Below are 72,089 nucleotides of genomic sequence, written 5' to 3'. Positions count from 1 at the left end.
TGGCCCTAGATTCTTAGGCAACTGAAGTATAAACTCACAGGGGTCCAGACCTCATTACTGGTCTCTGCAGATTTAACCTGAAGAGCTGCTAATTAAGAGTACAACAGAACAGTGCAGCACAGATAAACTGCAGACTAAAATATAGAGTATCGTGTTTCAAATACAGAAGAATTTCGCCAATCTAAAAAGATTTGATACAATTCTAAATGTTTAAACTCTACAATCAGATGAAAACATGTAAACAGAATTCTGTAACATGGCGTTTTGTATCAATAGGCACGTTTCCATTACAGATTTGCGCAAAACTTTCGCGATTTTTTTCTAAATATCGAATAAAAAACGATTGCGAAATGACGGCGTTTCCATTAACCGATGTTATGCGACTAAAACGTAATTTTTTCCTCTTGCGATCAGTCATTCCAAACATCATGGCAACGGACGTTGGTAGGTTTATATATATCACGGCCATGTACCGCACTAGACATTATTATTATTAATAGAAGGAAACGTAGGCGTGTTATCCAAGCATTAATGGAAGGAACTACCCTTATACCTGTGAGCGGCTCATATGAGGAGTTTCTGGGTGTTTCTCCCTCATCTCTGCTCCGAGGTCTTGATTGTGGCATTTCTTTGAGGTTTAGAATCCAGTACTTCTGTCATTCTTTTGTCTTTTATGAATTTAATAAAGAACTCTGTCTCGTAACACACCGCGTCATCTACGTCAGGTGACTGTAAATGCGCAAAAACTGTTTTCATTGCAGTTTTGCGAAATATTCCTTTTTCGAATTGCCTGAAAAACCTCCTCATGCGAGCATAAAAACTTTTTTTGCGCTAAATGGTTGTTTTTACGAAATTGACGTGTTTGGGCGCATTTTCAATTCGCACTTTCAATTTGCGCAATTTGTAGGGTAGCCTAATGGAAACGCACCTAATGTTTACATTGCATTATTATTAGGGCTGGGTATTGACACCAATTTCACAATTCAATTCGATATAAATTATTTTGGATGTATATATCAGGTACAATACGTGGCAAATTTTCTCAAGGGAAAAAATCTCTAATGCTGTAAACAATACATGAGAGTCAATTTGTACTACATTACTATAATATTAAAGGTTAAAATTTACTGATTTGTATATAAACACCTAATACACCCAAGGAAGTTTTATTATAATATTAACTGTAGAATTACATCATTGTATTTCTACTCTAATTCATTTTTTGAAATATAAACCTTTAAATGGTGGCTGTCAACTTGACGGATTTATCCGAACATGCATTAAATATTAAGAACATAAAAAATTATAATGTGTAATATGGTGCATATATTTAGCAAAATGCTTCCCTCTAGAATTAATTTTCCTGTAGCTGACTAACGAGTTAAGCTCACTGAATATGTTTTATGAGGTAAATGTGACGTTACATGACATATAGGGCTGTCAAAATTGCTCAAAAATGACGTTCGAATATTCCCTCTAAAAAACACACGAATATTCGAACTATTCGAACATCTGTTTGCGCATTTTTTCAATGCCGCGCATTACGTCAATTACAGGACAAATTAATACAAAGAGACATACATAACCTGTATAGGTAGTTAATTTAAGTTTAAACATATTTGACAATGTATTACCAACACAAAACCAAGTAAATAAACTAATGGCCAAGACCGCAGACCTCAGTCTCGCTCACTCGCAGGCACTCTCTCTCTCTCTCTCTCTCTCTCTCTCTCTCTCTCTCTCTCTCTCTCTCTCTCTCTGCTCATAACGGTTTAAATGAACAACAATAAGCACATGTTGAGTGCTGATCAAGAGTTTTGTGCAAGCAATTTAAGGTTGCGACTCTTGCCCCAAATATAGCAGGCTTCATTCAGTAATTGAAACAAATGTATTAACATTAATTGAAGTTTTACAGTATAGAACCGACATTGAACGATCCGAGCGAGCTGTGCTGTGGTAAACATGGAACTTTTCTGTTTAACGTTAAATAAAATGAGGCACACAATTCCGAGAAATGTGACAACGAAGAACTTTTACCCTGAGGTTCATAAAAAATAAAGTGCTATTACAAAAAGAAAAAGGCTACTTACATTATTGGTGCTTGTATTAAAAAAAGGAAAAACTGACTGCAATTTATTCCATTGTCTTTTAGTGCACTGTCAACTTTCAGCAGTGACGCTGTGCTAGACAGTGCGACTCGTGTGACCTGTCCCTCAGGCAGCGCGCGCGCCCACTCGCAGAGCAGACAGCCGCGCCTCTGCTTCCGCGGGCGTGTTTTTCCATATTCGAAATTCACATTCGAATATTAATTTTCACGTTCGAATTTCTGTTTTTTAAAACTATTCGAATATATATTCGAATTTAGAATATTCGTTGACAGCCCTAATGACATATTGTTTACAAGCTGTTTTATAGACGTCTTTCCACAGTTGAAACACTGATTGATTACATGAGACATGATTGATTGCAGTAAGTTGTTCTGTATCTTTCAACATTCCTTCTGATGTTCATCATGTTTATGTCTCGCTGTAACTGGTATTAAAGCGGAGATGATTGGTTTGCGTGTGCTTCTGTTGAACTGAGGACAGAATTTGAAATCTGAGACTTTGTTTCATAATAAAAGCACAAAGCTTATCGCGATTTATTGGATTGGAGGCGCGCTACAATTTCCGTTCATTAATCAACTGGATAACAGGACAGACTAATCGATTCTTGGGATTTAAGGATCGATATCAGTTCGTAAAAATGAGAATTCAAGATTTTTTTTACGTAGCCCTAATTATCATCATCTTGTGCACAGGTACCGAATGGAACTGAACAGCTCTTACAATTATTTTCTAAAGATAAACTATTTTTAACTTGAGAGCTTAAAGGGTTAATTCACCCCAAACATGTAAATGATCCCATAATTTACTCACCATCAAGCCATCCTAGGTGTAAATCAGCCAAACACAATCAGAGTTATATTTAAAAATATCGTTTGTAAATGGAGTGAATAGACCCTGAGTTTCTGAATCCCATAAAAGTGCATCCATCCATCATAAAAGTAATCGGTACGGCTCCAGGGGTTAATAAAGGCCTTCTGAAGCGAAGCCATGCGTTTGTGTAAGAAAATTATCCATAATTATAACTTTATAAACCTATAATGTGGAAGCACAGAGGATCGATCAAAACAAAACGCCGGTCATAAATTAGAAGTCTAAAAGGAACATTTAAAAACAAAAATGTGGGAGGAGCTTGAGTTTGTTGTTTGAACCGTGAGAGGCGTCGACTCTCAGCTGAGCTTACCATACTCCTACGTCATGTGTCAGGTCAGAGGTCATGTGTCGGGTCAGAGGTCATGTGTCGGGTCAGAGGGCATGTGTCGGGTCAGAGGTCACTCTTCTGCCGGAACTAGACTCATGTACGGTCTTTACCAGAAGCCGTTGATTATGGTTTATACAGTTATAAATATGGATATTTTTCTTACACAAACGCATGGCTTCGCTTCAGAAGGCCTTTATTAACCCCTGGAGCCGTACGGATTACTGTTATGATGGATGGATGCACTTTTATGGGATTCAGAAACCCAGGGTCTATTCACTCCCATTACAAAGATATTTTTTAATATAACTCTGATTGTGTTTGGCTGATAGAAGAAAGTCATATACACCTAGGACGGCTTGATGGCGAGTAAATGATGGGCTAATTTTCATTTTTGGGGTGAACGATCCCTTTAAGCAGTTGTACAAGTGCAATACTCATGGCAAGAGATTTAAAAAACAGCAAGATGCAACAGTGCTCAATGATTGTGGCTTACATGTGATTACATGCAACAACTGAGAAAGAGAGAGCAATAGAAAGTCATTACTGCAAATAGGAGATTCCACATTTTATACTTTATATTATGTACCTTCATTTACTGACTCTCTATGTTTTGTTAGGTCTGTTCTGTCAATGTCTAATCTGGCCATTAAACCCTGTCTAAGATAAAGACAAATCAATGTGATCTGCAACATAAAACCTCTCGGAAATCATGACTCTATATTCTTCTGAACCTCTCAAACGGGCAAAACTAAATATGTGAAACATGTTGAATCAATCAAGTTCAGACAATTCCTAACAGACGCAGTGAGTCAGCAGGACAAACGCCCGTAGATCTCCACAGAAAACACTGAGTGCCTTGATCGATGTCAAACCATGCATTCATATTTCGGTTATTAATAAACCTGCGGGAAATACAACCACAGTCCGGCGCATAAACACAAACACCACAGAGTCCGGAAGGAATGAGCCCATGTTTACAACACAGATCTGCGTGACCCTTCACTAATGTACCTCTACAGCTTCATAACACTCAAAGAGTTTTAATGCACAAATATGCACTGATTAAAGTAAAAAAATAAGAAAGTATGACGGAAGCTCGTGCACACGCATGCACTCATTGCAGCTTCATGCTCGAGCTAAAGCAAGCAGCTGCGCGTGCCACAAACACACATAAACGCAAAAACACTGCACTGCATTCATTAACACGTCTATATTTGGTTTATATTCCTCATTTCAAACGGCAGATGATCGATGCATGTGTATGCATGCCGATGTGTGTATTTTTGATGATGCACTTGACACTAGTTAGCTTTGCTGCTAGCGATTTGTAAGGCAGAATATTGAGCTGCCGCATTCAGATGCACACGAAACAGAAATGTAAAGAGAATAAAAGCCTCACCGCTGACGCAGGCATGTAAGGCGGCTGTCATATCCACATAAAAAGCGCATTTTAATTCAAGTGTGTCATGTTGCTCAGGCTCCCACAGTTTCACCAAACCTCCGGGGGGCTTCGGCTGTCAGCGCGCGCGTGATGATGTCACATTCCCCACATTCGCATTTCACACTTCTGAGAGAAATAGTTCATGCAATGCTCATATTATTATACATACATCATACATTTCATTTAATATTCAACAATATTATTGATCTCCTGCACTGACACCATTATATGAGAACTGAACTGAGCTGGACGATGACATCACGCTTTTCTCCACTGTAAAGCTGCTTTGAAACAATTTATTAATATAAATAAACGTGACTTGACTATTAGACATATTTAGCGATCATTATGATAGTCATTTCAGTTCCACTAATTTGTGTAATTGCTCCTAACAACATTTTCATCTTGTCAGAAAACATGCAATCTATGGGATTTTACCTGTAGAGTTAAATACGTTTTTATTTAGTTTAGTTTTTATTTAGTTTACACTTAGTTTTTTTTCGCCAGATCAATTAAATAGTTAAAAATACATGACGCTGTTTGGTGTAGTTTGCCATTGCAACCACTAGGCGGAGACGTTTTAGTTTTTTGGGCACATTTACGTTTATTACTTTTGGGCCCATTTACACAACCCCGCTTTCAACTAAAAATGGGAACAGTTTACGCGTTTTGGACGTTCATTTGCGTGAAAATTACTTTTGACAACGATACCGTTATTGTCTCCATGTAAACTACAAAAATGTGAATTTGTGAAAACTGTGACGTCATGCGTACGTGTATTATGTGTTCAGTCTACAGGCGACATCGCCACCTACTGGCCTGGTAGCAGAATACAGGTGGATCCACGTGAAAGGGGACAATTTCGACAACGTTGTCGTCTTTATGCGAAAAACGCAAAAATTTTTTACTTATGTACTTTTTTTAGTACATAATTGTTGTGCAAACGTACCCTCAAATAATATCTGTTACTGGTTTATGAATAGCCCACTGCACAGTACATATGGATGCATTTGTCCTCGCCCACTTTTTCTTTATTTTTCCCATTCATTTTCCCCATAGGGATTTTTTAAAAATGATTTGTTAAAGCATAAGCCATAAAACAAGCCAACCAGCTACAAGGAGAATCACAACATTACAAACTTTGATTTGAAGCAAAAAAAGTTGTGTAGTACTTAATAGCCTTAGTGAGGGAAAGAACTACAATCCCATGAAGCATTGCAAACAGCATAATCGAAATAAAAACGATAGGAAAATAAAACTTTTGTTGAAATCAAATGTTGATTTATATATGTATATATACACAATATATTTTAAGTTTATTTCAAAATATGATATATACAAACAATATTTTGAGAGCTTAGAGAGATCAACTCGATTCGCGGTTCTTCATGGGAGTGGGCGGAGCTAAAAGCTATTTTGGCGCGTGTGGCTTTTTTCGACTCACTGATTGGTGTAATTTTCTTTATAGCATTATGGGCAATGTAGTTTTTCATCAAGAATTCAGCTGTTTAATAATTAAAAACGCTGCTTCAACAGAAGCAAATACAATTGATGAACAACCTCGTAGCTCACAGTAGGGCTGTTCAGAAGTTATTGTTCAAAATCAATTCCCATATGGAGAATATTAATGGAGTTTTTCTACTTCCTGAATCTGACTGTTGAACTCTAGTATTGGTGTCAAAGACCCTTTTCAGTGACATCATGCGTGACAGAATAATTGGAGATATTCATTCAACATTTATTGCAATATTTTGCTAGGGTTTTGGCTGCAAAATAAAGTCTAAAGAGAATATGTTTTAATATCCAACGAACTTTAGTAGTATACAATATAGCCTATAGAATTCACATATTAATACATAAAAATAAAAAAATCATAAAAAAACATGCCAGAGTGTACAAATGTATTAATTATTCCAAAAAAAAAAACCCCAACAACTGTATATTCATTAAAGATATGTCAAGTCTTGCTTGCTTTCTTATTGACAATGTTCTCCAGACTGGTGCAATAATCCTTTAGTCTCCTGAAGAAAATGAAGACAATTAGGCTTGAATCTTGGATCATTTCTTCTTGTTTATATGAAATTTTCTCAAAATAATAAAAGTTGTTACTTTCTAGTTGTTTTTATTATTACTTTCATTGGAATAATACATAGATATATTAAAATTATTTTATTTAATTATAACATTTGTTTTTTCCAAGAAAAAAAAAGAAAAAAGAAAAAATGGTGTATATACAATCACAAAACAGACGGATAATACATTATTTTTCTATTGAACAAAAATCACAGAAATGATCAATATCTAAATAAAATAAAATAAAAGTATGGCACGTGACATGACACTAGAAAGGATGCAGAAATGGAAACTGAAGTCCTATTTTGAAATAATGATAGTACTGCATTTTTCTCGTTTACAAGATCACGAAATAAATAAACAAACACACGGACATGAAAAAAAAAGAATCTAACGGTTTCACCAATCAGCCACTACGCGTCGCAGTCTTCGATGTTGACACCGGATGCTTCACATTCCGTAGAAGAAGAGCGTATTTTTGCGCATGCGCACGAGCGCATCTTCCTTTTCGACATCCCGATCGAGAGAGACGAGATGGGCCATCAGCAGCTCTACTGGAGTCATCCGCGAAAATACGGCCAGGGATCCCGATCCTGGTAAGTTGTGCTTCTCCCGCATGTTTAATGTTCGGGGTTCGGGAAACGCGGGAGCTCGGCTCGCTCAGGCCGGCGGGGGTTTATTATTTCTTCAGGAATGTGGAGCACATGCGAACAAACATGGCGGCCGCGCATCGTCTCCTGTTCACCACAGCTCGTTATAAGATGTGGGAAACACTAACAGGGGGGGTTTAAGCCGTTATTTCTGTCAAATAAGTGTTTTAAAATCAGTTTCAGCATTAAGAACGATTACAACGTATAACTAACGTGTTTCGTGTCATTAAGTGTATGTTCAGGGTGAAATGTGGCTGAAGGCACACCTTTACAATGTGCTCTTCAGTCCTGCTATAGTGCAGAAGCAGGTGTGTGTGTGTGTGTGTGTGTGTTATACACGGATGGAGCAACAGGTTTTTGGTGAAAAAAGTGGTTTAAGAATATTATGAATGTATGAGGCGGCGATCATGGGGAAAGAAACCGATGCAAATACTGAAGCTAAAATCATGTGTTTTCTAATGTCCAGGTTAATACTCGTTCAAAACAATTACTTTAGCAAAGTTTGTACTATTTTCAGTTTTTTTTTGGTAAAATAATTCATTTTTCTGTAGATATATCAATTTTGTCATATATTAATATAAAAAAATACAAGGGGAAAAACATACATAACTTTAATATAGATTTACAGTAGTAACAATGAATTATATTTTATGATAAATTGAAATATGATGGTTTCATTATAATTATGGTGATTATCTCTAAGATAGACACCTAGTATATAATATGTACCATCTGAATCTAACCATGTCAATGTAAAAGTCAGTTAGCTGTTTATTATCATGTTAATTATTGTCTTTTACCTCAATTATCATACTTTTACATATTCTTCTGTTGTTGATAAACTGTTTAATTACCTTAACTATCATTCAGACCTTTGTCTCTATATATTCAGTAATTTGATCGATTCTCATTTGCTTCTTAAATCTACAATATTTTTAAAAGCATCAAATGAGTGCAGAAATCAGACAAATGTCCACATGCATCTTGAAAAGCGGATGTTATGGGAAGTTTCCGTGCATTAGTGATGATGTAAGAGAAGAATATAGTCTAACGCTGGTGTAGCCTACACTTATGAAGTATGAGTCTCTGCCCAAAGTCTCATATTACAGCCTGAAGTCGACTCTTAATAGGCACGGCTGATTGCAGATCATTCATCTAAAAGTAATTATAATTTTATTAATGCATTTTAAACCTCAATCACAGCTTGAGTCAGGAGCTAATTAAGGGTTGATGTGTATGTGTGCATGAATCACTTTTTTTTGTGTCATCTGTCAAATTAGTTATGAAATGCACTTTTTTATATATAATTCTAATACGTTACTGTGTCTTTACATGCATTTCTATTCTGATTTTTCTTTTTTTTTAGCCGAGTTTGTTCCAACCGCCACGGTCTGATCCGCAAGTACGGCCTCAACATGTGCCGTCAGTGCTTCAGGCAGTACGCCAAAGACATCGGCTTCGTCAAGGCAAGCGTTGCTTTATTTCATGCATTTTAGACCAATTTTTTCTTTTTTTGCAATTAATGCATTTTCTTGCAACTCATTCATGCATTTTTATGCCGTTCAGAAGTTGATCAAGCTGACATGAGTTTGCATTTTTACTCATTCTTCAGTGTCTGACTTCTAAACCTGACCTGTTTGTCTTCTCTCTGTGATTCCAGCTGGACTAAACCTGCGGACGGCTGAACTTCCGTGATGACAGGATGGATTTCGCCTCCACATCATGAAGTTACTTTGGAAAGTCAAATAAACATGTTTTTCTTTGTTCAAAAGTTGCAATGCGTCTTGATTGTAAAGGGAATGGAAAGGGTTTTGAATGGAGTAAAATTATGGATTATTGGTAGTTATGTTTAGTTTCTGTCAACATAAACTAGCTTGTGCTCCGGGATATTATTAAAGGTAACGATGCGCCTCTATAATTGAAATAAAGATGAGTTGTTTGCTTGCTGAGACTTGAGCTGTGATCATTTAAAATAAAGTGATGAACCTGGAAATTGAATATATAGCAAATCTCTCTAAATATATCTGCAGTATAACCTGAGATATTGAAGATCTGGGCATCAGTGCACATGAGTCTGACCAGAGGGATGCCGAGGAAAAATACATCAAATAGTTGTCAAGCAAATCCCTGACAGAAGTGAGGTTCTGGTTTACTAATTAGTTGATATCTCTACAAACATAAATGTGTAGACGAGCATCAGCAGATACGCAGTGACTCCAGTAGTTATTAAATAAAAACATAGAGGTTTAGTGTGTGTAATTATACTGTAGTTTTTAATATGACATTTCCATGTGGAATTTGTCTAGGTAATGAAGCTTCCAGTCCACACATACAACACAATAATAATGCAGTTCTAGAACACAAATATGAAAAGCAGTTCAGCTCATTAATGCCACATAAGGAAAAAAATAATGTCAAAATTATTTACCAAAGTATTTTTTTATCACGCACATCCATGCTCAATTTATTTTTAAGTCAGTTACATTAAAACACAGATTGGTGTAATTGAATACCAAAAAGACTGATTGGTAACACTACACTAAGGTTCATTAGTTAACTACACTAGTTACCATGAACTGCACTTATACAACATTTATTCATCTTTGTTGATGTTATTTTCAATATCTGATAATACTTTTATTAAAATCTTGTTAACATTATTTAATGCACTGTGAACTAACATGAACAAACCATGAACAGCTGTATTTTTATTAACTAACATTAAAGGGATACTCCACTTTTTTGTTGTAAAATGAGCCTATTTCCAAAAAAAGTGGAGTATCCCTTTAAGAAAGATTAATAAATACTGTAACAAATGTATTGCTCATGGTTAGTCCATGTTAGTTAATACATTAATGAACCTTACAGTGAAGTGTTACCTTCTGATTACTTCTAAGTGTTGGTCAGACTAGCTCTTAAGTCACAGTTTTAACATAATGGCTGTGTTTATGCAACTGGCCCCAAAGTGAAGTCTTTTATAGTAACTTTACCATTTAGACGGTAACTATTCCCAGTCAAAACCAGTCGACGAGGATGGGATTCGAACCCACGCGTGCAGAGCACAATGGATTAGCAGTCCATCGAAAAGGGACTGCTATGAGGGGGAAAGAAAGGGAAAAGAGAGGGGGAAAAGAAAAAGAAGGAGAGAAGATGAAAAAAATCCATCAAACTTCATGAACATTGACAAAGGATTTAAATAAAGGGTTTGATTGTTTTTTGACTATTTAAAACTATTATTTAAAACAAAAAATATTTTTTCATTTCCATTTCATGCAGAAGTTTGATTTTGATAATGCTATATGTAGTTTTGGTTGCCGTGCTTCATTTAGCAGGATATATGAGGAATTTTGCACTTTGGGTGTGTGGTTTTGTGAATTTTGTTAAGTATTTTGATAAAACCAGCCTAGTTTGCAAAATTGTGTGTTAGCAATTGGAAAAAACTGTAATGACATAGTTATAGAACAGTAACCTTCTGTAGAATAATGAGACAAGTATCTTTTTAACTTAAAAATCTACATAACATACTGCAATTTAACATTCTGAATTTACCAGGAATGAAGGCACACTGGTGGCGGTGAAAACTCTCCAGTGAGGATGACCCCCTGGCACACCTAAGCACTTTTAGGACATTACCACCCTTCTGGAGTGTCCCCGTCTTTGTGTACAGCTCTACATGTGGAGGGTCCTGGATGCACTCAAGATGTTTTAGTTGCATCTCCCAGACATGGCGCATCGTGTCAGGGTTAACAAGGTGAAACCCTGTAGTGTCAGTTAGCTCCCACACTGATTCCAGCAGCAGCCCTGAAACCATGACCTGGATCTCCTCAGCACTGCGCGTCCGCCGCCTACAGTGCTTTGCCAGTTCACCTGGGCTGATACTGGCCATGAGCTGTGCCTCAGTTGGAGCCTGTCTACCATGGCTGCTCATCCACTCCCCTCTCTTGGCCGCCTCAAGTTCTTTCACATCCTCCTGATCCCACTCAAAAATACAGGAGGAAAGTTTAGAACAAAAGGTACCATAGAGAGGGTGGTGCTCTGTAGTAAGGCCACAGTTAAATCTTCTCATAAAATGGAAGATATCTAGCCTTACAACAGACTTCCATGGACGAAAAAGGTTTAGCACTGCAGGTGCACCTGTTGAGGGGGAAAAAATCAAAAAGCATGCATTTGATTTCACTTACTTTTCAGTCGTTATAATTTATTACAATTTCATTACATTGATGGTAATAATAATACAAATTACCATCACCAATAGGGAAAGGGGAACTTTTTTCACACCACTATTAACTTTTTTTAAATATATTGCAATGCACATTTGATTGTGAAAAATCCCACAAAATCCCACCTGACTGACTGCAGCAATCCCGGTCAACATAGATGACCTCAGGCTCTGGCTCGCCAGCATTCTGGTAGCGTCTGACGACGCCCTGGCACAGCTCCTCCAGTCCAGCTCCTTCAGCTGTTGTCAGAACACTGTTCAGAACCTGGCCAAGCTCATTGCCAATATTAGTCATCCATGCAGCCGTGTCCCCAATGCCACCAGTCAGCTTTTTTTGTGATCTGAAAAACAAACATAAAGACCAACATGCTTATTTATACATACATTTTCTTCTTTTTGTTATGGAGCATTACAATATATGTGGTGAGGGTGAGGGTGGAGGGTGAGGGTGGAGGGGGAGGGTGAGGGTGAGGGTGAGGGTGGCGGGTGGCGCAATGGATAAGACACATGCCTTTGGTGTGAGAGACCCGGGTTCGAATCCACTGTGAGACACCAATGTGTCCCTGAGCAAGACACTTAACCCCTAGTTGCTCCAGAGGCGTGCGACCTCTGACATATATAGCAATTGTAAGTCACTTTGGATAAAAGCGTCAGCTTTTCGGGCTGATCAGGACCCCGCCGCGAAGCTATAACAACCGCCACGCTATACATTATCCCGCTTATTACATGGCTACCTACCAAATAAATCAATAATTTGACACAAAATATTGATTTAAAAAGGAGTTTATTGATTTAAAAACGATTATATTGCCAGAGTGAATAGAACTGCGTCCATAGCAACGCTCTGTTTTTCATGGCAACGGTGTGTTATACTTCGCAGCAACAAAAACACTTTTTTATCATTATAATGAAATTATATCTATTCCAATTACTTAACATGGATGGCTGAAAATAAACCTCAATCTCAAACTGTTGTGTATTGTACCTTCTTAGTAGAATCCATCTTCAGGATTCGGCCATAGGTGGAGGTAATCACCCCCTTCATCTCGTCCAGATGGCTGAGGATGTCGTTGGAGTGGACAGTCTCAAACTACTGGGCGAGTGGAAGTGGCCTGAAGGGTTCAGGTGCAGTAAATGCAGGTGTCGTTGAAGATTGGACAAGGGCAACCTTCTTCAAATGATGCTCACAGTCAGAGAGGTACTGGATGGCCCGTCGTGCCCACTCCTCACTGTGGACTTCCTCTACTGCTGACTGGAGGTAGGAGGAACTGTTGCCGCTGGTCCTTGGCCTGAGGAAGGTCACACATTTCCTGTCCAGAGCTAGCTTAGATGTCAGCACCGCTGGAAACATGTTCCTGTGTGCCACATCCAGTTGTGAAAGAATGTCCTTGCTCCATGGGCACACTGGCAACATGCATGCACTGCAACGTGGATAGTCCCCACCCAGCAGGTAGTAGCGGCTATCCATGTCTATTACCTCCCTGACCTTCGGGTAGATGCCTAATTGGTGCATCTTCCGGCCACACTGTGGGCATTTAAAAGGAATCCCCCACATCCTCATTGGTGCCCACAAGAACATTCTCTGCCGGAAGTACCACCCGGGCTCAGGAGGAGACAGCTTGGGCTGCACTGGTGGATAAAACCAGTTCGCCTGGATCTTCTGCCTCAGCTGGCCTGTGGGCTCATAGAGGCACTTAGCAATCCACACCCAATCTGCTGGCTGAAGGACTCTTTTGAACTGACTGGGAAGAAAGCTCTCCCAATCAGTAACAGCCTGAGGCAGAGATGGTGTGGCCTGCAGTGAGGGAGCTGGACATTGAGTGGGACGCGGGGATGGAGAGCGCTGTGGTGGTGGAGTGGGTCGCACGGATGGAGTGGGCTGCGGGGAAGGAGTGGGTCGCACGGATGGAGTGGGTCGCGGGGATGGAGTGGGTCGCACGGATGGAGTGGGTCGCGGGGATGGAGTGGGTCGCACGGATGGAGTGGGCCGCGGGGATGGAAACACTGGTGCTGGCAAAGTGCTGCTGAGGAAGCGCCTGCCTTGGAGATGGTGAGGGGCACGTAGATGCAGATGGTGCAGGATTCTTTGAAGCCCTATTGAAACGTGAAGCCAATAGGGCCCCATAATGGCTGGACTCAATGTGTTGGAGCAGTCCAACAGCACCCTGGCCCCTGGCCCCACAGCTGTCACACCTCTCTTCAACGTGGTGGTCAGAGAGGTGCTCGGAGAACTTCTCTGCCTCCACAACCACACCACACAGTGAACACTTCACCCCCTGTTCACCCTGTGATGTCCCTGCCTCCTTTGAGCTGCCGCCTTCCTCTACCATAGGCCCTGCCTCAATCAAGGCCTCATCTGTTGTCTGGGAGAAAATTACGATTAGGGATTAGGAACAAAAGAAGGTCATACTATTCATGTTAAATAATTTCAACAATTATTCTGCAGAACTGTGCATTCTGAGAATAGATCAGGGGATGGTCCATAAAATAGTCTATTACATGACTTATCATGCCTTTGATATATTATACCTACCTTATGGAACCCACAAGTGCACACTATGTGCCTGCCAAACAGGTCCACCTTATTCCCCCTTTGCAATGGACAGGCATCAATTCGCTCCAGGGCCTCCTTCCATTTTTTGCTTCCAGGCCTTTTGCCTGTACTGAACTGGAAGGTGCCCTGGGCATACCTATGGCAGATGTCAATCCAATAGGCGGCGGATTTGCCTGTTTTGGTCATATCTGAAAAATATTGTGGAACAAATTAATGTAGTTGTGCATTTCTTGGCAGTGACGTGACATAAATATCTCTGTTCCAATAACATTGAAAAGTTTTAATGTTTAAAATAGTAATATTATATGTACAATAAAATGTGCTTTTGTAGCTATTTGTGTCTGTGTATTGTTTAAACTATTCATAATGTCAAGGGCAGCAGACATAGTCATTCGGTATAACCAGCCTTGGTCATTCAGTTTTTTTTAGGAACTACATTAATACAAATATAAAGCAGATTTGTTTTTGTTTTTCATTTCCCTGTGCAATGTTTAACTTGAATATGTTGGACGGTTTACAGTAGACCAATACAATTATTACGTTATTTTATATTTCTTCTGTGTCACACTATATCTCAACTTCAATGTCAAATCAGGTTTGTTCATGAGTAATGATCTGCAAATTAGTTATTTTAAATATATTCATTGTTAATGTGGGAGGAGACTGGCCAGCAATCAGTGTCAGGTGCAGGTGTTTAGTTCTATCATTAAGACCGCATAAAGGGTTCTTACAGCAACAGTGGTGGTTTTTCTGCAGTTCTGGAGGGTGTTTGTTGTGCTCAATGTGCAGCCACTGTACCCTTTAATATAGGTATGTTTTTAGTTGTGTGGTTTGTTTGCGTGGAGTGACTGCGCCTTGATGGCGCAATTCCATCTTTAGGTTATATTTTCTTCTTTAGGCTTCTTTTTAAGAGGTTTTATTCTCTGTCTGGGAAGCGAGGCAGACAAACTTTTTTTGCTGCGGTACCTTCAATGGGCTGACGGCCGTGTTGGAATGCTGAATAACGGTAAACGCAGTATACACTTTAAAGGAGACATATCATGCTTTTAAATTGTTCCTTTTTACACATAAATCATACATTTGTAGTCTATATAAAACAGAACTGCAATGCTTGGGTCTGAATTCCTCATTATTATAGCTCCACAGGCCCCTTTTCTGATGTGCGTCTGAGAGCAACTCGTTTTGGTGCGGTCTCTTTAAATACAACTGAGACACTTCATACCCCTCCCCCTCTCCAGGTTACAGAGGCGACACTCGGTTCAACTCCACCCTGTTCGGCCATTTTTGTAGTTTGATAGCAGAGATACGATTATCTAGTGGCACAGAAACTTTTTATTCACACGTTATTAACAAAATGTCAACAACGGAAGACTTGTCCAGCCAGCCTTACATGTTCGAGCCAGAGCCGGAGCGAGATGAAAATGAAGACGACGAACCAGCAGAACAACGTCTTCATATGGATGTATGTATCGCAATGGTGTGTTACTGTATTCACACATGAAACTTTGGTCTTCCGACCTTTTACCACCGTGTCGATTTATTTTGATTAATATGTGCGAGGGAGAGAGAGCAAGACAGCGTCTAGTTTGGAGACGGCGTCTTGTTTACACTTTCGCCTGGCTCTGAAGAGAGAGAGTGAGCGCGCGCGCGACCGGGTCTCTCTCTCTCTGCTCGTTCTTTCAGTTAAACATGCTCCTGTCACAAGCGCGGCAATTCATCTACATTAGACGGTGTAATGAAGCGTGTGGGTTACTACATCCAACAACCGAACATTTTAACTTACCCTCTCGTAACTTCTGCATCCTTTAGCTTGGACTACAAAATTGTAGCGAGAAATAACAATGGCGGATTGCTCGAAGTGTTGGGCCGGAAGTCAATGTCCTTATTTGGCAGTTCCGCTGCAAATACTGTGACGTAATAGTTCACAAAACGTCATAGATAACAGAAAAATCGGAACAGGTTGAAAAATATGACCAAAACAGAATATAAAGATATCAACGAAGCACCTGAAGAGAATAATTTCATATTTTCTGTACTTCTAAACACTCCAAATATACAACAAAATGCATTTAAGGGCTAAAAAAGTGCATTTGGCATGATATGTCCCCTTTAAGACCGATCGTTTATGAGTTTGATGCAATTAATATACAAATGTATTTGATGTGGTAATATTTTCTCTGGTTTTATAGTACATTTTATCAATCATGTTTGGGGATTGAGCGCTGAGATTGGGTAACTGTGTTGCAGTTGTACGTTTGGTGGTTTTATATTGTGGGCTGCATTGATGTGTACTAACATGCATGTTCCCTTTATTGTTAAAGGGGCAGACCAGCCACTGTTTCTTGTATATTTTCGATTTATATTGTGGTTTATTGTTATTTGATATTGACTTTGATCTTAAATGTTGTTTGTCATTTGCTTTGTCTCTTTGGTACTGCTCTCCTCTTTTTGTGTGTTCCAGTGCTCAGAGACTTTGTACAGGGCCGGGCCTGCATCTACACTAAACCTCCTTTGGTGTAGGTGATTTGGGTGGTGTGTACTGGAGGTTGGCACTGAAATAGTGACTTAAAGGTTACTACTTATTTGTGGTGTATGCTGTGGGGTTTCTTCGGTCTCTCCCATATGGAAAAGGTTTGCTAAAAACTCCTGTGATTCTTATGTTCCAACAGAATATTGTAAGGGACATATATGCTGCAAAAACCACATATATAAATTGCGTAATATTAATGTATTTTTATTCATATGTCATATATATCCTATACAACTAAAGCCATATAGATTTTCATGATGTAAAAACATAGGAAAATAATGCTAATTTAATATGAATGTCCAGCATGGACGTGTATAAAACACAGTGCAGTTTACCAATCAGTGTAAGGCTTTACTTCACTCATGCTTGTTCTTATCTTGTCCTAAGTCGAGGCCTATGCCTGTAGTCAATCATGGTTATATACTGTATAAACAGCCTTGGATGAAACACATTCAAACTACACACAAGCACACATTTTAATTACAAAATTATTTATTAGAGTGTATTCTACAATATACAGTTGCATATTCCACATATCAATAGTTTCCTGCATCACCAGATTTCATTTTCATTTGTGACAATTTCTCTAAACTTTATCACAGTACTACTATGGTATACAACAGTTCTATTCTTAACCTACAAACATAAAACTTTCCTAAATGTCCAAGTGATTTGTAATATGCGTATCACTGTAAAAAATAATTCAGTGGCTTAGTAAATATCACAGTACCGTAATTAACTTTATTAACTTAATAAAAATCTCTGAATATCATTTACTTGATAGTTTGAGATGAACATACCGAAATAATTGACTAAAACTCCAACAATTAAGTTTGTCTGAAATTTACAGTTGTATTTAAGTTTGAAGTTTTTCACTAAAATAATTTAGTATTTGACTAACCAATTATTTATTTAAAATACACTGAGCTAATATATTTGTGAAATTTCCATCACAATATTTGAGAATGGATAATTAAAATGATCTGTTTCAAGAACCACAAATATTACTTAAATAAAATCAATATTAATATTTAACACGCATAAGAAATTGATTAAGTTTACTCAATTAAAACAATGCACCCCTCCCCCACCCTCTGACGTGACGACGGCTCAACGGTTGAGTGAGAGCGCGCTGTATGAACTCTCTCACTCTCTCTCCAGTCCAGCACAGCATTTCCTCTGTGAAATTCAGGTGTGTGTATGTTTTATTTTATCTGTATAATCATTAATGTGCTTTAAATCAATTTATTTAATGCGAAAGAACATACAGAGACGCAATGTTACTCACCTTAAACGAGTGTCGACTAAGCGCCTGCCTTTTCGCATGATTGTAACGCCTTGCATAAAAAACACGACTATATTCCTAAAGATAATGAATAACTCATTTGGAGGTTAAACTGTCCTCAGAACTGTGCACTGTGTGTTTATTGGCAGGTGATTGAGTCATTCGCGTCGCAGCATCTCTCGGCCGTGAGTGACGCAGGACGGCGGTGTAAAGTTAGAGGTTCCCCCGCACAGGCGAGCCCATCTCCGTCATAGGAACCAGCGCTGATCCGGTGGATACTGGATAACAGACCGGTTGATTACACTTGAATTACTTTAATGTTTACGCCTAACTGTTTAATTTTTACTTCGAAAATGTTTGTTACATGAGTTTAAATGTAGGCAATATTGTATACGTGTTAAAAATAATATAAAATATGCTGTATTGCTGTAGGCTACTCATCGACAATAAAGGCCAATGTCATGTAGTTATACCGGTGGTTGTATGGAATGTTTACAAAGGTTTAGAGGAAATAAAAGTTTATATTACTGGCATATAAACACAGTTAATATTACTCATAAATATTTGTTTACCCTTCAAATCATGTAAGAAAATTAAGTCTTCATAAAGGTCAGTGATATTCTGACAGCTAGTAACATTAATCCTCGAACCGGCTTCTGCACTGTACAATTTAAAGGGATACTCCACTTTAAAATGAATATTCTGTCATCATATACTCACCCTCATGTTTCAAACCTGTATGAATTTCTTTCTTCTGCTGAACAGAAAGGAAGATATTTAGAAGAATATCAGTAACCAGACAGTTTCTGGTCTCATTGACTTCCATATTAGGACAAAATATATACTATGGAAGTCAATGGGACCAGAAACTGTCTGGTTACTGACATTCTTCTAAATATCTTCCTTTCTGTTCAGCAGAAGAAAGAAATTCATAAAGGACTGAAACAACATGAGGGTGATTATATGATGACAGAATTTTCATTTTAAAGTGGAGTATCCCTTTAAAAATTTGCCAACTGCATATAAGTGAATCAGATGTTGGTCATCAAAACATGAAATCTGTATGAAACACATAAACAAATGAAACAAAATGTGTATAAATTCTATATGACTTTAATTTGACTAGCATATGATTCAATATAAGAACTTTAAATGATTTATATATGAGTTTTATATATTTCTACTAATACCATACACATTTGCATACTTTTGTCATGTAAAAATCATATAATTCTTTTAACAGTATTCATATATAACGCTAAAATCCCCTATAAGTTGTATGTGTGCCATTTAATATGAAATGGGCCATAATCGGTCTGATTTTGTATAGGACATGTATTGGCCTTATATGAAACACAGAAGATAATTCTGGCTGATTTAAGTAAGGAAGATATATGGTTGCTATATATGATCCATGCAGGTTTTTTTCATATGGGCTTACAGGTGGTAGGAGGTCCACAAGGGCAGGCCCGACCCTCTTGCAGGCTTGAGGAGAGCTAATTCCATCTTCTGTGAATGTTATTATTGACACGTTTCTAACATTTTATGGTTTTATTGGAACAATAAAATTGTTATCTTTTTACAAACTACATTTGTTGTCCATAATCAGTATTGTGACCTCTAGAGGGCTCCTCCTGCCTTAAATAAGGTGGTGTAGTCAGCTTATATTTCCTACACTACATTTTACCGAATTAGTTTTTTAGTGACACGTTTTGTCCATCTTTTAAAAAAATGTTAATCGATTGTAAAAAAACAATATCATTGTTAATACTTAGTGAAACTTAAATGGTTTCAAATGTAATCCGGCCCAGCTGCAGGATGAAATGACTGAGGGGGCATGTGAAATTGTAAAGGGGGCTTAACTTTATACCATCAATGATCAATACACACTGGTAACTCGCTTAATAAAAAGATAAGCCAGCGTCATTTATTATGCATATATTAACCCTTTCACGCTTAATTTTAATATCTGACTCCCCAGAGTGAGTTTTTTTCCAAGGTGACTGCTATTTTAGAACCTCGTCTTCGGGCACAGCTGTTATTGTGGTGAATAAAAATAAACAAACGATATGATAATAATGACACGACTCATGAATATTAATAGGCTAATGATGCCGAGCGGCGCGCCGTCATCGTGGCATAATTCATATTCATGAGGAACGCCTGCAGGGGCGGATTCAAAGCTGCCATCCTAAAACGTATATTATTATATATTATATATCGCCACCTCAGATTTATCCCAGTTAAAATTCAGTTTTTCCTGTTTCAATGTGTTGACAAAAATATGTAGGCCTACCGTGAAAAAAATAGCAAGAAAACACGGATTTCTATAAGCTTTCTTTCTTGAACCGGTAAAACAACAACAACAACAAAAAACTCTTAATTCACAAACAAACTCACTGTTTTTTCTTTTTCTAAGGCTACTCAAAGGTCCTCTGGGAAATCTAATACCGCCTGTTGCGCTATTATCGACAACGCGTATCATCGTTTATTTTGGCCTGTGTCGTGTACCGTAACTATTTTCTCGTGGCGCGCGAAACACCGTTTGCCTCACTGTCGCCTCACTTTCACCATGAATGTCTAATAATAAATGTCAACGAAAAAATCTAATTAAATCGATAAAGAAGATCCGGGTCACGGAGACTAATAGCAGAGTAAGGTAAGAATCTAATCTTAATTAACTTGATTTACATTTGTGGAAAACAACAAACTTCATGTTGCCTTGATAAGAAGGTTGTTGTTTGAAGGTCGCGATAGAATAGATAGATGTATATAGAATAAATAGATAGACAGATATGTATATAGATAGATAGATAGATATAGATAGGCAGGCAGATAGATAGATAAATAGATAGATAGACATATATATATATATATATATATATATATATATATATATATATATATATATGTATGTATATATATATATATGTATGTATATAGATAGGCAGGCAGATAAATAGATAGATAGAGTTGAAGTTAGACTGATAGATGGATAGATTAACTAAATTTCACAAATAATTAAAGAAACAGCACATTCTAACCCATTAAAATTAACATGATATTTTTAAGTAGAAAAACTGAAATGGTATTTTCTTGTGAAAAACATACTTCAGTAAATCTATTTTATTTACAATTATTTTTACAGTGTACAAATTTATGTTTCAGTTTTTCTTAAATTTAATATAATATTTACTGTATTTAACTAGGCCTATTATTATATAAATATAGAGCTAAGTTTAATATGTCATCTAATGCTTAGGCCTATAAGTACACAATTATACAGTATAAGCATATAACTAGATGAGAAAGTTCGTCGAGACAAACTTTAAGTTGGCTTGGAAAAGTTTGGACGAGAAGTTTAAAGTAGTTTGCAGTATTACATTATTACTTGATTTTGTCTTTCTCTATCCTTTTATAACAATTAAAAATATTTTGTTGCCGTCACATGAAAAATGTTCAAATTATCAAATAATTGTTCTGTGTGGTTGATAGGGGGTTGCCATTGTGTTCTGGGTGGTTGTTATGAGATAGAATGGAAAATGAGTCTCGATGGATTAGAAATAATAGTACATAGAATGGCAGCTAATGAAGTCTAATCGGGCTCTCCAGCTGTCAAAATTTGAATTTAGTTTTGAGTTAGAATAAAAGAAAGAAAGAAAGAAAGAAAAAATGATTAGTTAAAAAGACAGAAAGAAAGACAGAAAAAGAGAGCGAGAAAGAAAGAAAGAAAGAAAAGAGAGAAAGAAAGAAAAAGAGAGCGAGAAAGAAAGAAAGAATGATTAGTTAAAAAGACAGAAAGAAAGAGAGAAAGAAAGAAAGAAAAAGAAAGAAAGAAATCTTAAATGAGTCTCAATGAATTAGAAATAGTACATAGAGCGGCAGCTGATGGAGTCTAATGAGCCTCTCCAACTGTCAACATTTGAATTTATACAGTTGAAGTTTAAATAGTCTTGGCTCAATTTGAACATTCTGCAATGAAAGTCTATGGGATTTTTCCAAGTTTTGATCAGCAATTTTAGGAAAACCGTTAGTCTGATCAGTCTGAAAAGAGCAAGCTACTCGAGTCAGAACAGTTTGAAGGTTTAGTGTGAGTTTTGTGGTTGTAGCTTGAACAGTTTAGGAGGAGTAGCATGGAGAAATTTTGGCTAAGAATAATAATAATAAGCTTAAATACAATATCAGTATGTTGGCTTTTCCAAGCCAACTTAATTACATTTAATATTTCATCCAATTTATTTGAAGTGCTGAGTTCTAGATTAAAGAAGATTCTAGTGTTCATTCATCATGTCGATTGAACTGAAGTGAAACCTCGAGCAGTGTAGAGCTGTAGTAGAGCAGTGTAGAGCAGTGTAGAGCAGTGTAGAGCTGTAGTAGAGCTGTGTAGAGCTGTTGTAGAGCTGTGTAGAGCTGTGTAGAGCTGTTGTAGAGCAGTGTAGAGCTGTGTAGAGCTGTTCTCAGACACTAGATGGCAGAATCGTGAAACATTTGAAGAGTTGAAACGCTTTATTCCATTACAGCTGCAAAAATACAGTCAATCACACTTACAACTTTTAGAAAACCCAACATTCGCCTGCAGCTTCTCATGCGTCTGAGACTAATCTTACTGCTGAGATTTATATTAATTAGGGTAAGTGTACCTATTACACCACAATCTAACTCTAGGTTTCTTTCATAGATATTGACATAGTTTATAAGAAAAATCATTTGTTAAAATGCAAGATTTATCTCTCATTTGAAAATGTATTAATTAGTTGATGTATATTTTAGAATATAAAATAAAGATATTTTAGGAATAAAGTCAGAAGTCTGGCATGGGCTTAATTGGTACTTTGGCACCCTTTAAGTCCGCATGTGTCCCGAATAAGCACACATCATCATTGATTCACAAACTATACACAATTAATTGATTTTAAAGAAGTAAAACATCAATATATTTATTCAGTGACGGGGAAGTATTAAAATGATTCCTTTAGCTAATGTTTGATTAGAGCCCGGGGTGGGATGGGTCAGGGTTAGTGGCCGGTGGACTGGAGCCTTAGGTCGGCTTGACTGGAGTTGTAGATGGAGTCAAGCTGGAAGTTTGACGACCGGGTGTATCTCGGGAGCCAAGCCGAGTTGGGGCTCCAGACTCTGGGGTTTCGGGGGGTCTCCTAGTGGGCCCCCACACCGGGAGTCTGGAGCCTTAAGTCGGCTTGGCTCCCGAGTTATTCCTGGTCAAAGGTGGAAATAAACCGGGTGTATTTCTGGAAGGAAGCTGAGTTGGGGCTCCAGACTCTGGGCTTAGGGGTCTCCTAGTGGGCCCCCCACACGGGGAGTCTGGAGCCTTAAGTCGGCTTGGCTCCCGAGTTATTCCTGGTCAGAGGTGGAAGTTAAACCGGGTGTATCTCTGGAAGGAAGCTGAGTTGGGGCTCCAGACTCTGGGCTTAGGGGTCTCCTAGTGGGCCCCCCACAAGGGGAGTCTGGAGCCTTAAGTTGGCTTGGCTCCGGAGTTATGCCTGGTCAAATGTGGAAGTTTGACCGGGTGTATCTCGGGAGCCAAGCCGAGTTGAGGCTCCAGACTCTGGGGTTTCGGGGGGTCTCCTAGTGGGCCCCCACACCGGGAGTCTGGAGCCTTAAGTCGGCTTGGCTCCCGAGTTATTCCTGGTCAAAGGTGGAAGTTAAACCGGGTGTATCTCTGGAAGGAAGCTGAGTTGGGGCTCCAGACTCTGGGGTGGGCCCCCACACTGGGAGTCTGGAGCCTTAAGTCGGCTTGCAGTGTTTCCCACAGATTAGAAAGCAATTTGTGGTGGGGGGGGGGATTCAAAATAATTCCTTCGTTAATAATTCGTTACACAGGACTTTATTATATTAAACATTAATCAAAAATGATTCACACCTTCACAAAATCCAAACATTCAGTGTAAGAACACATTTGATTCACAGCTTATATAGTGTTTTGACCTCGACATCCCACCTGCATTTTACCGCAAACTTGCGACTAGTTAACTTTCTAAAGAAGACTCTTGCTTGTTAAGGGGCCAAAATGATTGTTTTTCCTGGATCAAACCTGGTCTTCGGTGGCCTTCGGACTCTCATCCGTTCTTGCCCTCTTTTTGCCCTCTTATTTTTTTTTAAAGCGGTGATTTTATTTACATTAGTTAATGTATTAAGCTAACTAACATGAACCATGAGCAATACATTTGCTACTGTATTTATTCATCTTTGTTAATCTTAGTTAATAAAAATACAGCTGTTCATTGTTTGTTCATGTTACTTCACAGTGCATTAGGCTAACTAATGTTAACAAATACAACTTTTGATTTCCATAATGTAGGCTAATAGTAAATGGTGAAATTAACATTAATAAAGATTAATAAATGCTGTAGAAGTGACGTTTATTAATAGTTAATGTTAACTAATGTAGTTAACTAGAGTTTAATAAATGGAACCTTAGTGTAAAGTGTTACCGATTTGTAATACACCGATTCATTGTCGGACAGATCTGTTGTTTTCATAGACAGTATATAAACTGGACACAGCGACCCCATAGACTTCAACTGAGAAAAGTGAAGTCAATTAGAAGCTCTCACTTCCTGATGGCTGAGCGCACTGCGCAGACTCACACTGAGCTTGACGACATAGATGTGACGTGAGCAACCCGTCTATCTTCTAGTAGCTGTGCCCAGAGAAATCTGAATCATTCCCTTCCCAAACTTGCAGAGACGGAGAGTGTGAGTAGGAGGTGTCCATGAGCTAGGAGCAGGAGAAACTTTTGCTAAGTATTCTGATTAATTACTTTGTCATTTTGCCTCCACGTCCCCCCGATCGCCCGCGAGCTTCTCCTCCAGTCCATACGGTAATCTCTCTACTGTGCGACAGAGAGTCGCGTGGTTATGACGCAATCGTTAGCCTATTTTTACAAAAACTGCTTCTACGGGGCCATAACGTAAGATACAAGGTAATGGAGCCTTTTATACATTTTCGTGTTTCTTTAGAAATAAATAATGGACAAATGGAGTCTTTAAACGCCTCAGATGTGAAGTTATTCGCTGTCAAAGTGATGCCAAAATGAATGGGAGTCACTGGAACGCTAACAGCAGGTGATGGTCCGCTAATCAATGGCGGCGCCCGGGGAAGCTTCATTGTTTTCCGAATGACTGCCACCCCTGGTTGTTTTAACCATTCATTAAATATAATCGGTTCAAAGGAGTCATTAGTTCGTGAATCGGACGTGTCAGTAGCGGACCACGGCACGCATTGTGTTATTATCCCGGCAGTCAGGACATCGCACGAGATTTGTGTAGCCGGTGAGGTGGCAATTAGTAGAGGGCGTGGCCAGGTAGGCAGAGGGTTTTTAAGCAGGCACCTGTAGGGAGGCCTAGAGAGGAGGTCCAATCTTGTGTGTGGAATTGTGCTGTTTGGTAGCCTTTCCTTGTGTGTGGGTGCACAGACGTGGCCAAGCAAATATTGACTGCTTTGTTTTATATTTACAAAGCCTCTTTCACTGAATTAGATGTTTTTAATGCAGACACACACATTGTGCGGTCCGGTGACATGTCCAGGTTGGTTTGTGCATGAACGGTCTGGTGAGCAGCTAGGCTAAATAAATAGTGATTGCTTTGTTTCATATTTATGAGGACTTGTTTTACTTAATTAGGGAATTGTTTTTAATGCATGGATTTGTAGGATGTTGGTCACGCCCGTTTCTATCTTGGAAGTTAGTCCAGGATTGGTGGCTGTGTTGCAGGTAATTTTAGGTTTTTTATACAGTGTTTGTAAGTGTCTTGATTTTATTTTCTAATGAGATTAAAGAAATACGTTTTGTTAGCCGGGCAAGCCAGACCTACATCAAGATGTTAGGTCTGGAAACTCACCGTAGACACGGCTCAATCCGAGGGGTGGGATAAACGGCTGTCTTTCAAATTCCCTCTGCACGCAATAGGACAGCGCTTCAACCAACCAGAGCTTTTTCCCAACAGCGGAGCTAACGTTAGTTGATAGATTCAACTTTTGAACAGTATGAACACATCTTCCTTTTTACGAATGACGTTCTTTGCTCTTTTCTCAAAGAAAAGCTTAACTCCAAGTCCTCCAGAGTCACGGCCATAGCCGATTCGAAAGACTGTTCTCCAGCAGCAGCTCTTCTTTGTTTTCAAGTAGCAGGGAATCGTCGCAACTCTGTCGTCATTATGTTAAGCCCGCCCCGCCTACTCTATACACGATGTGATTGGCCTGACCCAATGTAGGGCACGAAAGTCAACGGAGAGTTACTAGACTACTCTGGCTGCAAAATACATTTTGTTGCCGCTAGGGTGCGTCTAGATTTCTAGGCTAACGTTTTGTGGTTATTTTTGCGTATTGCTGCTAATTGAGTTTGGTTGATCGCTGTTCCTCTTGTGTTTGTTTTGTTTTGATTTCCCCATCCAGCCAGTGCCGGTGTGGTGAAGAGATGAGTCCTACTGAAGAGATGAGTCCGAGCTTAGGACCCAACAATCCGATTGGTTCAAAGCACGTTTTATGGGTAATCGCTTTAGTGCCTGTTTACAAATCATACAAAATCACTTTATTATAGAAGACGTTTGTACTATGTTATAACGAATCATTAATGTATTTTAACTTATATGTTTCGTATACTAGTTTTTAACCGAAGCTATAGATTGTGAAATTAAACATTTCTCGTTGTTAGTGTGTTTTTTAAAATAGATAAACTACATATTTGAGCTTCAAACAACTACATTCTCCACTGAGAAACTCTTAAAACTACATTTCGTGACGCAATAACAATCGTATTTTGAAATTTCGCGGTCTTTCTCCTCTGCTATTGACGCAACTTGAGATTTTAAATATTAGTTATAGAATATATACAATATACAATTTAATTTAATCTTGCCTTGTATATAGCAGCGGGATTTAGCATTCTACATAAAGCTACCACATAATAACACTAAAACAGCTCACGTTAGCAACAAGCTGTCGCGAGAACAGATTTAGATCAGGCATACTACTGGCATACTAATGGGGTCCTAAGCTCGGACTCATCTCTTCAATAGGACTCATTTGTTCACCACACCGGCAGTGAGTGTATAGATGTGGTGAATCGTACTGGCTAGTGGGGGGTTTTCTTTTCTTACTTTTTCCTTGTTTGTATGTCACTTCCCAGCCTCGTGTTGCCAGCCTACCCTTGCACTCTCTGTACTATATGGATGCTTTAAAACACATGAACTATTTATTTGCATGAGACTTAAGTTTGCAGTGGAATTGGTTTATTTGTGTTGGTTTGAGTATGCAAATACTCAAAACAGTTGTGTACAAAAAAAAATCAAAATTCAAAATTCTTTGATGAATAGAAAGTTTAGAAAGTTCAAAAGAACAGCATTTATTTAAAATAGAATATTTTCTAACATTTGAAATGTCTTTACTGTCACTTTTGATCAGTTTAACTCATCCTTGATGAATAAAAGTATTGATTTATTTTATTTATTTATTTTATTTATTTCCCCCCAAAATAAAATTAAAATTCTTACTGACCCCACTCTTTTGAACGGTGTTTAATAAATTAAAACTTTAAAATATATTAAAATAGAAAACAGTCATTTTAAATTGTCATAATATTTCACAATATTACGTTTTTTTTATTTATTTTTTTATCAAATAAATGCAGCCTTGGTGAGCAGAAGATACTTCTTTTAAAAACATTAAAAATCTCACTGACCCCAAACTTTTGACCGGTAGTGTATGTGTGTCAATATTGCGCACCCCTAATGTACGGTATTCATCTTGATTTCTTCAGGTCTTAAAAAGCCTTAAATGTGACTTTAAAAAGTGTGCAGCAAACCCTGTGTAATGACACAATCTGTATCTAAACCGTGGTTACTTACTCTAGTAAACTCATGGTTGGTTGTCAGCGAGTCATAAGCTGTTTTATATCTGATGATAAAGCGGTTTAATGTTCCTCATCATCCACACTGTGACCTTACAGGAGGATGATCTGAGCGATGACGTCTAACAGCAGTTGTGGACGTACAGTAGAAGGATATTTATGGGGTTTTAATGACCGTAAAATGAAAGCAGAGTTAGCTGTGTGTCTGTAGCAGCAGAACGGAGGCCTTGCCCTTTGTGTGTGTGATTTACTCTGCCGGCGTATTTCACTCGGTTCGCAATCTATTTCTGAGATAACAAGACATTTCAGATGATGGTTGGCATGGAAACATTGCTGCGGTTTCGCCTCTGAACGCTCATGAAGATGCTCCTGTTCCTCCGTCTTCACGGCGGGGTTGACCTTTGAGCTTATCTTTATTCCACATGTACGCATGATTTCATTGTGATAAAAAAATGCTTTCCTCCTTTTGTTCAAGGATTCAACAAATATCAGATAAGAGCAATAGAGTGTGTCATTTTTGCTTGGTTCGAATGCTCATATCTGAAATATTTCAGCTTAAATTTGAAAGAAACAAAATAAATTATTATAAAATAATATTATAAAAATTATTATTAAATAAATAAATAAATTACATTATTAAAAACTTGCAAATTATTGCAATTATGAAAATGAAATAAATATTATTTTAAATTATAATTCTCAATGGTGATTATTCTTATATTAGAGTTTTTTTGTGGCTGTTTCAATAAAAATTTCTTATGTATTTCTTTCACTTAAATTAGCATATTAGTATAAATTAAAGGCAGGACAACAAATGACTACAATGAATTAATATCTGAAAATTATTTATGCATAATACATTTATATTTAATATACAAACATGTTTTAAAAATATATAATATATAAATCTTTCAGGTTATTATTTGAGGTTATACTTGATGTAAAATTCTGCTTAAATGTCATTAATTTATCACAATGCAGACATTTATTTAAAAAAAAATTTTTATCTTGATTTTGGGGTGAAATATGACAAACATGTTTTCTTGAAATGTATATTTGTATTTTGTGTGTGTGTTTATATGAGCAATTTGACACTTGAATGAACATTTAAACTCACATGTCATTTTTATAGCTTTATCTATTGATTCTAAAGCTTATTTATATTTACCTTTATTCGTTTAAGTGCTTAATAATAATTGATCAACTAAAATTGTACATGTGTAATTGATTTAAGGGTATAATAATTACATAAATAATATCTAAATCATTCAAAATATTATTATAAATAAAGCATGGCTGAAAATCATTTGAAACAGACATGTGACACTTTGCTCACAGCTGATTGGTCCAGTTTGAGGTCTTTGACCTGGATCATCCGGGTATGGAGTGCAGGTTACTATGCTGAAGTCAAACCACACAGTAAAAAAACATTGGGTTATTTTTTTAACCCAACCGCTGGGTTACACATATTGGGTCACTATGTTGGGTTATTTTTCCAAAAAATGTTGGGTCATTTTTTAAATCGTTGGGTAATTTCTAGTAATAACCCGGTTAAATACGTGTGTTGTGTGTTTTGAATTTATGCACACAATTATGTATATTTACATTCAATTCTAGACTCCCCAATATTTAGTTTGTAATTAAAAAATATATTTGTTGAGACATATTTATTGTCTTATATAAATAAACAATCTGTATTTGAAAAAAAAAGTGTATTTTATTTATTAAAATAATGTCATAAACTTTTAACCCAACTGGTTTTAACCCAATGCACTGGGTTATAATAACCCACAGTTGTGAAGGTGCTGCTACACCAGCCCATAGTTGGGTTACTCGATGGGTTATTTTTAACCCAACATTATTATTAAGCAGTTTCATGGTGCCTAAAGCCCAGGGCTGGTGCACACATCCCTGACTCTCCACGTGAACTCCTGTTTCAGTCCCTGTCCAGAGGAGTGTGTGTGTGTGTGTGTGTGTGTGTGTGTGAGTGTGTGAGTCTTCAGTCCTCAGAGATCGTGTGTGTGTGTGAGTCTTCAGTCTTCACAGATCGTGTGTGTGTGTGTGTCTTCAGTCTTCACAGATCGTGTGTGTGTGTGTGTGTGTGTGTGTGTGTTTGTGTCTTCAGTCCTCAGAGATTGTGTGTGTGTGTGTGTGTGTGTGTGTGTGTGTGTGTGTGTGTGTGTGTGTGTGTGTGTGTGTGTGAGTCTTCAGTCCTCAGAGATTGTGTGTGTGTGTGTGTGTGTGAGTGTGTGAGTCTTCAGACATCGTGTGTGTGAGTCTAAAGTCCTCAGAGATCGTGTGTGTGTGTCTTCAGACATCGTGTGTGTGTGTGTGAGTCTACAGTCCTCAGAGATCGTGTGTGTGTGTCTTCAGACATCGTGTGTGTGTGTGTGAGTCTACAGTCCTCAGAGATCGTGAGTGTGTGAGTCTTCAGTCTTCAGACATCGTGTGTGTGTGTGTGTGTGTGTGTGTGAGTCTTCAGTCCTCACAGATCGTGTGTGTGTGTGTGTAGGTTTTCAGAGAGATGAAGATGTGGAGCCGCTGAGCTGAAGGTGTTTGGGCTGTTTAAACCCTCCAGCGCTTCTGAACCCACCGTTAAACACACAGGCTGATGGGATATGGGCTGAGAGTTAAGAAGATCAACGGAGGTGGAGCTAATTACATATTCCACGGTTTAGAAGTGCTCTGCACGGCGAGAACTCAAGGCCAGTGTAAACAGCGTGTGTGTGAGAGAGAGAGAGAGAGAGAGAGAGAGAGAGGTGTGTGTGTGTGAGAGAGAGAGAGGTGTGTGTGTGTGTGAGAGAGAGAGAGAGAGAGGTGTGTGTGTGTGTGAGAGAGAGAGAGAGGTGTGTGTGTGTGTGTGTGTGTGTGTGTGTGTGTGTGTGTGTGTGTGTGTGTGTGTGTGTGTGTGTGTGTGTGTGTGTTTGTGTGTGTGTGAGAGAGAGAGAGAGGTGTGTGTGTGTGTGTGTGTGTGTGTGTGTGTGTGTGTGTGTTTGTGTGTGTGTGTGTGTGTGTGTGTGTGTGTGTGTGTGTGTGTGTGTGTGTTTGTGTGTGTGTGAGAGAGAGAGATGTGTGTGTGGGTGTGTGAATGAGTTTCAATTCACATTTATTTCTACAGCGCTTTCACAATACACATCATTTCAAATCAGCTTTACAGAAAATGTTATAATCTACAGAGATCAGTCATCAGAGGAAACTGTTATGTATCTCAGAAATGTACATATAAAAAATCACAGTTAGCTAAAAATGTATTAATTTAAACAATGTCATATTCTAATGCGGACCCAGTGAGCTCACTGAAGTCATGAATACTGGTTTGTTAACAAATGATTATGACATTTAGATAAACGTAGCATGACCTTTGCACTGCGAGTGACTTGATCAACTGAGTCTCAGTGTCACCAGTGTTATGATCATATGACAGATGACGAGTATTAGTCAGGAATGTTTTTAAGGCGAGGGGTCAATATATTATGCGACAACTATAATTATATTTACTAGCCTTTAAGTCCTTATATTCCCCATTTCCACAGTCCTGCCTTTACATATTCCCAGATCTGCAAACAACTGAACAAGACCTTTCTTTCTAAACGTAAATCTGAGCTGATACCAATAGTAGAGACACTATCACTTCAAATAAACAATACTTCTCTGAATCTTGCCCTGGGCTACAGTGGGTCAGTCGAGCAGAGCCGCTTCTGGGAGAGATCCGTGTGTGTGTGTGTGTGTGTGTGTGTGTGTGTGTGTGTGTGTGTTCCAGCGCTCGCAGACGAGTGTGTGATGGACGTGTACGCCGACTGATACTCAGCCGAGATGAAAAGAGCGGATCGCCACAGCTGCCCTTTCTCTCTGTCAGACCCGATCAAGTTCAGCGGGAGTTCTTTAATTTAAACTGCGCTCTCTCAGTCTCTCTGTCTCTCTGTCGCTGCTCGTTCTCCAGCGCACGGATGAGACGGCAGATTGAAAAGGTCTTCATTCATGTGAAAACTCCGGCGTTTAGTGTGGATGCTGACTCACAGGTGCATCGATCAGTTGTGTTGACCAACTGTGTGTGCAAGATACTTGTAAATGAGATGCAATTTTTTAATTGTTCATTTTTAGTTATTGTTAAACTTATTGTAAACATCTATATTTATGTATTTGGCAGCTTTTATTCAAAGCGACTTACATTGTATTTAAAGGGGTGGTATAATGCCCTTTTTTGAAAAGATGTAAAATAAGTCTCTGGTGTCCCCAGAGTGTGTATGTGAAGTTTTAGCTCAAAATACCCCACAGATATTTTTATATAGCATGTTAAAATTGTAAATTTTTGAGGGTGAGCAAAAACGCGCCGTTTTGTGTCTGTTCCTTTAAAGCAGGGCTCAGTAGCTTCGGGATTTCTTCGCTGTATTCTCGCTTTTTGCTCGCAGGTTTCTCTCTAGAGCTCCCCCCACAGCTTCGGAATAGATATTTGACAACACTGTTGTAAAAACTCGTTGGTGATTCTCAGACACCAGAGGCTATAGATCAACGACATCAAAGCAGACGTCTTCTTCATTCGGGTTCGGACAGCGTGAGGGAGCGCAATAATGACAGCATTTTAGCAGATTTCTTTTGGCCGTAAAGCAATTGTTTACATCGCGAGACCTGATATCACGCGAGACTTCCTGACGCAGCGGCCGGCGGCCCGCCGGCTCAAAGTTGCAAGTGCGTATTTTCCGCTCACGGGCACCAGGGGGGTGCGAAACGACCACCATTCAACCCGAAATAAGTAATATAACCATTCCAATGACTCCGAAGCTGTTCAGTTAAGGTAAAAAAAGTTACTTAGTTCACCTTTAAATGCAAATGAGCTGCTGCTCCCGGCACAGGGGGCGGAGCTGCAACAGCTTGCACTCACACAGACATGCACTGAAAATTTCAAAAACTTTTAGCCTTTCATGTTCAAACCGGAGTCAGACAATGATGGAGAGACTCAAGAAGAAGTGACAACATGTAGACAACAAGACATTTCTGAATGGTTAGTTGATGAATTTATGTAGCTTGTGTGTAGTTATCTTCTAGTCATTGATTAGCATATTCTGTCGTGATAATCTATAAATCGTGTTCCGGGGGTGGGGTTTATGTAAATTTAAGGGTTGGTGATGTCACTAACCCGGGAGGAATGTGGTGTAGTCTCTACCAGCCGTTTGTTGTAGTCCTTAAAAAGCGATTTCTTTAAAAGCAAAAATCTCCCTTTGCTTTGAACTTTGAGTGTCGTAACTTTGCAGATGTTGTTTATGCTCAAACAGCAACATTACACACTAACTAAAGTTAGAGAAGAGAAATCATAATCAACCATCCCTTTAAAGGGATACTTCAGGATTTAGCATTAAGCTTTGTATCAGTAGAAAACCTGTAGTATTTTCAAATGACTGTGCTTCCCTCCCTCATATCCCCCTGAGACGAGAGATTTAATGTTTGTTTGTTTTTTTTTCTGGAAAAAATCCTCCCATGACACGAAAAACGTCATTTTGCGTCATCGGAGGACTTTTTGGCCAGAGGCTAGAAACTACAGCCAGTGCTAGGAGCTAGTTCCGCATGTTTTCAACCCGCCCATAGGGGGTGGGATCTCACTCACAGAATGTACAAATAGTGTCAGCCATCTTTTTTTTGGAAGCTAAGCTATCAGGCTCTTGTTCTGTGGAGAAAGCTGAGTAGTAGGGGTTACCATCCTCTTTTTTCCGGCCGTCGAGATCGTCCAAAATGTCCGGGATTTGGCTTTTGCTTTCTACAGTCGCCATTCATTGTTTACATGCACACCTTTTGTTTCAATCTAACTGAATTCATTCCGATTGGTGAATCTGAATGTAGTGTTTACATGAACGCTAAACAAGTGATCGGTTGATGTGCGTTTTAGCATTGCTAAGAAAATTCCCGCTCCTCCGTGAGAGATAGCCTACGAGACCGGTGTCGCTCATCAGTAATCGTGCCGTTCTCCCGCGCCCCTCAGCCTCGTCCTGCTCGCCACAGTAAACATAATGAATGGCGACTGTAGAACGCAAAAGCCGAATCCCGGACATTTTGGGCGATCTCGAAGTCACGGAGACTCACGATAAAACGGCGTCTTTTAAGTTTTGAGTCAACTAGTAGCCTAGCCTAGTTGTTTAACTGCGCTCTCTTACCGGTAGGCGTGGCTTGGGAGTGGCCTCGTAGGGCAGCGAAGCAAGTGCATTCTGGGAGTTGTTGTCTTTCATCCACATGAGCCAAAAATAAATTTTCTGGCTTTTCTCAGTCTAGAAGGCTCCAAATTCAAAAATAATTTCACATTTCTACTACATAAATGACCCATTTTAAATACACATTCATCGTTCCAGAGGTGAAGTATCCCTTTAAGGTTTATGTCTAGGGATGCACCGATATGAACATTTTGGCCGATACCGATAACCGATAATTCTTTATATTTGAAAGCCGATAACCGATATATCAGCCGATAAATCTTATTCCAAATTTTTATATTATTTTTGAGAGCCTGATTACAAAAACTAAAGTCTCGTCATGTCCCAAGCACACACTTATAATGATGTTCTCATTATAGTTTTATGAAGCCGATACGACAGACTTGCGCTGCACATGTTGCACTCAAACATATTTTCCTGTTTGAAGTGATTCCAATGATATTTTACGCAATTAAAAATGGCGTATCTGAAGTAAATACTAAAATACTGAATATGGCGTATGGTGGCCGATATATTGTGCATCACTATTTATGTCATGTTAAGGTTTAGTTCATGCAGAATCAAACTCATGACCGTGGCGTTGTTAGTGCAATGATCAACTTTATACATTAATACATTTGTGCATTTTGCAACTTACATTAGAAACAAGCAAAAAAATTATAATTGACCATGTTCTAAACCGGTGTGTGTTTTCTCAGAGCACTATCGAGACTAAAGTCTCACCTCCGAGTCATCCTAATCTACATCTCTTTCCCTCTTCCCCACTCCCCCTCTCTCATGCTCAGATCATCTGAATTCACCCTAGAAAATGTATAGTTTAATGTGAATGATTAACATCGAGTATTATACATATATAGTATCATTTGAAATGTCTCAGTGCGACTGGTACAAATGTCTCATTTCCAAATAACTAAAACAAAAGGTAATAAGGTTTTTAAGAGTTTAGAGATAACTGACACACAAAGGAAGGTGGTTTCTAGACAAATGGTCTCCTACCCACCCCCCCACCCCCCCCCCCCATAAGGTGTAACCTCTGAATGCTGTTAGTACATGTTTCCATGTGAAAGAGGTTCTGTCTATATAATGAAATGCAGCAAAGGACTCTGGGCCTTCTGTACCTCAGATCAGCCCGTGAGGCCGAGGGTAAGACGCTCAGCTTCATGTAAAATGTCGGGTTGCATCTTTTCTCTTTAATCCAGAGAATTTGATGTTTTGTATCGATTATCTTTGAATTGATTATGAAATTGGCATGATACATTTACCTGACATAATAAATTGTTACATTTGATTATTCTGACTTTGACATTATTTTCATTAAAGAGTTAAAAGGAATAGTCAAGCACTCGCTCATTTAATGATGCACAGATATCATTAAAACCTTTTCATTTATGGAGTCAGATGAAATAACGAGAAAATACATATTCAAATGTATTGCATTTAATAAAAAAATACTTTGCCTCGAGAAAAGGACAGTAACACGTAAAGACCTTCCGCTCTGGTCGGATGCTGGCTTTGGGCCGATCGAGCGCGAGCTTACACATGTTAACCTTATTGCAAACATTTATATTTAAGCATTTTTTTATTCCAGGCGACGTGTATTGCATTTAAGGTTTAGGAATCAAATTTAAACATTTTTACCAGTTTAAGTTCACAACGCTCTGGAAAACAATCATGAGTACAGTGCAGATTGTGTTGCAAAACTAGTTCAGATCACTCTAAAAGCACACGATAGTCAAAGGTCTATCTATGCAAGAATCGGAGATTGAGTGTTTAATGGGAATGTTGTTCCAAAGCCAACTTTTCCTATTGATTCAGGAACGTCATGCATGTCATCAGACTCTCCCTGTTCCAGAGATCATCACTCAAAATCAGACACACATTTATACGAGTCTACGAAGCACTCAGCTGTGGTTTCCTGAAGCACAGAGTGATTAGCCCATCGAGAAGCTCTCGAATCTCCAACACAAAGAGCTAATCTGCCCTGTGGTCGGGATGGTGTCGCTGAACAGCATCAGCGCTGGCCTGTGGCCTTGCGTTTCCTACCGTGATTATAGCACTGAAGGACCCTGAGATGTGTGAATGTCTGGTCTCTGAAGAGCCAGCGAGTGGGTGAATCAGGACCTGGAGTGCGCCGTACGTGGGTGTTTAACTTTTACAGCTAGCGTATGTTTTAATCTGCCCTGGTTCTCGATCTTCTTCCCTTGACGAGTGCTTAAACTGTCAATGAGTCATAATTTCTAACCTCGTTCCTCCTGCATTTGAATTGCAAATCGACTGCCGTTGAGAAGCTCAGTTTACATGCGCACACTCCAGCTGGGAGTCGAGTCACATCCATTTATACAGCACTTTTTACAACACGGATTGTTTCAAAGCAGCTTTACAGAGATTACAGGAAAATAATGCAAAAAAAAAGTTTCCAGAAGAAAATAAGTAAGTTTCATGTTTGTTTTAAAAAAGTTATTAATTTAGTTAATTTATACATATATATAGCCGTGATGTCATCGTCCGAGATCGCCATCGTGTAACTGACTTAAAGTAGCAACACCAATAACTTAATTTTTATGCAATCCACTAACTTAATTTTTGCACGACAATAAATAGTATTGCTTTTACAGTAAGAAGCTGTTTTACAAGGATCGGTGTAATATGAAAAACACTACCATACTGTGCTGTTCTTATGCTGTGCTTAAAGTCCCCCTGTAGTCAATCATTTTTGTCTTTGATCATCAAAATTACACATTTAAACTTTTTTTTCTTTCTTCATGCCTTAAAATATCTTGACTGTAACTCGACACCCTTGCCTCATTTAGTATGCGCGGTTCTATGAATATGCAAATGAGCCCCGCCTCCACTCACTCACTCAGCTCAGAGATTGACGATCACACGTTGATCTGATTGGTTACAAGATAGTTTGTGACGTCAGAAACACCAGCGATTTCACTCAGCAATGCTGTCGACTTATGAATTTACACATGGTTTGTCTTAAAGCAGATTAAAAACACCACATAGACACATAAACTACATTAAAAGCTGGATTTTCACCACAGGGGGACTTTAACAACTAAGTCAGAGCAGTAAGCAAACATCTCTAGGTCTTCTATCAGATCGTCAACCAGTGGATCTCTGAGCTGAGTGAGTGAGTGGAGGCGGGGCTCATTTGCATATTCATAGAACCGCGCATACTAAATGAGGCAAGGGTGTCGAGTTACATTCAAGATATTTTAAGGCATGAAGAAAGGAAAAAACTTTTGAATGTGTAATTTTGGTGATCAAAGATCAGTTTTAAGGGATAAAATCATTGACAGGGGAACTTTAATATAATCAATGATTGCTTTAGTGTTTGTTCTTTGTTAATTGCAGGAAGTTACCTTCACATTCTACTTCAATCATCAAAACATCAATTGGCGTGTAAAACTGCAGCGTTCACAGGTTTGGTGGGAGACGTCGGGAGATTTTGGACTTGAACATAACTGCAACTGATAGAGGTCAGTCAACAAGAGCAGCGACATTATGCAGACCATCAATCACACACAACTTAAAAGATCGTTTCAAAAACACTCTTACAGGGATGTTTAGGTTTCCATCGGATGAAACGGTGTTGTGTTAAAGTTAATAACTCATGATCTTTACAACGGAAGTGAATCAATCAAAACTAACTTTATCTGGACAATAACTTTATTCTAGATCTGCTGTAAAGCCTAAACAATCTCTGTTACTGTAATCTCCTGTTATCACTGTAAAGCTGCTTTGAAACAGTCTATATTGTTAAAAGCGCTAAATATCTTAAAGATAAAGATGTTAAATTACTGAATACCTTAAAGGGGTCATATAATGGTACATGCACTTTTACAAGTTGATTGTACTGAAATGTGTGTTGGCAGTGCCTGTACACAACCATCATAAAATGATAGAAATCCATCCAGTGTTTTTTTTTTTTAAATCTTCTTTTATGTTTCCCCCGTCTCAAATCAAGCTGTTCGATTTTGTGACGTCACAAAATCGACGCCCTCCCACGACTGTTGATTGACAGTAGCGTTTCAACACAGCCCCGCCCTCACTCGTGAGCGAGCTGTCAATCATAGCCCGCGCGGACAGGCGCGTCATTGTTGATAGCTGGAGCACTGAGCAGAATGGCGTCTAAGCGATTGTGGTGTTCTGTTCTTGGGTTTAATAACGAACACAGCAGTCATATTGATGTTCCTAAATCCGAACCGCTGAAGACGCAGTGGCTGAGTTTGTTTTCGAAGGGAATATGCCCAAAGCATTGACGCAGGGATTCCCCACGATCAACCTCAATGCTTTCATGTTTGCTCATTTCTCACACCAGACTGCTTTACAAACGAGGATCAGTATAAAGCTGGTTTTGCTAAGAAGCTGCTCCTGAAAAAAGGATCAGTACCAACTATTCGTGTTCCTGCTGCACCTCCAGAAGAACTGAAGTGAGTGTAACGTTTTATTAAGCTTTATATTAATATTTATATTAATCTTTGCAAATCGCTTGCACGCTTCACGATGAATGCGGCTATCTTTACACTCAGGGTACATTACGACATGTTTTCTATGTACGAGGTTCTCAATATAATTCATAATCCCACGTTTGTAATGAACAACGCGTTATGGTTATTGTGTTATTATTTCAAACGGTGTCCGCACAGAACAGAGGGGCGGGGTCAGCAAAGCTCATTATCATGTAAAGACACATGCACTTAAACGGCGTGCTGAAAACAGAGCTGGTTTTGAACAGGTAAAATGAGTGTTTTCTTACAATACTAATGAGAATTTTTAATTAAAGTATATTACAAACTTTTCATTTAGACCCTAAAGAATCATATTAGCTTGTACAAAAATGGCATTATATGACCCCTTTAAAACACTCAACACCCCCAAAGGACATATATCTCAAATTATAAGGTTTTTCTCTTCTTTTCTTTCTTTACCTTTTTTTTTTTAAAATAAATTTTTTCCAGTTTTTAGTTTGTTTTTGTTTGCTTGTTCTTATATCCTCCCCGTCTATTCTTATATTGTTTATCTGTGCTTTGTTTAAAAAAAACAACAAACATTTTTTTGGGGGTTTATTGTGTGTATTTTGTACAATTTCTGTATGTATTCCTGCAATAAAAAAAAAATAAAAAAAATAAAAAAAATGAAGGTGACTTGACTTGACCGAGTCGTTCCTCAGACTGTAAAGACTGACGTCATGATCTCATAAAGATCATTAAAGACTCATAAAGTTCATAAAGACTGACATCATAATCTCATAAAGATCATGAAAGACTCATAAAGATCATAAAGACTGACGTCATGATCTCATAAAGATCATGAAAGACTCTTAAAGACTCATAAAGACTGACGTCATGATCTTCTGAGGTGTAAATGCTTTTCAACGGTCGTTCTCATCTCTCTCGGGTGAATGTTCTTCAATTAGACTTGAAAGGCTTCGGAAGAACGATGTTGCTAAGAGACGTCGACCTTTGACCCCACACTGATGCCGTATTCACTCAGACAGGCCTTCAGAGCGCCGGTAATTATTTCTTACTGATGGCCTAATCCATCAAGCGAGACGGTGGGAAATAAATGAGGAGAAGTGAGGAGAGCGGGATTTTTCCTTTAGGTGTGTGTGTGTGTGTGTGTGTGTGTGTGTGTGTGTGTGTGTGTGTGTGTGTGTGTGTGTGTGTTGATCTCCCATGATTCCCTGCGGCCACAACCTCCCGTGACTCGCCAGAAAGTTTCGTCACAAGTATGAATATAATATTTAAAGTCCCCCTGTAGTCAATAATTGTATCCCTTAAAACTCATCTTTGATCACCAAAGCTACATATTTAAAGGTTTTTTCCTTGATTTTTTTTTTTCATGCATTAAAATATCTTGAATGTAACTCGACTCCCTTGCCTCATTTAGTATGCGCGGTTCTATGAATATGCAAATGAGCCCCGCCTCCACTCCCTCACTCAGCTCAGAGATCCACTGGTTGATGATCACACGTTGATCTGGGCCCGGTTTCCCGATAACGCTCACTCTTAGCGTGCTAAGAAGACTCGAAAGATATATCTTACCAAATTTGTTTATGTTCCTAAGTGTGTTCCCCGAACTATACCTTAGAAAGCTGCTTAAGATATCCCTTCTTACGTGCGACGTTACCCGGCGCTGTCCGTGCCAATGGTGCTGAATTGGTTGAAATCGATGACTCGAGAATCAATTATTCTCTCGTGCAGGGGCTGTTTATGTGAGAAAGTGGTGTTCTTTATTAGAGAAGCACTTCAGAAATAGTTGAAATTGCATTTATTATGATTATTGGATATTATAAAAAATAATCCAAACTATAATAGCCTATAATAATCTTGCCTACATATTTTAAAATTGTAACATATTGGCATTGCTGCCACAATAACCTTTTCAAAAATTTACGTGCCTTCTTCTCTTTCCCATTTTTGTTCGCTGAGGTGGAGCTCAGTGAAATATTGTTCTTGTGTAAATACTTTCCAGCATTTCAGTAATAAAAGTTTACATCTTGCGTACGGTGCTCGGCAGTGATCAAAAAGGATTTAAACCGTGAATTTCGAATCTCTTGTAAACTCAGAGATATGGATTCAGGCGGCAATTAAATTACCACACGACCTGTTTGTCAAAAAACAGGAGGTACTAATTTGGCCAGGGATTTTTACGCGGATTGGGTGAGAAAAACACTGATATTATGGATTCGTACGGCACTAAAATCACCGACTTACCCCTGTAAATGTTTAAAATACGACGAGCCCATGAGAAACAATATTAGCGTCCGAATAGGACTTAACTGACAGTAGCCTGTGCTTTCACTGGCCTTTAAAAGAGCGTTTTAATTAAATTAATAATATTGTATAATAATATAATAAAAATAAAAAAATCAGTGTAATGACAATTTTATTCTTTGCATGAAAACACTTGAATTAGCCTAACTGAACACTGTCTGGGTGTATTAAAACTTCAGAATTATATTCATATAGACCTGCAACAGTGATGAGGTAAAGCTAAGAGTGGTCCAGACCAACCTTACGAAAGTGTGACTTACAAAAGATATACTTAGCGTACGAACGTTTCGGGAACCGTCCCATAAGGTTAAGAGAGAGGTTAAGGAATAGGTTAAGAACTACTTAGAGATAAGAACGCTTTGGGAAACCGGGCCCAGATTGGTTACAAGGTAGTTTGTGACGTCAGAAACACCAGCGATTTCAAAGCGTGTGTTTGAGACTGTCTTTGGTTCACTGCAGTTTTAAGGAGGAAATACTCAGCAATGCTGTCGACTTATGAACTTACACATGGTTTGTCTTAAAGCGTATTAAACACACCACATAGACACATAAACTACATTAAAAGCTGGATTTACACCACAGGGAGTGAACTGGACTCCTAATGAATTTATGAAGCTAACTGCAAAGTCTAAACTATCAGCCACTACAGCAAAGCAACTCACGTAGATGTTGGAAAAGAGCCAGAGTGAAAGTGAACACACGACTGCATTATATTCCACAAAGGCCGATTAGTTGTCGACTGCAGATAAGCTTCATCGTTATTCACGGCACGTCTGTACTTTGCAGAAATCCTTCAGCACGTTGAACTGTGGCCTGCGATCCGGTTCAGGTTAAAGTGTGGAGATTACGCTCCTGCTTCTCCAAATGAACCTTATCTCTTTCACCTTTTTCCTCACTCCAACTCTCTATTTTATCTGTGTGTGTGTGTGTGTGTGTGTGTGTGTGTGTGTGTGTGTGTGTTTTATAAAGTTAAAGAATCACATGATTCTAGAACAAGAGTTCTCAACAACCCTGGAAAAAAAAAAAAGTATACTTTCAGCCAGACTATATCAGCACTTCAAGTGTGTTAATGATTAGTTAGCTTGAAGCTATTTTGGAACTGCACATTTTGTACTAACGGTCCTTGCACACCGAGTCCGAAATCTTCGTATGCGTTTTCTTCGTATATTCGTCATTCGGTGGCTCTGACTGCCGAAACACTTCTCGAAATGCTTGATACGGATGCAGAAAACAAACCCGATCCGAATTTCTTTATGATGGACGAAAGTTTCGGAGGCGAACGTGATTGACAAAACATTTATTTTTGAACGTGACACGAATTTAAGTATATTTTAGTTGTAATTACACTGTAGTAAAGCATAACTTTAAGTGTGTTTAGTGTACTTTTGTGTGCTAAACTGGAACAACTTCAAGTATACTTTAAGTATATCCCTGTAGGGACTCATTACATGCTTGATTAGTGATATTAAAGTGTACTTTATTTGTGTTACAAGTACATTACAAATTCATTACGAGTGTCTTCGACACACACAAGCAATATATCATAAGTGTATTATATTTGAGTAAAATATAAAGTATATGCTCAGTAATTCCTCTGGCTTATTCCAAATACTACAAAATGCACATTTAGTCTTCAATAACAAATGCACATTAGTAAACTAATATTACTTATACTAATATACTATTGTATACTATAATGTATTTTGAAAGTATACTTTTAACGCATTATTACAATAATAATTTCTAGCATACAGATAAAAATATACCTAAAATATAAAATAAATACACTTAAAAAAAAAAACTGAATATATTTGAAATAAATAAAAGATATTTTTAGAAAATATACTAAAGTACAATTATTTTAAAGTGTGTAAAAAGTTGTATTGTGAAAATAGGTAAAAGCATGATGCTAATATACTTTTAATATATTTAAAGCGAGTACTTTTTTTAGTTTTACTACTGAAAAAGGGAATAAATTTCAAATACAATAAAGTATACTTTTTTTCACTAGGAAAATCGATTAAAATATACTCTAATCTAAATTAAAATGCTAACTATAATAAACTGAAATCGCATTTCCGTCTTTCCGGAGACCTCATGAATCCCAGGTTTCCTAACGAGCAGCATTTTCCTCATTTTTGACACATTTAGCAAATGAAATCCCATAATAAACACTGTAAATGTCAGTATTTAATTGTGCAGGATTGATATGCACAGAATATCCCTGCAGAAATGAGTGTAAAATGTGCTAATAACGACTGCGGTTAGTATTCACACAAGCTCTCCATCAGCAGGACAGCACAAGAGCATCATGGGAAATGATTTATTCAGGAGAGCCACATAGTGTCTCTTTACCCACACTTACTCCTCTTCATCAGGCCTGCTGGTTTATTGATTAATTCATGGCCTTTATTAAAGTTTCACGAGCTGACCGATTGTCCTCCGCCATCCCGAACTCTCCGGTTGATCTTTAAACCAACGAGTCGCTCGGTAAACGTGAAAAAAGCTCCCGGAATCGTCATTATCCTCCGGATCACACACGAGGTTATAACGGGATCAACTTGGAAGACTTAATGAGGGTCCATAATAAGCATCGTCATGGAGGAAGAACATGTAATGTCTGCGTGTCATGCACAATATATATAATCAGGCCTGAGGAGGCGTAGAGACTCTGGAGAAATAAACTCGCTTCTGTTGATGCTTCACGTCTTTTTCTTTAATGTTTTAATGCTTCTTTCTTTAGTTTGCTGATCATTCTGTTTGGACTGTTATGTTTATTTTCACTCTGTGTCTGTGAGTCTGTGATCATCTACACTAACGCTTTATTTTACAGTGTCATTGTTACATATGTTACATGTACTTAACGTAGTAATAACAGTAAATTATGCATAATTACATGCAACTAACCCTCAACCAATCCCTAATCCTATAGTAAGTACATGGTGTTAATTATTATTACTCAGTACTTAAATATATAATTACAGTGTAACAATGAAACCTTAAAAAAAAAGTGTAACCGAAACGGTTCTCTATATAGAACCTTAAAGGGTTCCGTCAGGTTCATATATAGAATTACTTATTTCAGCAGGGCCGCGGGAAGTGGGGGTGCTGGGGGTGCTGCAGCACCCCCTGTTTTCACAGAATTGTAAATGCAACGCATATGTTTGTTCATTAAAATGTATAATTTTTTTAGCATTTAGTCATTTATTTGTAATAAACACTTTAAGTGGGCTATTTAAAAATTGTTATTTATATGTTAAATTATCTTTTTAAAACATAAGCGCAGAGTGTTAGCCTACGTAATATTGTGTGTTTGTGTTTCGAAAGAATTTGTCCGCAGCTGCTCAAAAAAAAAAAAAAACTACAAAAAAAACGTCAAAAACCCCACTGTCAGTGTTTTGTAAGGAACAGGCAAATATGTAAAATATAGCAGGAGACATTTTAATTGTTTACTAATAAAACAGTTATTTTTTATGTCAGTGTCGGCTAGACAGATGAAGTTGACGACTCGCGATCTTCGCAGCGCCAGAGAGAAATGCACATTTCATACGAATTGCATAAGCAGCGCAGTCTGTTTTCTTTCGTTTTGAATTGTTCTGCTTAATAGTAGACATTTCAAGCTATCTATATGTCTCAGGTCTGTGAGGCAATAGGCTACCTTATAGGCCTACGCTGAGTTTCATTATGAGACGAGCTCCAGGTTCGCCAGCGCCTCCGTATCCTGATTATTTATTTTCTAATAGCCTATATTTAGGCTACTTCTTATTAAATCCAGACAATTTGTTGATGAAACATCGATTAAAATTAAGATAGGCCTACAATTAATACAAAACGAAATTAAATTTAAAGACAGGCTTTGTCAGGGCTTTGTTCAGTTTGAGGTCTCTGTGAAAGTTTTAAAACATTATTTTAGTGCCACTTTAGAGCGCTCACGTCCGTAACGGAGAACTGTCTGTAACATTTTTTTATTTATTTTTTATGAAATAAATTTCTAAAAAAATGCGACTTAGTCCAGTGCGACTTAGGCTATAGATGTTTTTTTCTTCCCCGTGGCGCATTTTGTGACTGATATGCGACAACGGAGCAATAAAATAAAAGGGACTCCGGAATAAAAGCATGAATCAATAAAGTCAAAAATGTGATGTGCAGTCAGGTTTGAGTGTGTGCGCGTTTTTGAGGAGTTTTATAGTCTTGATATTGTTTCTTATTCAAAAGTGGTGACTCCACCCCCCCCCCCCCCCAAAAAAAAACCCAGCACCCCCAACCTAAAACCTCTTCCCGCAGCCCTGTATTTCAGGGTACGTTTACACGACAACGATATGCTTAAAACGGAGAAGGTTTTCCTTTGAGTTTTCCGTGTACGGACGACACCAGTGTCAAAACGATCCCCATTTACACGGATCCGCGAAAACGAATAAAAACGGTGTATTCTGCAGCCAGGCCAGTAGATGGCGATGAAACACTATAGACTGAACATGTAATGAGCATTTGCATGTCGTCATGGTTTTCACAGATTCACATTTTAATTGTTTACATGGAGACCGTTTTAGAAAACTTTGAAAAGAAATCTGTTTTTCAAAAGTTTGCGTTTTCAGGCGCCCAAAGCGTGTAATTGAATGACCAAAACGCATAAAAGTTTTATGCTTTTAATTGAAATCGGTGTAGTGTGAACAGCCCCCCAGCTTTAAATTAAACTTTACGAATTAAGCAGCTCGTAAACATACTTTTTTTAAAAACTAAATATCCATATACATATTATTATATATGGAACCCTAGGGTTCTTGACTCAATTTTAAAGAACCCTTGATGTCAAAATGGTTCTATATGGAACCCTAGGGTTCTTGACTCACTTTTATAGAATCTGTTATGCCAAAAATATTATATGGAACCCCAGGGTTCTTGCAGCCCGATCTCATCCCAAGCTTTTGACATTTCGTCTACATCGAACGCACATGGCACCCTTTAGCGTCAATATGAGACGCAGATAGATATGGGCCAGAAGGCGCCTCCTAGCGGTCTAACCCTAACCCTACCCCAGACCTAAACCTACCCATAACCGAACAAAGCTCTGTGCGTCTCATATTGACGCTAAAGGGTGCCATGTGCATTCGATGTAGACGAAATGTCAAAAGCGTCAGTATATGACGACTTGAGATGAGAATGCGTTGGGTTCTTGACTCACTTTTATAGAATCTGTTATGCCAAAAAGATTATATATGGAACCCTAGGGTTCTTGACTCAATTTTAAAGAACCCGTGATGTCAAAATGGTTCTATATAGAACCCTAGGGTTCTTGACTCACTTTTATAGAATATGTTATGCCAAAAAGATTATATATGGAACCCTAGGGTTCTTGACTCAATTTTAAAGAACCCGTGATGTCAAAATGGTTCTATATGGAACCCTAGGGTTCTTGACTCACTTTTACAGAATCTGTTATGCCAAAAAGATTATATATGGAACCCTAAGGTTCTTGACTCAATTTTAAAGAACCTGTGATGTCAAAATGGTTCTATATGGAAACCTACACTCTTAAAAGAAATGGTTCTATTTAGAACCAGAAATGGTTCTATCGCCCTCTTCATATATGGAACTCCAAAATAGTTCTATATAGAACCACTTTAATGGGTTCCATAAAAAGAACCCCAAATGGTTCTTTGAAACCAAGTTAGATGGTTCTATATAGAACCATTTAAGGGTTCTTTATTATTAAACGAGTTCATTATTATTGAATAAGAAAATAAACAATCCAGAATTTTTTTTATTTTTTTTTATTCAATTGATTATACAAAAATAGTAGTGTCATATTTAAAATTGCACTTCTGTATACTCTGTATTAGACAGCAAATTTCACATTTACATTTAAGATGTTTAATTACATTTTGGATTATTTCATTTAAGCATTTTCACTTTGCAATAAACACACATAAGCTTGTTTATGTATATACAGTACTTCACTTTTACATGTATCTCTGAAATGAGGAAAAACAAATCATTTTTGATATTTGACAATGCAGATAAAAATCAAAACATGAACAATTAAAACATCTATTGAATAGCACTACAATTTACACAAGTTGACTGTACATTTTCAGTACAGGTATTGGTGTTCTAGTGTCGTGCTCTTGTCTAAGTTTAAGCATATATTTTTTAATAAAAGTCATGCTTAATGTCAACCGGGTATTGCACATTGAAAAGAAAATAGACTGCAAACAGGCATTCCACAGCCTGTGTCATGTCAATGTCTGCCTCTCTTATGATGTTCACATTGTCCATTATAATGCTGACGCTTTCAGCCTTGAGGGGATCAGGAGAGCCGTTAAACACAATGGTTGGTGTAGGACCTTTGGGTTCCTATAAAACAAACATTTCACCTTTTGAGTGCTTTTCACCAATTAACAGAAGTCATCAAATAGACTTAAAATTACCCCATCATTTACTCACCAACAAGCCAACCAATGTGTATGACTTTGTTTCATCAGTTTAACACAATCTGAGATATATTTAATAATAAAAAGCTTTGTAATGTGTTTGAATGTCAACATTACTGATGACTGAAGAACATTCAACATGCTACCACGTCAGCTCCACTTTGATTACTTTGAATCTCATTGGTTCTTTCGTTCTTGTAACTGAATCGTTCATGACACAACACAGATATGACAGCTAAGCACGTGACACGCAAGAACCAACAAGACTCATAATTATTGATGTGGAGCTGATGTGCCACCCCATTGGATGTTATTCCCTTATCATACATAGTCTAATTATAGCAACCTGTCTTGGCAAATGTAATCTTTTTATCTCACTAACGTACCATTTGTACGTACCATTTTGCTTTAGAAGACAAGTATGAACCCCTGGAGTTGTACAGATTTATTTTATGACTTAAATTGGGGTGCTATTCAATGACATTACAAAGCAGTGCAAACAGTACAAAGCTTATGACTAAGGAAGAGAGTGAGTAAATTATAGGGTAAATTTAATTAAAATTTATTTTATTTTATTTTTTACAAATTTGGCATAAGGGTGAGTAAACTGGTTGTATATTAGGTACAGAAATCAATTAAAGGGATAGTTTACCCAAAAATGAAAATTATGTCATCATTAACTCACTCTTGTCATTTTAAACCTATATGGCTTTCCTTCTTCAGCATAACACAAAAAAAGATATTTTGAAGAATGTTGGCAACCGAACAATGCTACTGGTACCCATTCACTTCTATTATATGGACACCAAACCAATGCAGGTCAATGGGCACCGTCGTTGTTCGGTTACCATCCTTCTTCAAAATATCTTCTTCTATGTTCTGAAGAAGAAAGTCAAAGATTTGAAATGACAAGAGGTGAGTAAATGATGACAATTTTTATTTTGGGGTAAACTATTCCTTTAATATTTGCATTATTTTAATACATGTTTTCACTCATACATTTTATAGGAGCTACAACCTTTACATTGACAATGCAAACAATGCAACTTTACACTGGAACAGATAGGTTGGCATGGCACAGATAGGTTGGATGGGGGAAAATGTATGGTGTTGTTACCTTCTGTGGTTTCCTCTGCTGGTCCAATGAGATTGGCGTAGAGTTTTTTTTGACTTCCTTCTTTTGCACTCCTGATGATGTTTGGGGCCATTTCATTCAGAGATGTTTCCATGTTCTTCACCAAGTCTGTTCCAAACCTCATTGTTATTTCATGCAGCATCTTAAATACAAAACACTACAATTACTTCAGGTGCTTATATCCAAATTACACACTTTCAGCCAAACAAGTTCCTTAAAGTCAACATGAACTGGAGGTTGCAACTGACTTCCATATAGTGATGTTTTTAACGATTAAATTCGACACCCCTACATGATATTAGAGTCTTCCCGGTAGAATTTGCGCTAGAGCTCCCATTTCTAAATGACCTCAATTTTAAACCGCAGTATATATCTAAAATTAAAATAATAAAATCAGAATAAGAATAAAACTAAATAACTTTATATCAAATAAAATACTTCATATTTGGCAGACGCTTTTATCTAAAGGAACTTGCATTGCGTTCAATCTATACATTTATCAGTATGTGATACCCTTTTGCATTGCTAACACATTGCTCTACCATATGAGCTATAGGAATTCACAGAAATATAATTACACAGATTTTTCTTATATGCCTGGCACAAAATGTAACAATGTTTACTCACAAGCTGTGGCACTCCAAGAAAAGGAAACTGCTCCATTACCTCAGCTGCAGGCCTGTCCATAAGCTGTACTCTTTTGAAAAGAGTGCGCTTCATCCGGTTCTTGACTTCAGAGTAACTGGGATTGCTTTTACGTAACTCCAGGGTGATGGCATTAATGTGTTCCCGGAAACTTGTCTCATCCTCACCCATTACTTCCAGGTCCAACACAATCTGAGGTAGGAAGACAGTATTGTGCAGTACACGTAAATATGAATCAAAGTCACAGAATAAAATATTTAAGATTGAAACATCAATCTTAAAAACTGATGTATCACTTAAGGATCACTAAACCAAATACATCCTGTGAAAAGCGCTATACAAATTTGAATTGAACAAGCATAATCTCTATATACCAACATGTGTTTCATGTTAAGACAAATTTAATCTGCCTTCAACATCAAATTTATTGAACTGAACTTGCCTCTTGTTGTTGACTAAGTCCCTCAGAATCTGTTTGTCCAGCACACTTCCTTTTAATCCCATACTTCTCCTTCATTTGCAGGACGATTGATGAGCTAACCAAGGGAATCCTTTCTTTTTTAAATTTGTTTCTAAGGCATTCCAACAAGGTATCCTGTAGACACATTTATACTTTCTTTTTAAAATAGATTTTTTCCTGTGTGAGATTTTTTAATGAGCAATGATCTCAATATTTTCACAATATTAAAATAATTGCAATATGTTCATACATAACCAGAGGAGCTGCCATCCTTCAAAAATGGAAAGCGGGTGATCAAACTCCCCAGAACATCTCCATACATTTTATGATTTGGGTACCTAAGAAATATAATCAAATCTATTATTTCAGTACCCCACAACCAACAAGTTTAACATAAAATACATTTAACTGTTATAAAAAATGAAACTTCACAACATCACAAAATGAACATTTATAAGTTTTCATTTGTACGTTACCTCTGAAACTTTCTTTTGCATCAATGAGGTTCATAGTTTGAAGCCAGTGGCACGTGTCATCTACTGACCATTTATCAACCATGGTTATCTGGGGATAAAAGAAAACAGAGCATAAATAACACTTCACAAACCAGCTATGCATTAAACACACCTAAACATTTTTGGCTTTAGAACATTTGAATGCTAAATTTAACCATGTGCTATCATCACTTTAATCCAGCGCATGCGCACAGTAAACAGACGAACACTGCGCAGTAACTGCACAGTTTTAATGCAGACCGGCCGGAAGTTTTGAACTGTAGCAGTGTCCACTTTCCTGCTGAGTTTAGCTCCAACCCTGATAAAACACACCTGAACAAGCTAATCAAGATCTTCGTCTGTTCTGGGTTGGAGCTAAAAACTGCACGAAAGTAGATCTCGCGGGCCAAAGTTAAGAACTTCTAACGTTATACCTGTTAACATAGGCCTGGGAAAAATACTCACCGCAAACTGAGTAACGTTATGTGTGAAACTGCGACACACATTCACATATCATTCGCCTCCGTCTTCCACCCGGTTCACTTTTACTTGAAATTAAAATTCAGCCTTCTAACTCGAAGCTCGTCTCCTTATAACACAGCTATCTTATTGTAGTTGACAATGTCATTAAAATTAACAAGTAAATAAAGGGAGCCTGTATCTTAATTAATTTAAAAACCGGAGCAAAATCAATTTAACAGGGCTTTCTGAACCGATGGCTGACGAAGCCCGTCAGTAGGCCTACTAACGTTACACAATAGCAGTGTTTTTAACTGAGGTAAATTTTGCTTCTAGTATCAGTATTTAACACAAGGGCTAAGTTACTCTAACCAATATAAATATTAACTGTAATACTAAATATTTCGGTAAAATCATTTCAAAAATGTAAAAACTTAACTTACCTTAAGGTATGAACGGGGAGAAATGGCGGACTCGTCAGTTTGAAAAATTAACTGTCACTTGTCTCACTTGTCTCGAGGTTCATCTTCGCCAATCCACCAATAGGAATTCAAGGATGACGCAACCCATATATGCCACCAGGGGGATTTTTACGCTTATTTGTTTTTTAATGTTCCCATCACAATATGGTATACAAAATAAAGAAAACTCCTGGTTAGTTTTTTTTTTTTTTTTCACAAAATGATTCGTCAAAAAGGTAGACTATAATGTATTAGGAAATATAAGTTTCATGCTAATGTACAGCTCAAATCATACATTAACTAGATATTAATATTTTTGACTACAGCAGTCATTCTCATGGGTCTTCTTGACCAAGCGGCAACCTCCCCGTCTCTCTCTTGAAACCAACACGGAAGTGAGTTAAACTGCAATTCATTGACTGGCCGCTTGGGCTGGCTGCAGAAGTGAGCTATCTGTATCTCCCCCATGTTAAAATTACCAACTTTACAGCAGAAAAAAACATGTTTACAGCCTGGATCTCTATGTGGCTTTGGTCTATACAGCTAATTTTGCCCTTCATAACAACTGTGAGGGGGGTGAATTTTTTTATAGTTAGTTGATTAATATTTAAAGTTCTGCATAATTAAGGGTGTGGCCACTTGAGTGACAGATGGATTCCCGCTGATGTCAATGCTAGCCGTTTGTCTGCTGTTACTAGCCGTCACTTCACCTCAGCATATGTTAGCTGCTGAACTTGCCATCTCTGCAGTGTTTTGTGCTTTTTTCCGGGATTATTTCATACAATTGAATACACCCATTACTTCGCCCATGGCTTTGGATTCCGTCGTTGTCGTCGAGTATCGTTCGAGAGAGCAACCAGCGCAGTATTTCAGTTGTTTTCCTCTATGAACATGCTCTAATGGATGTCTGACAATTTCGTTGCTTTTTGGAGTTTTCAGATTTAAAAACGTCAATAAAGGCTCGTTCGTTCTGCTCTCACGGAACAGATAGATTATAATATGCTTATGTACCGTCAGATGAAATCCTGCAGGTGTCGGCGCTTTCTCCGTCCATGCAATAAATGCACATCCATGAATGAGCGCGGATTTTCTAGCGCATTTACTTGAACTTCATAGGCAATATATCTATGGTTTAACCCATTTGAGAGGCGGCCAAAATCAGAATTTAAAATGGACTGAATAAGCTCTCTACGAACTTGAGCGATGCCGCGCTGACGGACCATAGACTATAAAAAGAGAGTGACTGACATGTAACGTTAAGCACATAAATCACTGTCACACACACTCTCAGAGTAATATTAAGTTACTGCATAATACATTTTCAACTCAGAATAGTACAGAATGAATCATATCAAGGCTCCTCAGCTCCACTCACGCCCCGCCTCTTTGCCTATTTTCTGTTATCCGGGAGTGACGCAAGGCCAAGATGGCGACGGCCGGCTCCGCCTACTTTAGGCTTCAAAAATGCTCTTCAGAAACCTACGGGTGACGTCACGGACACTACGTCCATATTTTTTTACAGTCTATGGTCTTGACTCAAAAAGCTTTGTGAATGTGTTGTGTAGGCCTATAATTATTGTGTAATCTTTAGTTTACACTTCAGTCATAAAACATGAATTATAGAACCATTTAAAAAAAAAAGGTTCTTTGCTATGCAAGGGTTCTACATGGAACCATTTTTTTGATAAAAGGTTCTATTGGCCAAGTACGGAACCCCAGGGTTCTATATAGAACCTCGAGGAACCCTTTTTTTTAAGAGTGTAGGGTTCTTGACTCACTTTTATAGAATCTGTTATGCCAAAAAGATTATATATGGAACCCTAGGGTTCTTGACTCAATTTTAAAGAACCTATGATGTCAAAATTGTTCTATATGGAACCCTAGGGTTCTTGACTCACTTTTATAGAATCTGTTATGCCAAAAAGATTATATATGGAACCCCAGGTTTCTTGACTCAATTTTATAGAATCTGTTAATGCAAAAAGATTACAGTATATGGAACCCCAGGGTTCTTGACTCAATTTTATAGAATCTGTTATGCCAAAAAGATTATATGGAACCCTAGGGTTCTTGACTCAATTTTATAGAATCTGTTATGCCATAAAGATTATATGGAACCCCAGGGTTCTTGACTCACTTTTATAGGATCTGTTATGCCAAAAAGATTATATATGGAACCCTAGGGTTCTTGACAAAATTTTAAAGAACCCGTGATGTCAAAATGGTTCTATATGGAACCCTAGGGTTCTTGACTCACTTTTATAGAATCTGTTATGCCAAAAAGATTATATATGGAACCCTAGGTTTCTTGACTCAATTTTAAAGAACCCGTGATGTCAAAATGGTTCTATATGGAACCCTAGGGTTCTTGACTCACTTTTATAGAATCTGTTATGCCAAAAAGATTATATATGGAACCCTAGGGTTCTTGACTCAATTTTAAAGAACCTGTGATGTCAAAATGGTTCTATATGGAAACCTAGGGTTCTTGACTCACTTTTATAGAATCTGTTATGCCAAAAAGATTATATATGGAACCCTAGGGTTCTTGACTCAATTTTAAAGAACCTATGATGTCAAAATGGTTCTATATGGAACCCTAGGGTTCTTGACTCACTTTTATAGAATCTGTTATGCCAAAAAGATTATATATGGAACCCCAGGTTTCTTGACTCAATTTTATAGAATCTGTTATGCCAAAAAGATTACAGTATATGGAACCCCAGGGTTCTTGGCTCAATTTTATAGAATCTGTTATGCCAAAAAGATTATATGGAACCCTAGGGTTCTTGACTCAATTTGATAGAATCTGTTATGCCAAAAAGATTATATGGAACCCCAGGGTTCTTGACTCACTTTTATAGGATCTGTTATGCCAAAAAGATTAAATATGGAACCCTAGGGTTCTTGACTAAATTTTAAAGAACCTGTGATGTCAAAATGGTTCTATATGGAACCCTAGGGTTCTTGACTCACTTTTATAGAATCTGTTATGCCAAAAAGATTATATATGGAACCCTAGGGTTCTTGACTCAATTTTAAAGAACCCGTGATGTCAAAATGGTTCTATATGGAAACCTAGGGTTCTTGACTCACTTTTATAGAATCTGTTATGCCAAAAAGATTATATATGGAACCCCAGGTTTCTTGATTCAATTTTAAAGAACCCGTGATGTCAAAATGGTTCTATATAGAACCTTTTTTTGTAAGAGTGTAGTCTAAATACTTTATTTCAGCTGCTGTATAGTATCAGTCCATCAGTTAAGTGCAACTTAATTGCTGAGAACAGAATCTGTCTCCTCCGTGATGCACTTTTATCTTGTTCTGTTTCGGTGTTTGCAGAATGAACTGGAGCACAGTGAAGAGAAAACAACTCTGACTATGAAATATCACTTTTATTTGTGTGCAATAATAGAAGCAAAAAACAACATTAGTCCTCGGCGAGCCTCTGTGCGTTTCCCAACGGGACCCTGTTCATTTTGCTCCAAAAAAGTCCCAGAAATTAGAGCAGTCTCTGTTGAAGACTCAAGCACATGCAGTCATTAGCTCAGGAATGAGTCCAACACAATGGTATTTTTAGAAGAACAGTTTTTCTAAGACTAGTTCATCCAGAAACGAGTCAGTCATCATTTACTCACTTTCATCATGTCACTCAAAACCTGCATGTAAAAAACTAAAAAGTTAACAGATGCCATAATCTTTAAAAAGATCAAGTCAGATTTATTATTTCTATAGTGTTTTATACAATATAGATTGTAAAAAAAAAAAGCAGCTTCACAATAATAAACAGTAAAATAACAGAATGATGTGAACTTATGATGCTTTTGCTTTGTGTGAGAAACACTTCTATTTAAAATCCGAAGCTCTGAAATCTATAATGTGACACTTCAAACCACTTTATTTCAACACGCATTTCCGTAAATAAGATTTCAGCAATTTGACATATCTGCTTTATTATTTCTGGGTGAAGTATTGCTTCAGATGCTCCTCTATCTGCCGCTTCCTCTGTTCTTTCTGCAAGATTTGCATTAAACGCAGCCGAGACACAAAACATATAAAAATGTCCAAAAGTCATCTCAAATAGACCATAAATCTGACCAACAGCGACCTTCAGCTGGGCATCAAACTGCAGTTTATGGAAGCCTATTTCTGCCATAATAAAATCATGATTCGGAAAATCGTAATAATGACATTAAAAAAAATCATAATTATTATAACTATGAGTTAAATCTAAATTATGAGATAAATTGTGACATAGGCTAGTAAGTCATAATTTTGACATGCTAAGTCATAAAAATTTGATTTAAAAAAAAATCTTATGTCATAAGTATGACTTTTTAAGTCATAAATTTAGACTTTTTTTTCGTGACAAATCATAATTTTGACTTTTCATCTCATATGTCATAATGTCGACTTTTTATGTCATCATTATGACTGTTTATGCCATAATTTTGAATTTAAAAATTTTGACAGTATGTCTTAATTTGGATTTTTAAAAATATCTAATTTCTTATAACTTATGTCATAATAAGATTTCTTTTTTGTTATCCTTTCGGCTTTTTGTCATTAATTCGATTTATGTCATAATTTTGACTTCATCTCATAACTATGACTTAGTATGTAGTAATTTCAACTTTTGATCTCATAATTTGTTCGAAATGTTGACTTTTTGTCCATTTTTGTATTTCAATTCTGACTTTTTATGACATAATCATGACGTCATGATTTAAATTTTGGCTTTTCATCTCATGTCATAATGTTGACATGTCTTCATAATGTCTTATGTCGTCATTATGACTGTTTATGGCATAATTTTGAATTTCACAATTGACAGTATGTCATCATTTGGATTTTTTTATATAACACTACACTTTTCAAGTCATAATTACGATTAAAAAAAAAAATCTTTTTGTCATAAAATATCGATTTATATCATATTTTTGCCTTTAGTATGTTGTGATTTCAACTTTTTATCTCATAAATATGACTTTGTATGTCATTTTCTTTCTTATGTGGCTTCCAAAGCAATGAGATTATTAACACGCAATTATTTAACACCTGTCATAATGAACATATCTAGCCGTTAACATGGTAAACTCATACACATAATAGTTATCCTCTGTTTAATACATCTGAGAGATTCCCATCGAGTCGGAGATTTAGGATGCCAGCGTTTTTTTTTAAATAGGGGGAAAAATCCTTCATGCCACGGGCAGTAAAATTCTTAAATGAAGGGTAATGCTCTTTTTTTGTTTGTTCTTTTTTTCCAGTAGAGTTTACTGAGCCGGTCTCAGTGATGAATCTTTATTTATTTTTATTTTTTAAGGCCCTTGGGTGACGGTCATCCTCACTCTTCCCTCATGTACTGGGACTTCTCCTTCCCCGTGGGTGTTTGGATGGATTGGCTCCACTCTCTGATGTGGGATTAGGCTTGAGTTCATCATAACCACAGGACTCAAACAAATCTCCGTGGAGAAAAGAGTTGCAGAATCCAGCATCTTCACTGAAAACATCACGTGGACCAGCTTACACACACATCTGGTCATTTTCCCCTTAAATGACATACGTCGTTTGGTTCAAACCTCACATTTTAATTTAAAATGAATCAAACTAATTTATATTGACAAAGAGAAATTCATTCATACAAAGTAAAAAGACGATTTAAAGACAAATCAGTGTGTTTTCTTTAGACATAAGCTAAAATGTTACTTAATATATAGATCAAGAAAATACATGTTCAGCTTTTTAAAACTTATTTTCACCATAAACCAAAGTTAAATGAACCAATAAAAGTTCCAGGTGCACCAGACGTGGGCCGGATCTGGGCCGACACTATGTTGCTGTCTGGATATGTACTTTAAATGACATTATCATCACATATTGACTTAAAAGTTTAGCTGGACGTCACCGTCATGATGATCAGTGTTTGCTTTTGTTGTGACTTTTGCTTGCTTTGTGATGTTCTATTACAGCAGTTTTATTAATAGTGCAACAATGTGTCAAGCTTTGAGTAAATCAACAAATTACAATGAATGAAACCATTTTATGACTCATTCAAAAGTTTAAATACTGTGACGTGGAGTGAAAACTGTGTTTAATTGTCATGAAATAATTTGCATAATCATACGCTTTTTTTTTTCTTTTCTTCTTTACATAATATAATATGGTTTTCTTCTTCTGATTTGAGGGTGAAATGTGAAGAATGAGCCCAAGCTTTAGTCACGACGGTGTGCTGATTTAGATCTCGTCTGATCCTCCTCACACTAGTCGGCGTCTGAAGCGCTAAAAGGCCTGTTTATGGAAGCGGAAAAGAAATAAATGTTTCATCCACACATTCCCATTCCTCTCTCCGAAATGAATTATACATCACGTCCTTGAAAAGCCAAAGCTAATGTGTGTTTGTGATGGTTCTTGTCCTCCAAAACGGACATGATTCTCTGTCGCCTGGAAAGAAACCAGAGAATGTTTTTATGACACGGACCTCAAATTATGATTCTCTGGGATTCTTGATGGAGATGTTCATGTATAATGTCTCTAAACTCTACAACTGATCGATGTTTCAGGTCATTTCACACACACTACCAGTTGAAAGTTCTGGATCGGTAAGTCTCTTCTGCTCACCAAGGCATTATTTTAAATTGTCATAATATTTAACAATATTGCTGTATTTAAAAAAAATTAAAATTTCTGGTAGTGTATATGTATTATGAAAAGCTTTACAAATTCATAATATATTCACTAAAACCAGCATTTTCCATTGGCTGGAGATAAAGTCAGTCAGCGTGAGCATTAATAATCTCCATAGCCGTTTGTAATGTGCTTGAATAATTACGACAGGCCACTATGAATATCATTTTAATTGCATGACCTATTAAGATGCTGGACTGTTTTAATTATGCATGTCCAGTAGAGTCGTTCATAAAGCCTGTGAGCAATATGATCTACACTTGAGTTAATGCCATTTAATTATTGTAGAACGAATTGTAATTGTTACACTGACTCTAAAAATGAGTCAGTTCATATTTCTACCGCCAGTTTTTCCTGTAGATGTAGTTTGTAGTGTGTGTGAGTGTGTGTTTGTGTGTGTGTGTGTGTGTGTGTGTGAGAGAGAGAGAGTGTGTGTGTGTGTGTGTGTGAGCACACTATTTATTTAATAGATGAATTACTAACTAATAACTTATAATTTATTACTCAAAGAATCCTGATATATAATATAATTTATTACTAATAATTTATTAACAATAATAACTAATAATGTATTATTGTAATAAAAAAAATCATTTCTTCATTTATTTTAATATAATTTATTTATTTAATCTTATTATTAAGTTTTGCAGTTTTTCTCTAGACTCTTTCACGGATGCTGAAATCCCCTGACTTCATGAAACTGATGATGAGTTACAGTAACGGAAAAACAAATGTTGCCATGACTTATTGATCATATTCTCTATAAAGAAAGTAGCTCTACAAGAACAATCCACTCTTTAATAATATTCATCAAAACTTAATTTTTCATGCAGCACAATAAACTAATGCAAATTTCCCCCTAATTCAACTTAAAAATTTGAGTTCAGCGGCTGCCGTAAAATTTAGGTTTAATCAAATTGACATTTAATTTTTTTATTTTTTTTTAAACTTGCATGAACTGTAAACCCGAATAAGTTGGCAAAACGCAAAAAAATTTGAGCCAATCAGTTGCCTCAAAATTTTTAAGTCAAGAAATTAAAAGTTTAAGCAGAACTGATTTTTTTTTTTGTACTCATACATTTTAATTGCTCTTAACTTTAAATATTTGAGTAAGCTAATTAATACACATTTTAAGATTATCATGTAAGCTCAATTTAAAGCTACACTGTGTAATTTTTTAAGTTGATTCTTAGCAAAAAAACACTTTGTTCTTTCAAAATATGTGCTCATTAATGCGTAATTACTTCCACCAACTAATCAAGTATTCTCGTAAGCGTAGAATCTGCCATTCAGAATACTTACGAGCGAGTCGCTCGAATGGCGGCAGCCATGTTGCGCCTCCATCTTGAAAATATAGCCAAAGAGGGACATACCTGTTAAATTTAAGTTTGTCTAAATTAAAAGAAACAAGTTCATAAAACTCAAAACAATGAAACAATTCAACTTAAAATGTGTCGGTTTTGTGAACTCAAAAGAAAAAGAAAGTTCTAAATACTCATAAAAGTTAATTTGATGGAACTAATTTGTATATTTTGAGTTGGCTCTACTCAAACCAATTAATTATTTTGAGGGTTAGGGTTTAGTGAAATAATTTTAAAGAGTTAAATCAATAAAAAAAAGTAACATATTTTGACATGATATTGATCAAGATATATTCTTCACATGTATGGCGTCCCGCCACAATTCATCGCCATTTTCAAGAACCTGTATTTGAACTCCAATTGTGCGATCAAGACCGAAACTGGGACCACCGACTTCTTTAATATCGTGACCGGCGTCCGGCAGGGATGCATTTTATCGCCATTCCTCTTCTTGATCGTGGTCGACTTTGTCATGGCGAAGGCGAGGGCCGGACCCGGTTATGGGATTCCATGGACTGACCAATCACGTCTGACCGACCTGGATTTTGCTGACGATATTGTACTGTTCGCGGAGACGAGGAAATCCCTTGGATGTATGACCTCCTCTTTGGAGAGGGAATCGGGCAAAGTTGGGTTGAGGATCAGCGGAGAGAAGACCGAGGTCATGCAGGTCCACTTACTACCAACACCGGCCATGATCCCGATCCATCTGACGTCACCCAGTTCACTTACCTTGGGAGCCTAATTAAGAATGACGGTAACTCGGAGGCGGATGTGCTCTGTCACATTGGCAAGGCATCAGCAGTGTTCTACCGCCTGCGGCCCTTCTGGACATCGAGTACCATCAGCATGACCATCAAACTGCGTTAGTACGCAACCATTGTCCTGCCTACTGTCACCTATGGCAGCGAGACGTGGAAAGTCACAGTGGCCATCACCCGTAAGGTTGACGTATTTCATCAGCGGTGTCTACGACGTATCCTTGGAATTAGCTATCTAGACCACATCACCAATATAGAAGTCCTCTGACAGAGTAAAATGAGCAGACTGAGTATCATCATCGCTGAACGGAGACTACGATTGGCTGGCCATGTTCTGCGAATGGACCGGCACCCATGTACTGGGAACCGCTAGATGCTAAGCTTGGACGTGGATGACCCAAGACCAACTGGAGGTCCACGTTCAAAGACGACTTGAAGCGACTCGGCATCAGCTGGATGGAAGCCGAGGACCGAGCGTCTGATCATGCGCGGTGGAGAGCTCTCGTTGCCCTATGTGCTAGACAGCATGGGCAGGACTAAGGTCTAAGGTAATTGATCACAACATTTTTACAGTGTAGTACTAGAATACTCTTACCGTCAGTAATGGATAAATGATGGTACATTCTGAAGTCCCTCGAGTTTAATGAAAGCTGAATTGTTCATCTCAGACTGTTAACTATTCCTCATGCAAAACCTGCAAATCAGAAGCTCATCCAATTTACATGGAAATCTGAGACTCTAGTTCTTTGTCTACGTCACAAATCTCATCACAAACGTGCCAAAGAGTCTGGAGTCATCTCTCCTCTCTCTCTCTCTCTCTCTTTCTCCCTCTCTCTTTCTCTTTCTCCCTCTCTCTTTCTCTCTCTCATTCTCTCACTCACTCTCTCTCTCTCTCTTCTCTCTCTCTCTCTCTCTCTCTCTTTCTCTGTCTCTCTCTCTCTTTCTCTTTCTCCCTCTCTCTTTCTCTCTCTCATTCTCTCACTCACTCTCTCTCTCTCTCTCTCTCTCTCTCTGTCTCTCTCTCTGTCTCTCTCTTCTTTCTCTCTCTCATTCTCTCACTCACTCTCTCTCTCTCTCTCTCTCTCTCTCTCTCTTTCTCTGTCTCTCTCTCTCTTTCTCTTTCTCCCTCTCTCTTTCTCTCTCTCATTCTCTCTCTCTCCTCTCTCTTTCTCTCTCTCATTCTCTCACTCACTCACTCACTCACTCACTCACTCACATCACTCACTCACTCACTCTCATCACTCTCTCTCTCTCTCTCCTCTCTTTCTCTCTCTCACTCTCTCTCTCTCTCTCTTTCTCTCTCTCATTCTCTCACTCTCTCTCTCTCTCTCTCTCTCTCTCTCTCTCTCTCTCTCTCTCTCTCTCTCTCTCTCTCTCTCTCTCTCTCTCTCTCTCTCTTCTAAATCAGGAGATCCGCGGCTTCATAATTAGATTTGCTTGGGCACATTCACTCTAATCTATTTATGCATTTCCCTTTTTCAAGCCTCATTGAGATTCCATCGCCTCATATTTGCAAGTCGGCTGTCAAAACCGGCCTTCCTTTTCCTCTCGATTTAAAGCTCATTTCAATAGCGGAGGATGGACAGTGATTGTTTCGACGGGGAACTTCAGGGACTTTCCACACGGATAAGAACATGCAAACCCAATCCTGAAGCAGTCCATCCATGATGTGTGTTTTAACAACAAGACAATATAAATGAAGCTCAATCGTCAGCGTTTGTGGTGTAATGCTGATTAGCATAATTTGCATTCACTTATTCTCATTTATTTGTTTATCAAATATCACACACTAGTGCGGCTCAGCTGTTGAAGTTAATCTACTTTATCATCCGAATACTGTCCATAGAGTTTAACTCGCATTCCTTTAAAGGGGAACTTGGCAACTATTTCAACTTAATAAATCCATTTAGAAATCATTTGGATGGTGAAATAACCTGTTCTGGTGAGAATGGTGACTTCCCCCTTTTTAACTTTAGAAAGAAGGGATCTAAATGGTCAGGACCAGCAGACTTTTTTGTGTCTATTTCCTGAAGGGCTTTATGGACTTTGATAATTGATAAAGGAGAAATATAAAATAGTTTTTATGATGGTAAACATGGGTCAGAGGGGTTCTCCTGTATGCAAGAACCAGAAGAAGCAGGACATACGGATTCAAATAGGGATCCTGAAGAAATAAAGTGCTCATTAAAGCAAGCTAACATTGTTTGTTTATCAGTCACCTTGCCTGAATCAGTCATAACATGAGGAGGTAGTTCACTACAGCTAATATTTCCAAAAGAGGCTTTAATAATTTTCCAGAACTTGCTTGGATTATTTAGATTTTTTGTAGTTTCATTAACGAAATACTCTGATTTTGACTTTTTAATGAGAGATGTAAGCCTATTTCTCAATTGCTGAAAACGTACTCGGTTACTAACGTAACCTCGGTTCTCTCTAGAAGAGGGAACGAGTACTGCGTAAGATATCTTACGCTAGGGGAAAATCCTTTTCCGCGAGATATTGAAGCCAAAAATTATCCTTAATTTTGTAATAATGCAAAACGCGTTGCAGCAGCAATGCAGACATAGGCGAGACAGCTCGCGCGCCTATTGGCTGCTCTGCGGCAACTGCAGCAGCCTATCGAGCGAGGCCTGGCGTGACGTCAGACCCAATCAGGGCACTTCGCGCCCGCTGCGTCACGTCCCGCCGAAATGGGCGTGGTCTAGGCCTATAAATATCGCTCGCAGGCAGCTATTATCTGGTTTTTCATCATCGAAGCAACCAGAGCGTGTGCATGCACGGCAAGATACGCAGTACTCGTTCCCTCTTCTAGAGAGAACCGAGGTTACGTTAGTAACCGAGTACGTTCTCTTACGAGAGGTCTCTCGTACTGCGTAAGATATCTTACGCTAGGGGACCCAATGTAAAACGCCGTGCATGCTGAGATCTGACACCAAAGACCCAAAGGGCGAAAGCCCGGGGTACATATAGTGCACAATCACTCAGTGAACTCACAGAGAGTCCGGAAAGAAGGAGGGGTGCAGCCTCACTTTTCCACATAAAGTAGCGTCGATGGGACGCGAATTTCATCATACAGACAGGCGGGGTACGGCCTGAACTGATGGGGAAAAATGTGGTCGTCCCCTTACACACTGTTGCCCAGCATTAAACTGTCGAACATTGAGCTGTGCTCAGCAAACGCAGCATTCAGGCTAACAGGTCAGATAATACTGGTAGTTTAGACCGACAGCAGCCTGGCCTGCAGGGCGGGAACCTCTAGGTTATAAAACCTTATAAATGTAGACGGGGAGGCCCAGCCTGCCGCCATACAAATATCTTGCAAGGCAATCCCACTTGACCAGGCCCACGAAGAGGCCATGCCTCTCGTGGAATGCGCTCTGACACCCAAAGGGCACTGCATGCCCTTGGAGGCGTATGCCAGCGCTATAGCATCAACTATCCATCTGGATAGGCTCTGTTTCGACGCGGCTAGTCCCTTAGAACGTCCGCTAAACGAAACAAAGAGCTGTTCCGTCTGTCTGAAAACAGACGAGCGAGGCACATAAGCTCGTAATGCCCTGACTGGGCAAAGGAGGCTCGCGTCTCTTTCCTCATTAGGGACCGGTAGGGCTGACAGAGAGATAATCTGCACCCTAAACGGTGTGTTGAGGGATTTTGGAACATAACCGTGCTTAGGTTTGAGTATAACTTTTGAGTCATTGGGCCCAAACTCCATGCACGCCGCGCTCACAGAGAGCGCGTGCAGATCCCCTATGCGCTTCACTGAAGCGAGAGCCAGCAAAAACACCGTTTTGAAAGACAGGTGTTTCAAATCGATTGACTGTAAAGGCTCAAATGGCGCACCTTTCATGGCTTCCAGAACCGTAGAAAGGTCCCATACGGGGACTGAGGAGGTCTGGGAGGATTCAGTCTCTTAGCTCCTCTAAGGAAGCGGATGACTAAATCGTTCCTTCCTATTGACTGACCCAAGCGTTGTTTCTGAGAACGCTGCTATAGCCGCCACATAAACTTTGAGCGTGGAGGGGGCCCTGCCCCCATCCAACAGCTCTTGTAGGAAGGAAAGCACCTCCGTCACATCACAGTTTGTGGGTGACACACCACGGGCTGTGCACCAGCCCGAAAACACTGACCATTTCGAAGAATAGAGTCGTCTTGTAGACGGAGCTCTAGCCTGCGTGATCGTGTTTAATACTCCTTTAGGGAGTCCAACATGTACCCGTTGATGGCCCAGACATGAAGGGACCATAGTTCCGGGTGAGGATGCCAGATCGAGCCGCGGCCTGTGAGAGGAGATCTCTCCTCACTGGTACTGGCCACGGGGCAGTACTTGCTAACTGCATCACGGCTGGGAACCAAGGTTGGTTTTTCCAGAACGGTGCTACCAGCAGTACTGAGCATCCTTCTTCCCTGAACCGTTCTATCACCTGAGGCAGGAGAGAGACGGGGGGAAAAGCATAGAGCGGGCGGCGGGCCACACATGGGCCAGCGCGCTCCTGCTCTTGGAGAAAAATTCTTGACAGTGAGCGTTTTCTTGAGACGCAAACAGGTCCACTTCCGCTCTGCCGAATTTCTTCCACAGCAGTTGGACTGTCTGTGGGTGTAGAGACCATTCGCCTGCCGGAACATTGTTCCTGGACAGTCTGTCTGGTCCTATATTCATGATCCCTGGCACGTGCGCTGCTCTGAGCGAGCGCAGGTTGCACTGAGCCCATACCAGGAGGCGTTCTGCCAGCCTGTACAGTTTCTCGGATCTGATGCCGCCCTGGCGATTTATGTAGGACACCACAGACATGTTGTCCGAACGGACCAAGACGTGGTGACCTTTTATTTGGGGAGACAAAAACGCGTCAGCGCGTTGTCTACTGCCAGCATTTCGAGGCAGTTTATGTGCAGGAGCTTCTCCCGTTCTGACCACTGGCCGAAGAACGGTCTGCCCTCGAGCAGCGCTCCCCATCCCGAGGTGGACGCGTCCGTGGACACCACTTTCACCCTCGAGGAAGTCCCCAGGCTTACACCTGATTGGTACCAGTCGTTCGCTTTCCAGGGTTTCAGAGCTGTAACGCATTTCTGATTGACCCTGAGGCGAAGCAAACCGGGTGCCCACGCTTCGCGTGGGACTCGCGCTTTCAGCCAAAACTGCAGCGGGCGCATGCGGAGCAGACCCAGCTGGAGCACTGACGATGCTGAGGCCATGAGACCTAGCATCTTCTGAAATCTCTTGAGCGGGACAGACGCGCCGCAGCGAAAAGAGTTCGCTGTGCGTCGAATGTCTACCGCGCGCTGTGGTGATAGTCGCGCTATCATGGATAGTGAGTCCAGTTCTGTGCCCAGGAAAGATATTTTCTGACTGGGTGACAGGGAGCTCTTCGCCCAATTGACACTCAGACCCAAATCCTCGAGGTGATCGAGTAAAATGGTCGTGTGTTCTATGAGCACTGCGCGAGATTGCGCTAGAATCAGCCAATCGTCCAAATAGTTCAGCACTCGCATGCCTCTCATTCTGAGGGGTGCGAGCGCCGCATCCATGCACTTCGTAAATGTACGGGGTGCTAGGGACAAACCGAACGGCAGGACTGTGTACTGATATGCCTGGCCCTCGAAGGCGAATCTCAAATATCGCCTGTGATGTGACGCTATCTGTATTTGAAAATACGCGTCTTTCAGATCTATTGACACAAACCAATCTCCTTGGCGAATCTGCACAAGGATTTGCACTTTGTTCAGTTGCCTTAGATCTAGTATGGGTCTGAGACCCCCGTCTTTTTTCGGTACCAGGAAGTATCTGCTGTATAGCCCTCCCTCGCTCTGATCTTGAGAGAGAGGTTCTATGGCCCCTTTGCTCAATAGTTTCGTCACTTCGGCTCGAAGTAGATGTGCTACTTCTGTTTTTACCGTGGTCTCGACGCGCGCCACATAGCGGCGAGGGCGTCGGCGAAACTGCAGCGAATAGCCTCTTTCTATAATGTTCAGCACCCACTTCGAAAAACCCCGGGTAGCTTTGCCCATGCGTCTGCATGGATAGCTAGGGGTCGAATACGAAGCGCGCTCCGCTCGCTCAGCGATGGAGAAGCTTCGGTGTGCTGTAACACAAGCGTGTCGCTCGTGACATTTGAGGCATGGGGCGCGCTGATGACAGCGGGCAGATTGCCCGCGCTCGACTCCTCTGCGGTGGTTAACCGCGAGGGGGAGGGCTGGGCGGTTCCCGTGGGAACTGTCATGTCTATGTGTGGATGTGGGCGCGGGACAGCGGGCACATTTATCACACCGAAAGCATCGTTCGCTTGCGTGAAGCGAGTGCACGTTGGTTTCGTTTTTACAGAAACCGTGAGACATGCATAACGTGGTGTTAGTGGGCACATTCACCATGTTTGAAGCGCAATCGGTCTGAGCCGATTCATGTGCGCGAGCCCTGTGTGACGGGCTGTGCTTGTGTGTAGAGATGGGCACTGGGCAGTGGGCATTCTTCTTACACATAAAGCACCATCGGCCGTGGCCGGGACACCAGAAAAAATTCACACTTATGGGATTTATCTGGGTAGCCGTAAAAACGGCGTTTGTGTGCAGGCAAGCGGGTGACAGAACCGACTTGTTTACTGCAGGATACACTGGAACAGTCACATTTACTGGAACTGAACGAGCGAGAAGTTGCCATAGAAACAGAGAGCGTCAACATGCTGGCGTTTATTGCAGGCCTGCGTGCATTACAACAGGCTTGTTCACTGCAATATTGACATTTCCAGTCGCCTGAATTCCAGAGGGGAATGGGAAATGTATAGGAAAAAGGAGGTTGGTCCGTCCTCAGCGGGACCAGAAAAACTCCCTTTTTTCCTTACGCCAGTGACGCACAGAACACCATAGAAACGGTGTTTGGGTGCAGGCGAGCGGGTTGTACAACGCGCTCGTTGGCTGCAAAATACACATCTGCAGTCGCCTTTTCAGGGAACTGACAGAGCGAGCATTGACGGCATAAGAGAGCGTCAACGTGCTGGCGTTTGTTTGCAGGCATGCGTGTATTACAACAGGCTTGCTCACTGCAATACTGACATTTCCAGTCGCCCGAACTTCAGAGGGGAATGAGAAATGTACGAGAAAGAGGAGGTCGGTCCGTCCGCGGGGGGACCAGAAAACGCTCTTTTCTCCTTTCGCCAGTGACGCACGGAAACCATAGAAACGGTGTTTGGGTGCAGGCGAGCGGGTTGTGCAACGCGCTCGTTGGCTGCAAAATGCACGTCTGCAGTCGCTTTTCAGGGAACTGACAGAGCGAAGCATTGGCGGCATAATTTTAACTGCCGCTAGACCGGGATTCGAACTCCAGTCTCTCGTGAGAAAAACCAATGATTCCGCCACTGAGCCACAGGGGGGGAACGCAAAGGTTTTCGGATGCACGAGCATATAAGAGCGTCACATGATTTCTTCGGCGTGTGCTTGCAGGCGCGCTTGTATTAAAACAGGCTCGCCTGCTGCAATATTGATATTTCCAGTCGCATGATCAGGGAACTGGGAATATGTATGAGAAATTGAAGGTCAGTCCATCCTCGGAGGGACTAAAAACACACCTTTCTCCTTTCGCCGGTGAGTGACGCATGAATGGGGCGCAGAAGGCAGGGTAGCTTTCTTATAACGTAAAGAAAAACTAACCCCGACCGTCCGCTTCCAGCCTCCCTTGTGAGCGGCGCAGTTTGCGCGGCTTGAACAGAGGGAGAGAGAAAGCTAGCCCCGTGACCGCCCGCTCCTGACATCTTCTGTGAGCGGCGCGGTGTGCGCGGCTCGAACAGAGGGAGAACAGGTATCGTCCCCCAAGCAGGCAAGGCAAGCGGGCGAACCGGCAAGCTTTGCGGGTTGGGGGGGGGGGGCGGAGGAGCAGTCTCGGAGAAGGATGCCAGGTGAGTCCTCAGAGTCACCATAGGCAGTACCTAACTCGCAGTGAGGGCAGTCGCCGTCAGCGAGTGCGAGAGCTGCGTGATCAGGAAAAGGGGCGTCTTGAAAAAGACGCCCAGCTCTTTTAGTGCAATGGGAGTGTGTGTCGCGGCGGCGAGCACACACACATACATAAACACAGTAGCAGAGAAAGGATATAATGCCGGAAAGCGCAGCAGGAAGGCAAGGAAGGCGGCGCGGCCAGCGACTTCAGTGACTCGTCCCGCTGAAGGTGCTCTCTTTCAGACGGCGCGGCTTCTTATCCAGCTCCAGCGATGTGTGTGCTTCGCTTGAAGGATGAAAAATCAGATAATAGCTGCCTGCGAGCGATATTTATAGGCCTAGACCACGCCCATTTCGGCGGGACGTGACGCAGCGGGCGCGAAGTGCCCTGATTGGGTCTGACGTCACGCCAGGCCTCGCTCGATAGGCTGCTGCAGTTGCCGCAGAGCAGCCAATAGGCGCGCGAGCTGTCTCGCCTATGTCTGCATTGCTGCTGCAACGCGTTTTGCATTATTACAAAATTAAGGATAATTTTTGGCTTCAATATCTCGCGGAAAAGGATTTTCCCCTAGCGTAAGATATCTTACGCAGTACGAGAGACCTCTCGTAAGAGAACAAACCCAGTCCGTATCGCTCTTTGATTTCCTGGCCCTTGACCAGGCAGCATTCCTATCCCTGAGAAGGCATGAAATCTCAGGAGAAAACCAGGGACTTTCTACATGAACAATTTCAAAGTTCAGTTCACAAATTTTAAAATGAACTAGTTCAGTTCATAGTTCATACTTCAAAATTTTGAACTAGGTTCACAGTTCCAAAAATGAACTAGTTCATAGTTCTTTTTTTCCACATGTTGCTACGAGCTATTATTTTTCTAAATTATTGCCACAGCCTATATTGAACCACAGACAGCCATTATTAAAAATGTGCTGCTTGAATGGTCTTTTTTAATGAGGAATTATTAAAAGAAAAACAGGACAGTAATGCTTAAGGTACAAATGTTTTTCAATTTTAATAATTTTCCATTTCAGTACATACTAAAAAGGAATACTGGAATCCTGGAAAAATATTCCAGGCAGGTTCAACAAGAGCGGATTTTCTTTTCCTTTCAAAGTTTGCACAGAAATGTAAGATTTGTCTTGTTTTGTAAGAAGTTTACTTGTCATAAAACTCGTTTAAATGATCTTACGACGCCTCCTAGCTGCTTTGTCGCCTACATGCTGCTTCTTGCTTTGATGACGCATGCGGCGGCGCGACACTGGTGGCTGGTGTTGCCAGATTAGGTGTTTTTTCCGCTACATATTAAGGCCTGTTTGCGGTGTGTTTTAGCCGGGTTTTGGCATGGAAGGCTCTATAGAAATCTGGCACCCTATTGAACGAAGTTAACCTGAGAGAGCGTGCCGTTCACAGACACCAGAATGAACGAGTTCACAGTAACGTTCATTAGGCAGTAGGCTATTACGGTATGTTCAGTTCACGTTCATCCAAAATATGAACGAGTTCATGAACTATTGTTCAATGAACGCGTTCAGGCACAACAGTGCCGGTAAGTTGGAAAAAGGAAGTCTCGTGAGAAGCGAGAACGAGCGAGAAACACAAACTGCTTTACGGCAATTCAACATAAACACATACGCCATATGATACTGTGTATGATGTCTCACCCACCTCGGTAGACATCGCTCCACAGTCCACACGATAAAGCTGGCCGGCTCCCATAATAACAGATGCAGATGAGCAGCGGTAGAAGGGGGAGGAGGGGCCACAAGTCAGATGTTTTTACGACAGTGTTGTGAAATATACGGCCCACAGCTGTAGGGGGAGCTCGTTGAGGAAACACACGACAACAAAAGGGAAAATCAGCGAAGAAATGGCTAGAGTTGCCATGTTCCACTTTAACATGCTAAATATTCATTAGGCTGCGGAAATTACATCTGGCTATCAATAGGCTCTATGCACGATCGCTTCCGTGTTTTGTCTCAGCCCGCCCAGTTACATCCGGTGCTGCGTTGGAAACCGTTTTTGCATTCGGTGGAGATAATGGTAAATTACACTCGCTGTTTACAAGAACTTCCAGCGGTTAACGTGAATGATGTTAACAATATTGTGAGGCAGTTAGCTGTCACACCTAAGAGTAAGAAAGAGAAGGGCTGCAAATTATATATTTCGAGCTACATCGACAACTTTGAGGGTGAGCATTCTCTCATATCATGCGAAATCCGACTAGCGAATTGGTTTCTTAAATCGTTGTCTCCGTTTCTGAGAAAATGAATTTTAAGAAAGTTTTGGCGCTAGTACACTTCTCTATAGAACGCGCTATGCGGATGTAAAGACGCTGGCTGAGATTCTACCGGAAATACATCAGCAGCATTCGTGCATAGAGCGTATTTGAGCTGGTTCGTTTTCTATTTTTCTTCTGTTCTTTTGTCTTTAAGTGAAGGAGACAAAAGACAAATAATGATCGAGCTCACCGACTATAATAACCTACAAAATAAGTTCAAAGACTGTTTTGCAAACGTTCACATTAAGTTTGAAGAATTGTTCTACCCTCTGGTGCTCTTCGTTGTTCTGGTGCACTTCATTTGAATGGTATGAAACTAGGTAAAGGTTTTGGCACTTGCTATGTGAATAAAAAAATATATAAATAAAAAAATCATGGATTGGAACAGGTTTAATGATCCTGTAAACAACAGCCACACTTGTGCTCCTCACGGTCAGAAATGACGCATTGGAAATGAATGAGAGAGTTTCCTCTAGTGGAAGCGTTTGGTACTGCAGCCGAACACACTCTCACTGAAAGATCATTTACTGAGATTTCAAACTCAAATTTTTTAACACAACTTGTTAAGCTTTATGGCTTTGATTTTCTCACAGTTTTTGAGTAAAACATAATTTAGAAAATATATACGTCATATAAAAATTTAAAATAGTATTTTTGCACATTTTTCATAACAATAAACGTAAAATTCTTAAACTTTTTTTTAAATTCACTTTTTTAAAAACTTTATTCACTTCAGCAATAATCTGCCAAGTGTCGTCTTTGAACAGAGATCAAACTTGAACAGAGATCAAACGAAAAAGCATTCGAGATTTACCACAGTTTAAGCTGGACATTTAATTTCAGGTCTATGCTCAAAAAGTGAATAAGTGGATTATAAATACAGCGTACATATAATTTAGTACCATAAATCCCATAAAAATACAAAATATTAAATAAAAAACATTATAGAACTAAAATATAGTACATTCATTTCATTGATTTTTTGTTTTTTCATTTCTGTCATTTTTGACCGACACACAAAGAGCACCAGAATCAAACCAAGCAAACAATCTCAAAAATGATGAATCTTCCCAGAATGTTCCCTGTTAGCTGGATTTCACTGGGATTTAACGCTTAAGGCCACAAACTGAAAAATAGAAATAAAATGATATGAATAGAAAGAACAAACGTGACTTTCAGAGCTGAAACTCATTAAAAACAATCAGTCTGAATAAAAACAAACTGGAAGGCATGTTTGACATTTGCTGAAACGGAAGTTGTTAAAGTTTGTGTGAGTGTTTTATGCCGAGAGCAAGTTCTTCATCTCATCCAGATCCTCACACTCACACCATCAGAGAAATGTAATCGTGTGATCAAGGAATTGAATTAGTGTTTGGCAGGATAGTTCAGAGAGACACTGATGTCTGCTAATTAACCTGAGTCGTTTCCATCGCTCGTTACACATGAGACATGAGAAGTGTGTTTGTGTGTGTGTGTGTGTGTGTGTGTGTGTGTGTGTGTGTGTGTGTGTGTGTGTGTGTGTGTGTTTAAAGGCAGGGTAGGCAGGTTTTTTCAACAAAAAAAACTCTTTCCCAAATTTGTTTAAACTGTCTTTATATACCAATAAATAATTAAAATGTAAGTACTCTGAAAAAGAGAGTATAAAAATCGATTGTCTGTAGTCCTCTCAGGGCTGAAATAAACACAGCTACTTACTCCATTCACTCCCACCCCCTCCCTTCTGGGCTCCTCCCAAAGCCACGCCCCCAAAACACATGACCGCGCGATGCTGACCGCTCAGCTGGAGGACACGTGTGCCAGTGCATGTAGTGACATCATGTCAGAATCACATGTAATAACATACCTAACTTTATCTTTATGAATATAAACAACTAACATGGCTGTTAGTACTCACTATCAAGCTAGCATATCGATATTGACTCTCGTTTAACTTCTTGCTTTATCCAAAGACTTTTTGGTCATAGCCTTTTCGAATACTGTCTTTTTTTTTTTGCCTTGTTTGCCTTCACTGACTGTATATGCAGGTACTGGGAATTTTGACTGCTCTTCCTAGCTTCTGTGCCTCTTCGCCTCCTCGAGTCAAACGGGTGTGCGCATG

At 39.2% G+C, this 72,089-nt stretch overlaps 3 protein-coding genes and 2 long non-coding RNA genes across 6 annotated transcripts in view; 3 read left to right on the top strand and 2 right to left on the bottom strand.

The window, feature by feature from the left end:
- Positions 1–4,695, top strand: part of LOC309482140 — a 73,554-nt gene extending 68,859 nt beyond the window's left edge. For both annotated transcript variants that reach the window (XR_014200223.1, XR_014200224.1), the window contains 3 exons: positions 1–1,419; positions 2,381–3,337; positions 3,376–4,695. The exon at positions 1–1,419 is cut by the window's left edge. This is a non-coding gene — a long non-coding RNA (uncharacterized lncRNA). The remainder of the gene's footprint in view (positions 1,420–2,380; positions 3,338–3,375) is intronic.
- mgat2 (alpha-1,6-mannosyl-glycoprotein 2-beta-N-acetylglucosaminyltransferase) overlaps positions 1–4,894 on the bottom strand; it is a 9,772-nt gene extending 4,878 nt beyond the window's left edge. The window contains exon 1 of the mRNA XM_082147259.1: positions 4,706–4,894. The gene's annotated coding sequence lies outside the window, so the exon portion shown is untranslated. The remainder of the gene's footprint in view (positions 1–4,705) is intronic.
- A 2,368-nt stretch (positions 4,895–7,262) lies between these two features.
- Positions 7,263–9,241, top strand: rps29 (ribosomal protein S29). The gene is made up of 3 exons (XM_082146557.1): positions 7,263–7,416; positions 8,837–8,936; positions 9,131–9,241. The coding sequence occupies exons 1-3, from the start codon at positions 7,355–7,357 to the stop codon at positions 9,137–9,139; spliced, it is 171 nt and encodes a 56-aa protein (XP_082002683.1). The 5' UTR covers positions 7,263–7,354; the 3' UTR covers positions 9,140–9,241.
- Positions 9,242–20,655: 11,414 nt separating this feature from the next.
- On the top strand, positions 20,656–38,985 carry LOC309482157. Its single transcript, XR_014200243.1, has 3 exons — positions 20,656–20,712; positions 37,478–38,039; positions 38,848–38,985. It is a non-coding gene; the product is annotated as an uncharacterized lncRNA (long non-coding RNA).
- A 7,724-nt stretch (positions 38,986–46,709) lies between these two features.
- LOC309481581 (sterile alpha motif domain-containing protein 3-like) lies at positions 46,710–51,448 on the bottom strand. The gene is made up of 7 exons (XM_082146543.1): positions 50,970–51,448; positions 50,050–50,137; positions 49,824–49,911; positions 49,556–49,708; positions 49,096–49,305; positions 48,451–48,610; positions 46,710–47,256 (listed from the first exon to the last, which is right to left on the bottom strand). Exons 3-7 carry the CDS (start codon positions 49,893–49,895, stop codon positions 47,222–47,224), a joined length of 630 nt encoding a protein of 209 aa, XP_082002669.1. The 5' UTR covers positions 49,896–49,911; positions 50,050–50,137; positions 50,970–51,448; the 3' UTR covers positions 46,710–47,221.
- Positions 51,449–72,089: the final 20,641 nt, after the last annotated feature.

This window comes from Leuciscus leuciscus (assembly GCF_965113295.1).
Source record: "Leuciscus leuciscus genome assembly, chromosome: 19".
Taxonomy (NCBI): domain Eukaryota; kingdom Metazoa; phylum Chordata; class Actinopteri; order Cypriniformes; family Leuciscidae; genus Leuciscus; species Leuciscus leuciscus.
The sequence above is the reverse complement of the archived record's forward strand: the minus strand, read 5'-3'. Positions and strand labels throughout refer to the sequence as shown.

Excerpts from the sequence above, each read along its gene's own strand:
- rps29 (XM_082146557.1), top strand. The coding sequence starts at position 7,355 with ATGGGCCATCAGCAGCTCTACTGGAGTCATCCGCGAAAATACGGCCAG. Across the intron at positions 7,417-8,836 it reads GGCCAGGGATCCCGATCCTG|CCGAGTTTGTTCCAACCGCC; the intron begins GTAAGTTGTGCT and ends CTTTTTTTTTAG.
- LOC309481581 (XM_082146543.1), bottom strand. The coding sequence starts at position 49,895 with ATGTATGGAGATGTTCTGGGGAGTTTGATCACCCGCTTTCCATTTTTG. Across the intron at positions 49,306-49,555 it reads GACTTAGTCAACAACAAGAG|ATTGTGTTGGACCTGGAAGT; the intron begins GCAAGTTCAGTT and ends TTCCTACCTCAG. Across the intron at positions 47,257-48,450 it reads AGCAGAGGAAACCACAGAAG|GAACCCAAAGGTCCTACACC; the intron begins GTAACAACACCA and ends TTTGTTTTATAG.